Source organism: Corvus cornix, chromosome 5 (genome assembly GCF_000738735.6).
Source record: "Corvus cornix cornix isolate S_Up_H32 chromosome 5, ASM73873v5, whole genome shotgun sequence".
In the NCBI taxonomy this organism is placed as follows: domain Eukaryota; kingdom Metazoa; phylum Chordata; class Aves; order Passeriformes; family Corvidae; genus Corvus; species Corvus cornix.
The window spans coordinates 54,472,547-54,541,672 of record NC_046335.1 but is presented as its reverse complement, the minus strand read 5'-3'; the positions used below and the strand labels follow the sequence as shown (position 1 = coordinate 54,541,672).

The following is a 69,126-nucleotide window of genomic DNA, read 5'->3' as shown; positions in this document are numbered from 1 at the left end:
ATAAGTGGGAAGCTGCACACAGCAACAGAACAGGTAGCAGAAGTGTTTTTCTAAGCTTTTATATCTACCAGAACTTTCATCTTGCCTTCGTTGCTGGTTCACAGTGCACCAAGTAGTGCACTGAGAGTGATTTATATTCCAGTTTGCATGGAAATTGTGGGAACTCAGTGCCTGTGAGATCTGTGCCCTCCTGTGTGATTTCATGGAAACTGAGCATTAAGTGTGAAAGTTATTAAAACCCCAAATGGGCAGAGTTGGCTGGTTGCACAAACCTTATTTCCTTCAGAAGCATCACCTGAAAAATATCATGTTGTGTATATATAAGAAAGAGAGCCACGCAGGCTTGAAATACAGGGGGGAAATTACTTTTAAAATAGACATTAGTCTTGAAAAGTTAATTTAATTTACTTTTTGATACAGAAGTCCAGATCCTTCTCTTCTCTCCTTCCAGAAAAAACCCATAACAAAGATAACAAAACCCCCTGTTCTCCTCACAGAGAGAAGACTGATGAGGATCAAAGGCCTGTCCCAGGAGGTGACCTCCAAGGACATGCTGCGCACGCTGTCCCAGGCCAAGAAGGAATGCTGGGACAGGTTCCTGCAGGAGAAGTTTGAGGCTGAATGTTACGTTGAGGGCCACGATGCTGACGAGAGGTAACGAGCAAGTCAGTGGGAAGGGGTCACCACTTAGCTCTTAAAAACTAGAGAAAGGTTTTGTCAGGACATTACACAGAAATACCATCTCCCTGCAGCTTGGAGAGGCTGCCCCAGGATTCCTGCAACATTTTGGGAATGTCTGTTGGGGTTGTGCTAGAGGGAACACAGAGCATGTAGGGTTTGAGCTTCTAGTGCTCCCCTCAGACTGCATGGGAGCAGCTGGGACCTACTCAGTGATTTCCCTCCTCACACGTGGGGTAGGAAAGGAATGGAACAGAGGAGGGAATGTTCAGTCTGTCTCATATTGGGATTTGGGGTTGGTGCCAGTCCTGGGATGAGATTTCCCTTCCCTGCCTCTCTTACAGTGCTTCTGCTCTCTCCCCCATTGCCCTCACACAGATGATGTCAGAAGTAAGATGGGAGCCCTTTTCCTAAGCAATCTCCCATGCCCGATCACACGGAACGCTCTCCAAATTCCGCATTTCTCAGCTGACATTTTCCATGATTGCTTCTGGCTGACAAGAAGATTATTTCTCTCCGTTGAAGAAAATCTACTTAAGCCAGAACTATGAAAAGTAATCCCTGTTTATAGTGAGGTTTCAGATGGTGTCTTTGGTCCCCAGTTAACTTCACTGTGATTTATATTTAAAACCAAGCTTTTATGTGCTCTTTCTACTGTTTTTAAAGGATGAGTATGTTGTCCATGAAAGAATTTCAGTCCCTAGAACTTGACTATGAAGTTAGAGGTCACTCCTGAATGGTGGTGAAGTTTTGAGTCTCACCCACCAGTGTAATTAAACAAGCCTTAACTTCTAAGTGCACTGAATTAAGATGTTAGACTGTCAGGGTTATGTAGGTTCTTTAACCTTCCAGTGCTACTAATGCTCACACATTGTGAGATGTTCTTCCTGTTTTGGTTTTATTCCCTTCCCCCCCCCCCCCCCCCCATATTTCCTGGTCTTCATCACAGAAGGGCAGCTGGGGTTTGTTTGAACAAGAGGTTTTTTACTTCCAGCCCAGAAAGCTGGAAATTCATGCAATCATAGACTGGTTTGGGTTGGAAGGGACCTTAAGGCCCATCCAGTCCCACCCCCCTGCCCTGGGTAGGGACACCTTCCACTATCCCAGGTTGCTCCAAGCCCCATCCAGCCTGGCCTTGAACATTTCCAGGGATGGGACAGCCGCAGCTTCTCTGGGCAACCTGTGCTGGGGCCCCAGCACCCTCCATGGGAAGGATTTCTTCCCAATATCCCATCTAACCCTGCCCTCTCTCTGATTGAGTTGCAGTTCTTTGGCTACAGAGACAGAGGAGAACCTCAGGTGTGTAAAGGCTGAAAGGGGTCCTGTGCAGGTCCTTTTCACTGAGAGAAATCAGAGCATAAAACGTGTTCTAACCACAGTTTAAAAGGCCCACCTGCAGGGAATGGCTTTGTAGAATGACAGATTCTGCTTGTCCCTCTGGTCCAAGGATCCATCCCACGCCAGACCTCACCTGTGGGAACGGGAATACCTGCGGAGGGGCAGGAAATGCCTGTGGAGGCTTTTCCTCTTGCTTCTCTTGTGTGTCCCTGTGCAGCTCTGTCACTCTGTGGTCTCATGGTGTCCCTTTCTGTCCCCAGCACGCTGGAGCACCTGAAACGCTGGCTGCAGCCTGACAAAGTGGCCATCAGCTCCGAGGAGGTGCAGTGCCTCATCCCGCCGGAATTGCAGCCAGAGAAGCCAGAGGCTGAGGAGGAGCCTCCGGCTGCGGAGCAGTGAGAGGCCCCAGCTGTGCCCGGGGGCTGCCTCTTGTCCCAGCCCCCAGGAAGATGTCCCCAGCCACAGGAATAGCAGGGAGGGGGGCACAGAGCAAATTACCAGTAATTGAAAAAGTAATTTTTAAAAGAAAGAACCCCCACCACACCAAATTCCAGCTCTGGCGCTCCACAGACAGCGACTGGCACTGGTAGGGACGAGAGGGAACGCCTGTGACATGGCTGAACTGAAACTTCACGTTGGTCTTCTCCAGCCTGCAGCCACCTCATCATTCCAGCCTGGATGTGGATTGCTTGGAATCCATCAGGAGTCACATTAAACAACAACAACAAAAAAAGCAGTTGTTGAGAAGCACCAGAAAACATCACGGTCTAGAATAGAGCAGAGAAACCACTGAATCACTGTCTTCCTGTCTTTTACATTTTCATTACTCAATTGGGCATTTTTTCCTCTCCTGCCAAGTCCACTTTGGTGTTTTCTCCAGGTCTTCACTGTTTCAATCTGGCTTGGCCCCAAGCTGTGCCAGAAAGAAGATGGATACTTCTCACCTCTGTGAATTTGTGACCCTGAAGGAAGCTCCCACTGCAGTCACTAAATTGATGGTGTCATTGATGTTGTAGCTATTTCACATTCCTCTCTGTAATGCACCCCCTAATATCCCCCTTTATTGCCCAAACTCTCTATTATAGACTGGAGGGGGAATATTTTTCCCTCTTGTTGGTCATTTTGTACCTGTTCTTTATCCCTTCAGCCTCTCCAGAAGAAGATCAGATGAGATTCTGTATTGGGAAACCAAGCGTGGTAGCCAGGGAGGCTATAAACAACTTGTTTTCATCACAGAATTGCATAGAATTCTCTGACTTGAAATTTAATTGTTTTTTTCACCCTGCTTAACTCCGCAAAGGGTTATTTCCCTTTACTAATCCAAGAATCTGTGATTTCGTGCTGATTTTCCGTTGATCCCTGTGTTCTGCCTCGGCACCAACACTGGAGGTCGGTAGAGGGAAGCAGCACAGTCGGTCAGAGCTCCTTGGGAGAAATTGTGGTTCTTGGAGTTAGTCCACACCGGATTCATACCGTGTTCGTTTATGTGTCTGTTTGAAAACATTTTTTTAGGAGTAAATTCTTGCTGGAGCCTCCCAGTTTCCTGTCTCTGTACACAAACAGAGGTGCTGCTCTCTTGGTCACTGCCTCACAACTCAGAGGTTGTTCCCACCTCAGCTTTCCTGGTGGAACTCCCACCCCAGGCTCACCTCCCAAAACAGTCACGGTCAGAATTCTCCATTAAAACAATCCCTTGTTTTTGAAAGCTTGAGAAATGGGGTGAATCATCTGAGTGCCAGTGATGCACAACTTGCAAGCCTCGTGTCTTGCTGGTTTGGTCATTAAATGTCCCTTTTAATTTATCCTTAGTGTCCCTTTTAATTTATCCTTTACCTGTCCTGTATTATATTGTCTATGTCCTTGTGAAAATCTCTCTCACCAGATGTAACAAAGCTGTGACAAAGATGCAGAACTCTGAGCTGTTCCCAGAAATGGTTTGTGCAGAGAGAGAAAGCAGCAATTTCTCTGTCCCCAGCCTATTTCCCTATTTTATTTGTCAATAAAATTGTTCTTATGGGTAGCAAGCACTGTGAGGATGCTTTATATTATTTTATCTGTTCTTAAACATATCTGAGGAAGAAATGTACCCAAAAGAACTGTACTGAAATAATTCCACATCCAAATCACCAAGCATTTCCTTTGGAGAAGGTACCTGAGGGAACAGCTCTTACCATTTCACTTGTAAAAATAATAACCATTCCAAGATTCTCTGACCTGCTTTCTGGAAACATGTAGGGAAAAGGAAATCCAACTGATCATTGCAAAGATTGAGCAATAATTTCCTTAAATTAATCCATTACATAGAGTTAGCTTATTCTCCCCCCCATATATAATAAATGTAGTTATATGAATATAATTATATACAATTAAATCATAACTTAGAGTGCTGACTTGGGGTGGGTCTGTACTTAAATCACCATAAAAAAACCCTTTAAAACTTCTTTACAAAATCACTGAAACTGTGAACAGGAGTGTGATGTGTCCGAGCAGTTGTTGCACTTGGTGATACCACACATGGTTTGAGTAGGAAGGACTTTACCTCCGAGCATTGGGGTTTATTTTGGGAAAAACAGGCTGCTGAGCTCTTCTCCACCAAACAAACTCTTGCTGGTAAAAGCAGCAACCTCACTGCGGGGGGAGGGTTTGCTTCTGCAGCAACACCAGTTTTCCTATGTGTGGAAATAACTCCCACAGAGGGAGAATTGCTGAGGTTGGAAAAACCCTCTGGGATCATTGAATCCAAGCCCAGCACAGCTGAGCCCACCACTATCCTGTGTCCCCAAATGCCACAGCCACACGGCTTTTAAACCCTTCCAGGGCTGGGGACTCCACCCCTGCCCTGGGCAGCCTGTTTTTAACAATTTAACCCAAAGGAGACATCAGTGAAAGCTCAGGGACAGAGACAGGGTCCATCCTCAGTGGCACAGGCAGATCTGCAGTCACAGTGCCTGGAGGCATCAGGTCCAGACCGTGAGGCACAGAGCTGCCAGCAGATAGAGGGAATTACTTTCAGGCAGGATAAATGAGTAATCACAAAGGAAAGAGCAGCCCCCCTCCCCTTTGTACCTTTTAAAGACAATATTACACCTTTTTCTCTGCATGGAACAGCATTTCTGTACCCCTTGAAGCCAGTGGAGACCCCATGCGGTGACACAGCCCCAGCCTGGCAGGGGTTTGCTTTCAAAATGAGGCAGAATAAAGTTGTATCTAACATAATTCACCTGCTGCCTTGTCAGAGCAAGGGGAGGGCAGGGCTGACAGAGCACTTTGGGCAGCAAGGAAAGGCTCCCACCCACCCAAATGGGAAAAAAGGTGATTCTCCACAAGCTTGGACCAAAGGAATTGATCCCACAGAAGCATAAGCTGGCAGCACCCTGTGGCGATGCTGAGAATCACAGAATTCCAGGATAGTTTGGGTTGGAAGGGACCTCAGAGCTCATCCAGTTCCACCCCCTGCCATGGGCAGCAGCACCTTCCACCATCCCTGATTGCTCCAAGCCCGGTCCAGCCTGGCCTCGGACATTTCCAGGGATCCAGGGGCAGCCACAGCTTCTCTGGGCAACCTGTGCCAGTGCCTCAGCACCTTCACAGGGAAGAATTTCTTCCCAATATCCACTCTAAACCTTCCCTCCTTCAGCTTATGGCTATTAAATATTCCATCCTCTGGAACCGACAGGCTCTCAAGGATCAGGGTTATGAAAACCTAAGGTTATTTCTAATAACCACCCTGGTGACACAGAAAAGAATAAAAATCACAGCAAACTGATTCCTGTCCATCATCTGTACGGGATGGGAGGGACACCAGGATGCCACAGCAGGTGCCTCCAGCACCTCCAGCTCTCCCATCAGGGATCATCAGGGTGGGCTGCAGCTTTCAAACCCATCCTTGTACCCCTGAGCCAGGATCTGGGGAGGGGCAATACAAGCTTTGGGAATAAGAGTGATTTATCCTGAATGCTCTGGAAGCAGCAAAGATGATGTCAAAGAAGGTTTTTTCAGAATAAGCCTGTGCAGAGGGAAGAGATCCCAGTGCTGCAGCTGGGTCACCCTGGCCATGGTGCATCCGGGCTGTGATGGAACCAGTGGCTGCCTTGGGATGGACTTGTCATCCCACTGTCAGCTCCAAAGCCCAGCTCTCCTCTCCAACCAGCCTCTGGCTCTCCTTATCTGATTGTTCTGCTCTTTAAAATTAACAGCAGCTCTTGTCAGGAGCTGATATGGAGGCAAAGATGATTTTCTTCCTGCTGATTATTTGGCAGGGGTGAGAACTCTCCTCTGGATCAGCTCAGCCAGCTTTAATAACCAGCCCAGCTCTGTCAGATTGGGATGAATTAATCACCATCTTGCACCCAAACTCTCCATTTTGCAGAACTTCTGCGATTGCTCTGACAGTTTCCATTCCTCTTATCCCCCCCAAAGTTCCACTGGATGATCATTACCTATCACTTTCCCATATTTAAGTAAGGCTGACCCTGGTACCCTTTCTCATTTGGGGCAATTCCCAGTGGCTGGACCACCCCATCCTACACTTGCCCCCAAGCTGGGTCACTAGCGCCCAGGGGCTGGGTGCCCATCACCCTACGGCTGAGCCACCCTCACCCCACTCTTCCCTCACCCCACTCTGCCCTCACCTCACTTTCCATCCCTCTTCCCTCGCCCCCGGGCCGGGACCCCCGACCGGGCGGGCGCTGCCTACCCCGGGAGCTCCGCGCGGTCCCTGCGCCCGCCCGCCCCGTCCGTCCCCCCGCGCCTTCCTCTCCTTCCCTGCCGGGGGAATGTCCCTGGATCCGGCCCCGAGGGCGAGGCAGCCCCCGGTGCTCCCCGCCAGGCCGGGGGGCGGGATACGGCTCCACCTGCGGTGCGGGGCGGTGGGATGTGCGCGTCCCCCCGGGTACCTGGAACACCGCGCGCCGTGGGTGGGAACGCTCTGTTCCTCCGGGACTGAAAGGCTCAGGCAGCGGGGAAAAAAAAAGAAAGAAAAAAGGAAAAAAGGAAAAAAAAAAAAAAAAAGCGAGACAAAGCAAGACAAAACCATCCCAAGACCACAAAAACCCGGCTGAGAACGGCTGTGCCGGAGCCTCCCGGTGAACAACACCCTGCGAAGGGAACGCTCCTCCTCATCCGCACGGGAACGTCGGCGGGCAGAGGGCAGCTCCCAGCCCCGAGCACCCCGCACCCCTCCGCAGGTAAGAGCGCTCCGGGACCGGGATAGGGGGTCCTGCAGCCACACCCTGGACCGCCCAAATCCCAGCCAAAGCCGCGGGGTTCAGCACTTATCAGTGAGGGAGCAGTACCCTGGCGATGCACAGAAAAGCTGGTTTGACTCTCGTGGGTACACGAAGGAGAATTAAAGAATTTAATTGAGCTTCAGAATTTTCATTTTACAAGTTAATGAGCATTTTAGCTCCTCGGCTGCAAGTTTCCTGATGGATTTTGTGTTCCTGCCCCAGGCAGGGCACGGGGACCTGGAGCTGCGGTATCACAGCGTGCGCCCTGTGAGTGCAGCTGGGATGTAGAAAACCACAATATCCCTTGGTTAATTACAAGGGTTTCTTAATGAATGCTGATTTGACTCTCCACTGGGGGGAAACGACTGTCCAGATCCTGGTAAGGGGGATCAAACAGTAATTTCGAGAGTGTGGGGCTTGAAAGGAGGGTCCTGGAGGAGAACTCCTTATTTCCATATGCTTTCTGCTGGAATATATTTTATCTCATCCCCCTGTGCTGCTGTGAGTGGGTTTGTGGAGGTCCCCAGGGAGCCAGGCACTGCCTCCTCCCATCTCTCCCATCACAGCTGCCACAGGGAAAGACAGAAGAAGCCAAAGCTCCATGGGTGGTGAAGATACAACGAAGGGGATAAAAGAACCCAGTGGGATGGGATGGGCTGGGATGGGCTGGCGGGGAGAGACACAGGAGTGCAGGGGATGGAAAGGATGCTCCTGCCCAGCCAGATGGCATGCAGCTGGTGGGTCAGGGTGGAATTAACTGGAAAAAATAAAAAGCAAGAAATGCAGGAGTGTCTTTTTTTTTCTGCCTTACGTCAGCGCAGCTCCCAGGTCACTCTCCATGAGGCTTCTTGAGCTGATTTCTGGGTCCTGCTGCCCCAAGCTGGCAGCTCCCCACAGATCTGTGCTGGCTGCTTAACCATTTCACAGCCAGCTTGCCAACTTTGCTCCATACTGGAGCTCCTCTGTCTCTGTTACAGGGCACCTTCACTCTTAAACAAGTCAATTAAACCAGCCAGTGCCTCAGCACAGGGCTGTACAAAAGGCCTGGACTCTGGGGACATGTTCTTCTGCCCAGAAGTTCAACCAAAATGTGTTTCTGTCCCCTCCAGAACTCACAGGCTCATCTGTGTTTGAGCTGAGGAGAAGCTGCATCTGCCACAGGGGCTCCCATGGCTCAGCTGCCCAATGACTCCTGGCACAATGGCTCGGCCGCACTCTTCACCGGCCTGGACCTGCTCCTGGAGCTGAAGCCACTCTTCATCCCGCTCTATGCCACGCTGGTGGTGGTGGCGTGCATCGGGAACCTCTTCCTCATCCTCCTCATTGCCCTCACCAAGAAGCTGCACTGCACCACCAACTTCCTGATCGGGAATCTGGCGGTGGCTGACTTCATCATGTGCCTGGCCTGCGTCCCCCTCACTGTGTCCTACGCCTTCGAGGAACGGGGCTGGCTCTTTGGCACGTTCATGTGCCACTTTGTCACCCTGCTGCAGGCTGCCACTGTCTTCGTGTCGGTGCTGTCCCTCACGGCCATCGCCATCGACCGCTACGTGGTGGTGGCGTACCCGATCCGCAGGCGGATCAGCCGCAGGGCCTGCATTGGCCTCGTGGCCTGCATTTGGTTGCTCTCCATCGTGGCCTCCGTGCCCACCTCACTGCACACCCACTACTTGGACCTCAACGCCATCGGCCATGACATGATCATCTGCGAGGAGTTCTGGAAGCACGAGGAGCGGGAGCGGCTGCTGTACTCATGCCTGATGCTGCTGCTGTCCTACATGCTCCCGCTGCTGGCCGTGTCCGTCTCCTTCTGTGCCATCACCTACCACCTGCACAGGAGGAATGTGCCGGGCACTGCCCATTGCTGCCAGGACAAGTGGACCAGGACCAAGCACAAGACCTTCCGGGTGCTCACCGTTTCGGTGGTCTGCTTTGCCGTCTGCTGGCTGCCCCTGCAGGTGGTCAATTTCATCCGGGACATTGACGAGGAGTTCACCATCCTGGACAAGAGGTACGTCAACGTCATCCAGGTCTCGTGCCACCTGATCGCCATGAGCTCTGCCTGCTACAACCCCTTCATCTACGCCTCCCTCCACGACAAGTTCTGGTTCCACCTCAGCAGCTACTTCTACCGCAAGAAGCAGAGCTCCAGGACCATGTCCTGCAAGGCTTCCCGCTTCAACACCTGCTCCACCCTGGCAGATGCTCCCGCCCGGGCCTCGGACAAGATAGCTTTGCAATCCAGGTTACCTTAGCCGAAGGACCTTGAGGGATGGGGTTTGCATAGCCCTATATCCCAAACCATGGCTGGGACATGTCCCTATATCCCGAATCATGGCTGAGTGTAGTAGGTGTCCAGTGCTACATCTGGAGCACAAAGACTTCACCCCACGGTTTATGCAGGAGGTGGGTCAGTGTCTGAGCAAGGCAAACACCTCTTGTGTAAAAAACTCTTTGGAGAGTGCATGTCTTCATTTTTGTAGGATATAGATTGTTCCTAAGCAACAAGGAGCACTTTGTGCCATGGGAAGAGGTCGACTTGCACGGGGAGCCGTGAAATTGCTGCACATTTATCCTTTTAAATTGTGGCTTACTGGTGAAGGGACAATGAGATGTGCATTCTGCAGGTGCAGACTGGGGACACGTGGCTGCTGACAGCCGGTGGCTGGTTTGGAATGGGAGTGACTTTCATAACCTGCTGGGCCTGCTGGAGGAGCTGCCCCCGTAACCAGACAGGGCATCCCAGTTTCTCCAGCCAAATGTGCAGATGCAGCTGGGCACATCCATGAAGTCATCGCTGCTCTTCATGGTCAAGCAGGGCTTGAAAGATCTCAGGTGATGAGTTTGCTGGGAATGGTGTCTCAAATTCTGTTCCCACGGAAGATTAGGTTGATGTATGTCCATGTTCAGGGTCCTGCAGTAGAGGTGGGAACCCCAGTGCCAGGCTGGTCTATCCCAGAAGCTGCTGGATGGTTGGTTTGCTTGTCAGTGCTCCTCAGTGTCTGAGGTGCCTCTGTTGGCTCTCAGGCTGCTCTGTGCAAGCAGCACACGCAGAAGGCAGCATCTCCTTACACCCAATTCCCATCCAGGTTTTAACCTCTTGATTTCCCAGGAGAAACTCTTGTGAACCAGCACCCCCACGGGCACCATGGCTCAGGGCCATGGCAGCTCCTGGCTGCCCATGGCCATGCCTTTGGCTCACCATGTGCTGCCGTGCTCTGTGGGGCCAAGCTGTGACCTCCTGCTACTCCTTGTGCCTGGGGACAGGACCTCAAATCCCCCAGGCAACAGGTCCTCAGCCCTGCGTGGAACTTGCCCATGGCACTGGCCAGCATTCCCACTTCTGCCAGCAGCTTGGGAGCATCCAGTGCAGACACAGCTGGCTGGACCCCAAGAGGATCCCTAACCCGCTCCCCTTGCACCCATCCACAAGCTCGCTCACCTTCCTGCTGAGGCCCTCATGGTAGCCCTAGAAGGACTCGTGATCTCCTGTGGGGTGACCAGCAGAGACAGGGACCCATCCAACGCAGTGCCGGTGGCCTCTGTTGTGTTCCCACAGAGCAGCTCCCTCCTTGGCTTCCTGCGGCTTCCCTGGGCCTGGGCTGCTCATCCTGGAGGAGCCAAGCAAGGCAGAAAGTCCCTGTTTGTCCCTTCTGTAATAAAGGCTTCAAGAGCTTGGGCTGTGTGTGTGTATTGATGCGAATCCCACAAAACCCAGAAACCCTTGACTGCAGCTCAGTCACATCCCAGGAAGATGCCAGTTTGGATTTGGTTAGCTCTGTCCCAGTCCTGGGCAGCGGTAGATCCTTGGAGGTCAGGCTGGGATTAGGGCTGGACCAGGGTGCTCCAAGGCCCATCCAGCCTGCCCTTGGACATTTCCAGGGATGGGGCAGCCACAGCTTCTCTGGGCAACTTGTGCTGGAGCCTCACCATCCTCAGAGCCAGGAATTTCTTCCCAGTATCCCATTTAACCCTGCCCTCTTTCTAACTGAAGCCATTTCCTCTTATCCTGTTACTGCCAGTGTTGATTCCTTCTCTCTTCATTTCATCCCATCACAACCTCTATTACTTCACTCTTAATTAAAACCCCTAAATTTCCCTAAATTACTCTTCTTAGCCTTTTTGTGCCTGCAACTCCACCACCCACTCATCCCCATCACTGCATTTATCTGCAGGACCATTTAAAAATCCATATATCCATCCTGGAGAACTGATCCACAAAGAGGATGAGGAGAAATTTGAGAATTTGCAGTTATTGAGCACTGGGAGAGAAAATCCCCACCCTCAGGTCCCCCTGTTGAGATGTTTTGCTCATTCCCCAAATTACCTGCAGGAAAAGGGAAAACACTATTTTGGGAGGGTGAGCTAAAAGCTGAGTGACTTCTGAGAATAAACACAGAAATCCTGGAGCTGCAGTCTATGATTCACAGAAACTGGATATATAAAGGAGAACATGGTTTGTTTTCTTAATGAAAGTAAATTAATTAGATAAATGAGGGAGGAAAACATGTTTGACGGTTGATTCTGCAGAGCTTTCCTCAGGAAGCTGCTCGAAGCTTGTCTCCCGGGAACCACGGAGTATAAAGGGGATATTTTTGTTGAATCATCCTCAATTATTAAGAATTTTGCACGATATTCTCCCTGAGGCTGTTTCTTCCTCACAAACTCTGTTGTTGGTTGAAATATGGTTGATAATGGTTGGACTTGATCTTAAATATTTTTTCTAACCTAAACAATTCCATGATTCTGTGACCCTCTACTGGGATTTGGTGCCTGTAACTCTTCCATCTGACAAGACACAATCCAGAAAAGGAAAATATTGGTCAGCCTGTTTAGGTGTTTACAGCTCTAAGGAGCAGATAATATAATTTATTACAGTGATGTTCTTTCAAAAGCACTTAAGAGATGATTATTTGAAAGAGCTTACCTAAAAGCAAGGTATTATTCCCACTATTTGATCCCTACCCAGTTTCTCCCACGGCTGCAGATGATGGGGCCCTTTGTCCTGCACTGCAGAATGAATTGAGATGAGCATCAGCTCTAAATGCACACGAAGGATCAACACTGTTTCCATGTGCACTCCTAGAAATTTCCTCCTTTGTCTCCCAATCAGGCACAGCAAACAAAATTAGCCTGGTAATTTTCCACTGACTTTTAGCCCCCCTCTCACTGTGTTTGTTCTGTCTGGATGTCACCAGTGATGACAAAACAGCCAGAAGAGAGAAGCTCCTCCACTGAGCCAGGATCATTGGGCCAATTTTGTTCGTGGAGCTGGAAAATGCTTAGAAAATGTTGATTCATTTTACGTTATTATTATTATTATTATTATTATTATTATCATTATCATTATTTCCTGGTTTATTGTGAATAACATTCTGACTCAAGCCACTGCTTCTGATTTCCTTGACGGGGCTCGCAAAAGATCTTTTGCATTTCTCTGAGCAGATTCCATGGGCTGTACAAACTGTGGCCAGCTCCTTCTTCTCAGATCTTGGATCTGGCTCAAAAGGCAGGTTTGTGACACGTACATGAGTAAACCAGGCTTATTGTCACTTCTTTTGGCGAAGAGCGCAGTTGTTACAGCTCAGGCCCACAGTAATGACCTGGAATGGGTCCCAGTTTGGGATGGAAGGGACCTTAAAGCCCACCCAGTTCCACCCCCTGCCATGGGCAGGGACACCATCCAGCAGCCCAGGGTGCTCCAAACCCCATCCAACCTGCCCTTGGATGCCTGGGGGCTGGATCCCATTGGATCAGGCAGACTGAGCACCTTCCCATGGGCATCACTTCTCTGTGAACCGAACCGCTGGATCTTCCAGCATTGTTGAATTATTGAAAGCACCACAGCTGATTAATGGATGTACCCACTTCCGACTCATCCCGTATTCCCCCGGTGCCTCCTCCTCCTCTGTCGCTGCGAGACGCTTTGGAGCGCTCACACTTTAATTTCTGTGAGCGTAGCAAGCTCTCGCTGCAGCAAATTAACCAAGATTTCCTAAACCCCTGTTTAGTCCTCATTCATCTGTTTTATCTGTCATCCCACTCCCACAGCAGATGCCGAGAATCTCCTTAGTCACACACCATGCCCTCGCTCGGGGACAAATCTGACTTAGTTCAACACTGTTCCCCAAGGTGATGATGAGGGATGAGGTGCCCTGTACCAGTCCCCAAAAACCTACGGACACATCCCTGGCTTGGTGCCACTGCCTGGGACTCTCCAGTATGCCAAGGATGGAGCAGGGCTGGGAGACACCCCCAAACCCCCATACTCAAAGCATCATTTTTACTGGACATTAATATCCAACTTTGGGAGCAATGCAGGAGACCCAGACATTTCCTGCAGCAGGGATGGAGTCATCCCACAGCCCCTGGCAGCAGAGAACTTGGGGTGATGCTCCAGCCAGATCCCCCTACACAGGGGGTGGTTGCTTCCCCCCGGATGCTCCAGCCCATCTCCCAGCTGTGATGAGCGGAATGAGGCCAAGGCCATGTGCAGCACGCGGCGACGGGTGCTAATTCCATAAATGAGCCGAGCACTGATTGCCACACGGAAGTGCTGTGGAGTGCGGCTCTTGGTTGCTATAGGAACCCATCAGCCCCCCTGGGAAAAGCCAAATTACTGGATCGAGGCAGCTCCTCCGGCGGTGACAGTGGGGGGCTCGGCATGGTGACACCCTCCTGCTCCAGGAATGGAACCAGGGCAACCTCAGGAGGCGGAAGATGGAGGTGGGGATGCCCAAGGCTCCAGGGAGACCTTGGAGCCCCTTCCTGTGCCTAAACGGGCTCCAAGAGAGCTGCAAAGGGACTTTGGACATGGGCCTGGAGTGACAAGGGGGAATGGCTTCCTATTGCCAGGGGGCAGGATGGGAGACTAGGAAGAAATTCTTCCCTGTGAGGGTGCTGAGGCCCTGGCACAGGTTGCCCAGAGAAGAGGTGGTTGCCCCTGGATCCCTGGAAATGTCCGAGGCCAGGTTGGATAGAGCTTGGAGCAACCTGGGGTAGTGGAAGGTGTCCCTACTCGAGGCAGGGGCTGGAATGGGATGGGATGTCCTGGCAGGGGAACAAAGGGTCCCGGCAGATTTTACCTCGGCTCTGAAGGGAAAGTCTGCATTGCTGAGAATGTGCATGATGCTGATAAAGCTCCAAAGTTCTGGACCAGGATCCTTGCAGCTCTTACCCTAAAAATGCGGCAAAAAAAGATTTTGCAATAATCCCACTGGGTTGCAACAAGAGCCTGGTGAAGTGAATGGATGAATTTTCAAGATTTACCCTCAAACTCACCCAAAGGCACAGCCTGGTCCTTCTCATTCCATCAGGAACTGTCACCTCCTGGGCTACCCTGAGCCCAAAGCAATGCCTGGAAATATCCAGGCAGGTTTACTGATGCTCATCCCTCCTGCATTAACAAGAAATCTTAATTTCTCCCCTTGCCATGGGGTGTTTCCAGGCTGCCAGCTCCTTCCTTCCATGGAAGACGACACAGTTCCCGGGTCTCCATAATTATTTACATGTGGGCTGTGTTTATTGGCAATTAAATGGTTCGGTGGCTCCGAGACATTAGTCTCCTCTAAACATGTTGTCTGCCAGATTGCTTCCTGCCAGCAGTCCCTGTGGGATGGGGAATTCTGCCGAGCCCTCCGGGGCTGCGTGTGGATGGGAGGGAGCAGCTGGCAGAGCCCCCCCGGAAAAATAATGCTCTAACGGAGCAGGTTTGGAATTGGGAGCCTTGGGGAGGGGATGGGGTTGTGTTAAACACCGCACAAACAGCCGGACCTGAGCCCTGAAAGATCAGAGGGGTGGCAGGGACGGGGTGTGCAGGAGCATCCCAGCCCCGAGCAGGGAAGGGAGGGATGTGACAGGCCGGGATGGGGCCGTGGGACTGTGCAGTGTCCCCACCGAGGCAGCTGCCCCAGCCCACTCTGGAGGACACTTACCACTTACACGTCTTCAAAGATCCACTGAAATGCTGCAGGGCTCGCCCTCGCTATTGCAAGACTTGGTTAAAGGGATTTTTTATAAGGAATTGTCTGAAGCCGGCGAGCAGAGGGTGGATTCCGGGAGAGCTGCTCCAGGGAAGGCTCCGGCGCGGAGCTGAGCACCCGGGGCGACCGCGGTGCTCATAGAGACTTCGTGCCTCTGCAGCATCGTCCTGTCAGTGCCATGAATTTGCTGCCAGAGCCAGGCTTGGCTCCAGGGAGCTCTTTGTGAGCACTCAGCAGGACAAACCCTCCAGCCCTGCCCGGCTGCCAGGGCTCTGCCACAAACCAGATGTTTTTGTGGCCGCTCCAAGTGTCCCCAGCTCCTCATCCTCAGCTGCCACTTCCTTCAAAGCCCCCAGCCCCCAAAAGCCTCCTGGCCCCCACGATCCCACAGAACAGCTTGATTCTGGATGAGGCTTGAAGCAACCTGGTGTAGTGGAAGGTGTCCCTGCCCATGGCAGGAGGTGGGACTAGATGATTTTTAAGGTCTGTTCCCACCAAAATAATTCTGGGGCTCTCCCCAAAGGTCAGGCTCGCTGGGCTCTCCTCAGTTTAACATCCACTTGGACTTGATAATGTTCAGGAGGTGGGACTGAGGTGTGGGATGAGCAAGCAGCATGGGGATCCAGATATTTATATGCATTTATTATGTTTTTACATTTAAATCTCAAACCTTTGCTGCTTCCCCCTGCTTGGCCCTTTCCCAGGTTAGAAATGAGCCTGAACCTCCTCTTTTCCACTCTGCTGCTGGCAGGGGATCTGAGCCTACAACCAGCCACACACTTTACCCTTTACTCCTCATTCTGGCATCTTTAAATTCCTTCAAACAGTGGCAGCTTCAACAGGGGCTTTCTCAGGCCCCTGCGTGTTGCCACTGGTTCCCACATCCCTGTTTCCCTCCTCACCTGATGCTCCCCAATAACAATAAACAGGATTTTGCTGGTTGCTTTGAGCTTCCTCCTGAGCCCCTGGTGCTTTCAGGAGAGCAGAAGGATGTGTTTAGGCCCCAAAGTGCCCTGTTGTTCCCCATTCCAAGCTCCCACCAGCAAATACCACTCACCAGAGCCACTGAAAGGTGTAGTTTCCACACCGATCCTGGGCCTCACGAAAGAGCTCTGCAGCTCATGGATAAACCCTGATGGAGATTTATTTCAGTCCCTCTCATAGCTCAGCAAGGATTCTGTGGCTCTCATTAGCACTTTGGGGAGGTATACAGCAAATTCCTCAAGCTTCTTGGCTTGAAATCATGTTAAGATTTGAAAGCAACAGAAGATGCAGTTTATAATTATGGGTCTGCAAAGGAAAAGGCTTTTGGAGAGTTTAAGATCCAAAGATGTTTTTTTCCCAGAAGAAAAGAAAGCCACCTTGTCTGTCTTCATAGTCAAGTGGAAAACAGACCTGGAGGATTCCCTGACACAAAGAAGAGGCTGGATATAACTGAGACAGGAGACTCCTGCCTGTTACCTGAGATACCAGGTTTGGTTCCAATCCTGCTACCGACATCCTTTGGGATCCTAAATGTGGGGCAGCTCTGCTGAATTCGGTGGCGCCAGCGCTGTGGAAAGAGCAGGTGAAGTTCTACAAGTCTTTCCCATCCAATCATGACACTTCTGATTTCTCCTCTTTTAACCCAAAGGACAAATTGCCAAGGATAAGGAAAACCACGCGGAGGCACACGGGCCCTGGCAGAAGGTTCGTGACCGACAAGGTGTTCCCTCCTCCCTCCCGCTGGCGCCGGGCCTGGACATATTTTGCTCACGATGCAACTTCCATTATTTCCATGGCAACCATCCTTTGTCGAGGATGAAGACTGGAGATTTTTTAACAACTCCCCGTTTGCCAATTCAAGCCCCAGAAGGAAGTGGGAAAGTTCTCATTCACATGCAAAATAGCTGCGATAAAAGCCGAGGGGTGCAGGGTGGGGGCAGCGCTTGGGCACAGCGCTTTTCATCCCAGCCTTCCTCATTTCCTTGGTTTACAGTGGCAAAGAGCCTCATCCAGGGATGTGCCTGACACCCTCTCAAACCTACCCATGGCAGGGGGTTGGAACTTGACGATCTTTAAGGTCCCTTCCAATCCAAACCATTCCGGGATTCTGTGAATATCAAAATATCTCTACACACAATAGACCCATTGGAGACGCTTTCTTTTGGCTCTTTCAAAATCCTGCCTGCGAGGGAAGGAACATCCCAAGGATGTTCGTGCTCAAAGCAAGATCCACAGCCCATGGTGACTCAGGAGGGAGGCTGGGAGCCAGGAGGAGCAGAAGCCAGGCTGGTGTGATGCCGTCTGCAGGCATCAGAGCAGCTGTCCCTGGCACCGCTTGCTCCCGCCGCCTTTCCCAAAGCTTTATTCCCGCTAGATCCGGGGTCATGGCTACCAGCCAGCATGGCGACTGGCAGCCTTAATGCATTTATTTCAGCCCCAGTGCCTGGCCAGGAACTTGGTTATTTCTGTGAAATCCACAGGAGAAGACCCACAGGGAAGAGGAGAAACCTGACGTACACCCCAAGCTGAGCATGGGGACCAGAGGGAACATGTTCCAAACCCCTTCCCAGAGTCACATTGACAAAAGCCAACAGCCTGGAGTTTGGAAAGGCTGGAACGAGGTTTTGCAGGTGTAATGCTGGAATTAGTAAAGAAGATGACACGGGAAGTGAGATTTTTGGAACAGCAAAGGACCTGTCTTGCTCCCTGGTCCACAGGGGAATACCAAATCAGCTCCAAACTCCAAAAACTGAGCAGAAGTAGTGACTAATGACAAAATACAGTAACATGTGGTACTTTAGAGGGAATCAGGTTTCTGTGTCACAAGGTGGAATTGAACTATTGGGGTGTCTCCACATCCCTGGACAGTGTTCTACAGGGAGAACACAAGAGCAGTGGGGTCAGGGATGGGATTCATCAGCACAAAATTGGAGTAAGCAAGGGAGGGAATAGCAAGGACAAACCTCAATGCCAAAACCTTGGGTTATTCACTTGGGGAAGTTTGGGGCATTCAGTGCCGAACTGAGGATTAACAAAATAGAATTCAAAAGAGGAAACATTCCCTTTTGATTCTGTGGCATAACTGCACGTGTAGGGATGGAAAGGTGGGAAAAGGAGCTGCCAGACCAGAACAGATCCAAACCAGTTGATAACTTCATGTTTTCCTCCTTGTTTGTACCTGAGTTCCCTTCCTCCCTGCTCCTGCAGCCATCACCCCTTTCCCTGTGCTCCAGGGGACGGCTGGATCCTGCTCAGCACCTCTCACCTCCAGCACCTGCTGTCAGCTCTGGAATCTCCTCCTGATTTATTCCACCCTGGAGAAACACCTGACAAAGGAAAGAAACGACACAGCTGCAGAGGGAGCTGACTTTTTTTCACTCTACTTGTCCAAAGCTGCCATGGAGAATTGTACCATTGTCCACAGATAAAATGAAACCCAAATAATGGAAACCTGATGGATTTCTCATTTTTGCTGACCTGCAGACAAAACTTCTTCCCAAGCTACAAGCCTCTACCTGAATTAAAATCCTCCTGATGGGAAGGTACAAGGAGGTGGGAGCCTGTTTGCTTTATTTAAAGAGAAAAGGATGATCAGTGATGCCCAGAAAAGGAGTGAGAGAGTCAGAGAAAAGCAAAATCCTGTACACAGTAAATTAGATTAAGGGGACAAGAGACAGAAATTTAATATAGAGAACAGAAGCTGCAGCAGATAAACAAACAAGCAGCATAAACCTTTAAAACTACTGAGAAATAAACACTTAATTAAAAACCAAGTCACCAAACAAGCGGGAAATGTTCCCAGAAGCAAAGATAGGAAAGTCTCACCAACTTATTCCTAGTTAGGGAGACCTGGAGGTCAGGTTTAATTACAGCTCAGCTCACCACCCCCCACCCCCCCTCCCAGCAGCATCTGTTTTACAAAACAAAATCTGATTCCCAGCCGGATCTGGTGCCTTTGGCTGGAGGACAGGACAGATCTCCAGCTCTTCCAGCACCGGGCACCAAAACCCCTGGGGACAGACAGGAATGCTGCCGATTTCAGAGGGGGCATGAGGGGAGCAAAGCCGATTTCTGACCCATTTTTGGCCTGGGATCGGTGCCTGCAGATTCAGGACACAGCCAGGAGCTCAAATCCATGGATGTTCCAGTCACTGCCCTCATACCCAGCCATGACCGCCTTAGCAAACGTAAAAATCCCTCAGCCCAAACTCTCCTTGGCCGCTTACCCCAACAGTGGGCTTGGATGCAGCTCCATGCCCTTCTTTCAGAACATGTTAAAATCCTGAAGAAAACACCTTAAACAGGGGGAAGGAAAATTAAGAGAGGAATCCCAGGAAGCTGCCAGCTCCATAACCCATCCCTACCACTTTGTACCAACTGCACAGCAATTAGGAGCCCATTTTGCTGCTTTTCATCCCATTTCCCTGTGTCCTGTTATGCATTTGGCTCTGAAGTGTCCCTTCTCCATGTGTTGGTGCTGCTCTGGCAATTAAAACATTAATTAATCATGACATGAACAACCAATTCATCCCATCTTTGTGTTGCGGCTCAGCATGAGGGGCAGAGGCCTCTCCAAGGACACAAATAATCCCAAGGAAAAGCACTAACAGGCTAATTCATATAAAAACTTTATTAGAAATGAGGACACAGCCTCCTAGGAACAACATCCTGCGTTATCTCCCAAACTTTTAGGATTTCAGAGCCATAATTAAATACAAGAGCTACAAAAAGGGTGTGCACGGCTACTAAAGGAGGGAGAATCAACCCCCAAATTGCCATTGTTTCAAACATGGCTGGAGAAGGGGTTTTCCACAGTGGTTTCCATGCAGGGACCCACGAGGCTGTGAGCTGGCACGTGGCCCGTGGGATTTGTTTTCCATCCTAAAGACCAGGATGGGCTTTGATCTTATCCCAAGTCTGTATTGCTTCAATTCAGAGAAAAGAGCAGAATGTGATGGCTTGATATTGCATCTGATACATGATGTTGGATAAATAGTTGTACTTTCAAAATCACCCCCCAAAAAAAGGCATATTATCCTACCCCTAATTATATTTCAATGGTAAATATAATAACAATAATAATAATAATAATAATAAAAATAGTAATAAAAATAAAAACCAGAGGTACTACTGACACAGAAAAAAATGACCAGCCTCATTTAAGCACCATCTACAATGAGAAAACAAAGGATAAATGTGGCCTGGTTTTACAAAATACTTTTTTTTTTTTCTACTTATGCCCAAAACCCACCCAGGACCAGTTTAACAGCGCTAATTTTTAGTGCATCAACTGCCACATTATGATCTCAATTCAACCAAAGTCTAGTAAAAAATCCAAAAAAGGAAGAAAAATACTTAAAATATATAAATTTCTCAGATTCCCTACAGGAGTTTTCCATGTCGTGCCATAAAAAAAGGATTTAGAGCAAAATAGAGATACAAAAGCTACTGTGCTTGAGCCAGCAGCGTAAGTAAACGGGAAAGTCAGAGCAGTACAAAAAGGATCCTAAGTAACAAAGGCAGTAGAGAGTATTTTATATAAACAGTGCTTGCAAAGTATAAATTTAGGAAATAATGCATAGAGGAGCATGCTTCACACAGCAGCAAGGGCTGTGCGAGCAAATCCTTGTAGCCAAGGGAGAATTCCCACCGGCTCCCGACAGGAGCAGCTCACTGCCTGCAGAACTCGCTGGTGATGTTGGGCAGGGGGTAGGCGAAGAGGGAGAAGTCCAGGATGTACTTGGGGAGGAGCTCTTTGATCAGCCGGCGCTGGGTGTTGCACAGGTAGTAGTGCAGCGTCTCGGCCGTGACGGGCTTGTACCAGGCCTGGCGCTCCGGGAAGCGGACGAAGGAGGGCGACTGGATGTGCTCCAGGACGTGGTTGGCGTCGGCGTGCAGCCGCTCATAGGAGCCGATGAAGTCGTACCTGACGGCGCAGGGCTGGCACAGGTTGTAGATGGGCATCCAGTGCTCGTTCATGCGCTCCACGTCCTCGTCCAGCAGGTACCGCAGGAACTCGGAGAAGGTCACGTCGTCGCCCGCCGAGTTGCCCCCGTTCTTCCGGTACCGCCGGACGATCTCCACGCCGTACTTCTGCTGGTACTCCTTGATCTCGCCGAATTTATTCCGGTAGGCCGAGAGCAGCCTCTCCATCGGGTTCCGCACGAAGATGAACTTGTAGTAGTGCTTCAGGCGGTAGCTGATCTCCTCCGGCTTCATGTCACCCAGGAACACCAGGTCGCTCTTGTGGTCCATCTTCCCCTGCACGTCCACGCTCTCCAGCGCCCCGTCCAGCACCTTGAGGATGCGCTTCCAGTTGGAGCAGGCCACCTTGGGCACGTAGCAGTAGAGGAAGCGGTACTTGTCGCTGACCAGGAGGTGCCGGAGCACCGTGCGGCGCTGCCCGGGCGGCAGCTCCCAGACGCTGCGGGGCATCGAGCGCTGCCCGCACAGGGCGCGGATCGTGCGGTTCCGCGTGTCCCGCCAGCACCTCCAGCTCCAGCTCCGCCGGCGAGTCCCGCCCGTCCCGCCGGGACGGCCCCGCGGGCGGGTGCGGCGGCGGCGGCCGACCTGGGCGAGGATGCCGCGCTCGATCATGAGGAGGAGCCCGCTGGAGGCCAGAATGACGCCGAACATCAGCATGGAGGGCAGGAGCGCCGCGCCCGCCGCGCCCCGGGAGCGCGCCCGGCTGCGGCCCGGAGGGACCGCCCGGCGGGGCTCGGCGGGCCGGGGCCGCGGGGCTGCATGGCCGGGGGCTCCCGGGCCGGGCCGGCTCGGCCGGGGCTGCGGGGGGGGCCGGGCTCGGCGGGGCGGGCGGGCGCGGTGACGGCGCGGGGCGGAAGAGGCGGCGGGACCGCCCCGCACTGAGCCCGCCCCGCCCGGGGCCCTGCGGCGGGGACAGCGGAGCCACGGGGTAACCGAGTAGCGGGGGTGGAGGGGACCTCGGGGCCCATCCAGTGCCAGCCCTTGCCATGGGCAGCGACACCTTCCACCAGCCCAGGTTGCTCCAAGCCCCGTCCAACAGGGCTTTAAAACCCTTCCAGGGATGGGGCAGCCACAATTTCTCTGGGCATCCTGTGCCAGGGCCTCACCACCCTCGCAGGGAAGAATTTTTTTCCAATCTCCTATCTAACCCTGCCCTCTGGCAGTGGGAAGCCGTTCCCCCTTGTTCTGTCCCTCCATCCCTTGTCCGAAGTGCTTCTCCAGCTCTCTTGGAGCCCCTTTAGGCACTGGAAATAGCTCTAAGGTTACCCTGGAATTTTCTCGAGGCTGAAAACCCCCTGCTCTCCCAGCCTGTCTCCAGAGCAAAGCTGTTCCAGCCCTCTAGTCACAGAATCATTCAGGTTGGAAAAGACCCCCCAGACCATCGAGTCCAACCTGTGACTGATTCCTGTGTTCTCACCCAGCCCAGAGCACTGAGTGCCACATCCAGTCCTTCCTTGAACACCTGCAGGGAGGGGTACTCCACCACCTCCCTGGGCAGCCCCTTCCAATGCCTGACAACCCTTTACAGGAAAAAATTCCTCTTGATGTCCAACCTGACCCTCCCCTGGTGCAACTTGAGGTCATTTCCTCTCCTGTCCCTCGTTCCGTGGGAGCAGAGCCCGACACCGACTTGGCCGCACCTTCCTGTCAGGGAGTTGTGGAGAGCAAGACTGTCCCCCTCAGCTTCCTCTTCTCCAGGCTGAGCCCCCCAGCTCCCTCGGTCACTCCTCATAGGACTTACTCCCAGTGATCATCCCTCTGGAGTGAGTCCAGAGCCATCCATGATCCCCACCAGCACCCCAGCACATCGGGATGTCAGTCAGGCATAGGCCTGAGCAACACTTCACACTGCTCTCATCCCAAAATACATTTAAATATTATTTCAAACAGCCCACCAGGTTTGCTCCGAGATTCTGGGCGCTGCTGGCAGCACAGTTCACATCCCAGCGCTTCCATGGCCTTGTGCGGTGGTTACAGATGGTTTTTGCAATACCAGGCCAAACTACCCATAATTAGGCATTGTGCCCCACTTTATATAATTCTATAATTCTATAATTCCAGCACAGGTTTAGCACCTGGAGGAGGAGCAGACACCGGCTACATGCTGAGCCGAGGAGGCTGTGCCACCACCCGAGAGCCAGAGGTCGGGAGTTGCCAAAACTTCACAGGCATTTCCCCCAAACCAGCTCTGTGAATGACCCCAGCCGCTCACTTGCTGCTTCAGGCCATCCCTTCGATGCCTGCGGCACTCACCCAGCCATCAGGATGCCATTTCCTCACACAGCCCTTTCCGAAATCATTCCACACTGCCATTGTTCTTCGCATTTTCCTTCAATGAATTTTCTTAGCCTACCACGGGGCCTGGTCTCTTAACAGCCTTGCAGGGACTCTCTGTCAGGAGCTTTCTTAACATCAAGAGAAAACCAGCTTCCACTTACTTTCCTTTGATCAGGAGCCAAGAGCGTTTTGTCAGCCAAGGCAGACAAAGCACTTGGAGCACAGTGAGAGAGCCTGCAGCTAGATTATTGCACATTTCCCGGTTTTATTTGGATGTAAATACAGCATTAGCTCTCGGAAGAGACCGATATTCGACCCTGCCACCAGCAAAGCTGCACACACGAGGTGTTATCAGATTCCTGCTCTCATTTCAGAGGGCAGGTCCTGATCTGATCTCAACACCAGCCCAAACTGAAGCCGTGCCAACATATATAATCTGTGTCACTGAGACAAAAATCAATCCCTCCTCCTGGAGAAAAAGCCTGATTGCAGCAAATTCCAAAGCAGCCAAGGGGAATTTTTATTTCTTCGAAGGTGTGTTAGCCTGGCACTGCTCATCCCTTTGTGTTCCTATTCCCCACTAATATCTCTAGGTCAGAAGCAGTTACATAGGACAGCCCAGTGGTTCTGGAAATACAGAGAGGCAGGAAACTGCCCACGAGGTCACTGGGGCTATTTTCCAAAGGAAACTTGGATTTAAAGACTGCTCTGAGAGCACAGGTATGGGGTAGGATGCAGAGTCGCTACAGGAACAGCACAGCCAAGCAAATACAGGATTCAGGGGCTGGTTTGCAGGGCTAAACCCAGTGTCACCAAGGAAAGTTAATTGTGGTTACACTCAATATGCCTAATTAACACCCAGACTGAGCAGTAATTTGATTTCCAAAGCAGTTAAAAGCCGCCTCACGTTCAGAATGTGCAAAATTATGGGAATATATTTCCCAGACAGATCCATCTCTTCAGAAAAAGCACATTTAGCAAATAAAATGTCACTGAGGAAACCAAACTCCAGGCTGCTGCGGTTTGCCTACGAGTTTATACAACACACTGCAATGATGGAAGGGTTTGGTTCTCTCTTCTGTGGGAAAAGGGAAACCCACATAGCCCTTCCCAGGGAAATGCTCTGCCAGGCCTCAGCGTGATCTACTACCAGGGGCTGGTGCAGCAGCCTCATCCCTAAAATTCCCATTTACAGATAAAGAGATTTTTGTAACTCCCAGCCCTCTTCAAGGTGCCTCCAAACCCCAATATTCCCCTTAAGAACACCACATTCTCCACCCTGGGTAAGTGGAGCAGTAAATCTCTAGGCCTTTTCCTCACAGTTTACTCACATGAGCAGAAAAACATTAAAACATTATTATTAAAATATTACATTATAATATCAACTGCATTACACTGAGCCAGTCTCCCAGCAGCATTTATGCACACACAAGTTTAAGGAAGGCTGCAGAACTCACCTTGGCTGTCAGAAATCAGGAATATGTATCAGTGTGACAAGGAAAAGGCCAGTTCCCACAGGGGATGGAGTGAAAGACTGAGGGACGCTCCTGTCCTTCCAGCTCGGAGTGAGGCTGGACACTGATGTCATCACAAATGCCCTGCCAAGGCTCTGCTGGCCTTTCGAGTGAGATCAGATATTTATTTTGGTCTGAAAAACTGCAAAAAGGACAAACGGGTGAGGCCTCTGGAAAAGCTGAGCAAGAGAAAGAAGGTTTCTTGAAAAAACATCAGTTTGGGCCGATGCCAGCTTCCTAGACAAGAAACAGGACGGTGATTCCAATCAGAGGAGACCCCCTGAATTGGTTTGAGCAGCTCTGGATCAAAAAGTGAAACAAGCTAAGGAGGAGAGATCCGATGCTGTGGCTGCGTGTCCAGAGATTATCCCGTAATTTGGTATAATAAAGCCTCTTATCCAAGGGGATAAGCACAGAAGCCGCTCCACAATCAGCTCACTACTGAGGCGGAGTTTCTTATCTCTGGGGAAAAAAGCCTTTTTAAACAAAGTCAAACACTCTGGATGAATACGCTAAGTAATTCTGAGGAGATGGTCAAACACAAAAATCGCTGTTTTCAAGGAAAACTTTGTGCTGAAGGATCTGGTTATAAATTCATTGATATGCAGTTGGCTGGACTTGGAAAGATTTTGCTCTGAGCTCAGTGCCTTAACTCCGAGCTCTGCTCTGCTCTCTCTGCTCTGCTGGGCACGACTGTGGAATCACTCCTGAATGAAGCCATCCCGGGAGGTTCAGCTCCTTAATGCCAGGAGAACCACCAGGCACCGCTTGCTCAGCAGAGGCCGTGCCAGCTCTTCCCCCTTGGATCTGGGGTGCGGACGCAGGGAGCGAGCCGGAGCGCATCCCGGTCCCCGGGGATGGCACAGACAGCGGGCCGGGAGCGGAGGCTGCGGGGCAGGCAGCCAGCAGGGCTGGCAGACACTGTATGGATACACATCCCCCCGGGCTACACGCTCCCCGAGCAGCGCAGAGCTGTCACACACTCCACACGCTCCAGCTGGGCCGGAGGTCGGAGCGAGGTCAGGAATACCGCAGGCGCCAGCGCAACGGGGACAGCGCTCGGGGACTGCGGCTCAGGCAGAGCTCTCCCAGTTATTCAGGAGAATAACTCCCAGATCTTCCACCCCCAAAAATCAGGTTGACATGCAAAGCCCATTGCCAGGCTGAGCGCATCCAATTTTAAGTCAGTAACAACCACAACTCCCTTGTTGTACCCTTTATCCTCCCGCTGACCCATCTCTGATCCCTCTGATCCCTCCGAGCCCAGGGCTGCTGGATGCACACACAGACATTCTCGGAGTCGCAGCCAGCCGGGGTTTTACCACCAGCGCTCTGTACAAACACACATTAAATCCAACACAGTTCCCAAACCTGTGTCGCAGGAGAGTCTCCAAGTCTCTTAACTCATTCCAGGTCTATCCACTGCTCTTTACACGGAGTTTCCCGAGGCTCCCAGGCGGCTCCTGCGGGGCTGTAATGAAGTCGTGACTGTGTGTGTGAAGTTCCTGCTGGAATGTGTAGGCAATTAATGTTTTTGTGGTTTCACAGGCAGCAGGACGAGGACTGAATCTGCTCCAACACCTCCAAAACCTGCAGCATCTCACCCCTGACACCAAGGCAAAAAAACCCGGAAAGGGACTGATAAGGACCCATTTGACTGTGCCCTGTTTAGGTTCGTAACATTGTTCCATGTGCCAGGAGTGATAACGGCCCGTGAATGACACGCTTTGCCCCAGGAAAATTTGACGGGAATATTGGAGAGTGGTGGTGGATGGGTGCTGGGAAGTTTTGGGGATAAGTTGAACGAGAGGGGATCTGGCTGGAAAGAGGGACAAATTTATCCTGGAGGGGACAGTCAGACGTCGGAAGAATGGTGCCATCTGTGCGGAGTCCAGGCTGGCTGACTCGCAGAATCCTAGAAGCATTTAGTTTGGAAAAGGCCTCCAAGATCATCAGGTCCAATCTTCAGTTGTGGTACTGGGGAAAACTTCTCAATATTCCGATCTTTTTCTTGTTCTTCTCGATATGGTTTTCCATTCATAACCTGGATTTTATAGGAATGGGAAGTTTTGTGCCTTCAGGCCATCCTAGGCATCATGTTATTTAAATTGCTGTGTAATCCCTAAAAGCATTTTCCTGAGTATTCCAGAGGCACTTCCCAAGGAAAGTCTGAGAGTTTATCACTAAGCCCACTGTAAATTCCAGTAGGAAATCCTGGGTCAATGAATCATGGCAGCATCATTCCTATTTTATTATTACTGATACACACACTCCATTTGTTTTTCCATGTTAAATTCCCTGTGTGCGCACAGCAGGATCCCACTGGTTCTTTTAATGAATAAACATGTACAATTAATCTGAAATCTTCTCTAAATGCAGCATATTTGGAAAGTTATTTCCAGTGTTTTCAAGCCTGAAATATATCAGCATCAAGGTGGTTTGGAAAATGAGCATTGAAAGGAAGAAAAATGAGGGAGGAAACTCAGGATCTAGGGGAACGCAAAGAGTAAGTGAATCCCATCCCTCATGAAAAATTAATTATTAGAAAAATGAGTTATTATAAAACACGAGCCATTGTTAATTAGATCAAAGAACAGAAGCGACTCCAGCAAGAATTCTGGCCCAACATCTGTCCCAACAGGATTAATTTAAAATAAACATCAGGAAGAACGAAATAAATCAGTCCGTTTGTGCCTCCTCTTGCTCTAGACCATGGAAGACTGAGGCTTTCTGTTAAAGAGTGATGAAAAGGGTTCCCCCCCCATCCATAAAAAAAAAGTTGCATTATTTACAGATTCTAGAAGAAAACTAATTAAGAAAGTTAAATTACAAGAAAATTTGCTCAAATATTAGGAAAAATATGTGTTGGGAGCAAGGGGTCTGCCCTTGGAAATGGGGGGCTGCTGCCTGCCTGGATCCCAGTTTCCACACCCACACGCATCTCTGGGGCTGCTTTTGGGACATCATGTTCCTGAGACGGAGATCCCATGGGGAAATAAATTCTCCCAGGGAGTCCCAGCTTTCATCTCATGGGGAGGTGAGAACAAAACCCAGCTGTGCTCGTTAACATGCCATATAATTCCCTTTTTAAAAACTAATTATCTGATGTGCTACGAATCCAATCCCACTCGTGGATCTTTGGCTGTGATAGGGAGAAACATCCCCCAGCCTGGGACAGGGAGAAACAGCTGATTGCTAAATCACCCTCTGAGCTTCTGAGCAGTCCAGAGTCCACTTCTTGAGAAATCCATCTCCGTGGCCCAGGACAGCAGAGGATGCTGCTTCCTGCTAGGGGGATCATTTGTGCAGAAGGAAAAAGAGAGGAAAAAGGGATTAAGTGGACGTGAGGGAACATTTTGTGATCTGAGAGCACAAATCACTGCATGGGCTTCCTGCATCCTGGATGCTGCTCTGGATCTGCTTGGCTGGGACATGCAGGGAGTGAGGTGGGGAAGCCCCAAGAAGGCTCCTACAGCAGCACCAGGAGACCAGCTGGCACTTTCCCTGGATGTGGTGGCAAGGGGCACCTGCTCTGCTCCTTAAATCTGGGTTCAGGGACCACCCAAAAGATGGAGGAGAAACCGGAGCCAGGTTCGTGCGGCACAATCTCCACGTATTAAAAAGAAATAAAAATGAGATGTTCCAGGAACAAAGGAAACCCAAAGGAATTTGCTCTGTGCCCTGAGCCAGGCACTGAGGAGCAGGAGAGTTTACCTGCTGCAGAGGAAGAAGGGAGTTTTCTCACCAGCTCTTCCCAGAGAACTTAATTCTTCCAAAACCATGACATTCCCAGTGCGGGAAGCAGAAATGCTCTGGGAACAGTCATAAACTGCTTCCTCGTGGGAAATCTGGCTGCCTTGCTTTGCTTTTCTCATTTACGGAGTGCTAAATGCTGCCAGGTGCCATCGTCCGTATCCCAGCTTTCCTACAGACTTTGTACAGCCACCGCATCCCTGCTCAGGCAGCAGCACGGGAACAGCAGTGAGCATGGCTACAAAAAAAGCTGGATTATTGATGTAGTTATATGATTATTAATTACATTATTTATGAGTGCAGAGAAAACAGAGCAACAAAGCAAATTCCCAGCAACCTGGCTCACTGTAGAGGCTCCCAACCCTGCTTTGCACCATGTTCTTTCAAAAATCCCTCTCCATCAGAACAGCTTGCTTGTTGTTTTCTAATACAGTTATTCTGGTGCTCCTTCTGAGAGCGGAAGAATATTCCTGGAGAGGCAGGTTTTTTCCAGCCCTGTTAAATTGATTTGCTTTTAAGAACCACTGGGCGGTCGAACCGCTCCGGCTCCGGCTTGTTTGTGCAGAACACTCTGGAGAGGTTTATAGAGATATTAAAATTAAATATGAAGTCACGGAATAAATGGGGCCTCCATTCAGTGTGCCTTGTAAATCCAGTTTAAATGGTTCCCTTTATTAAATATCCTTTCCTCTTAAAAATGGATTAACTGCTCTCGCCAGAGGCTCTGACGGAGAAGCTGTCAGATCCCTATGGCAACGCTGCACTCCACGAGACCCCTCGCTCCATGCCAGCTCCTCAGCTTCATCCCAGTTCAGGTATCCCCTTTATACCACCTCCAGTTATTAATCACCATCTCCCACTAATAATTACAACCCCAAGGCTGGTACTGAGCACTGTGCTGCAACTTCACAGCGCCCCAGTGAGTCCCATCCCATACGGAATGCATGGATAGAGGCCAGATGCCTTTCCCAGCTCACCTGGCAGTGCTCACCTGATTCCTCCTCTGTTACCCTGATTTTTGGGCTCATTATTTTCCTTTTTTTCCTACTTTTGGCCTCAGTCTCTCACGCTGCCCTGCGCCGCTCCCAGTGGTCCTGCAGAGCTCTCAACATATTCCAGGCTGGTGTTTGGAATTTAAGGAAAATTCATGTCTAAAGGGGTAATTTAGCTGGATTTTAGGGTTTTGCAGGAGGCTGGAGCAGTACAGTCCTGGCTGGTCCCCATGTGGCCCCTCAGCACAGCTCCCTTCCTGAGGGCCAGATGGGAATTACCTTTTTGCCAAGGGCTTTACTGCAGAAAAGACCCTCCAGGAATGTCCAGCTTGATGTTTCCGGAAAGACAGCCCCATGCACCGCTGCTCCAGGACCCTGAGGTTTTGGGCACAGGGATGCAGCCATGGCAGAAGCAGCAGCTGGAGAAGAACATGAAAAGCTCAACCTCATTTTTATTCAGCTTCCAAGTGACACAGGCAGTGCAGAATCCATTCCAAGAGTGGCTCTGCAAGGCTGTGGCTGCTTTCCCATGGAAGGAGCCTATGCCAATGGAGCTGGGGGCTCCCTGTGCTGCCACTGCAGCACTTGGAGCAGCATGGAGCAGCAGAGCCAACCTTGGCACACAGGGATTAGCGAGCAGTTATCCATTATCTCCCCTCAAGCCCCCAGCCTGGTGAGCCAAGTGTTATTCCCGTATGGATGGGGTGAGAAGGGCACAGTAAAACAGGGAATTGCCCACGCTCAGGTCCCTGGAGCCACCAGGTTAAGGGGACGTGTATCCCTTCTCCCTGTGCGGCACCAACCCCGCGAGGGCTGGTCCTGCCACCAGCGATGGGACCCCCACCCCCACCCCCAGCCCCTGCACGGCTCCTCCATCAGCAGGGATGGAGCTGGGCGGGTGCTGGAGTGCTCTGTCACGTTCATGTGACAGTCCCAACTGCTCCCGTCTCTTGGCTCACAGGGAGTTTGGCACGAGTACAGCCAATTATAATTAGCGGCATTAAAGCAGCAGTTAAATGCAAGCAGGAGCTCGTGGCTTTCGCTCCAGGTGGGAAGACACTTCAGCCAGTCCTGGATGCTGCTCTGGATCTGCTTGGCTGGGACATGCAGGGAGTGAGGTGGGGAAGCCCCAAGAAGGCTCCTACAGCAGCACCAGGAGACCAGCTGGCACTTTCCCTGGAAAAAAGAGCTGCTCCAAAGCAGAACAAAGAGCCACACCGGCATCCCTGAATCTGCAGGACAGTGCTGTGCCTCTCAAAGGGTTAATTCCCAAAGGTCAGGATGCACTTTTCAACATCTCCCACCCTCTCAGTGTGCTCATCCTGGTGCCCAAATCTTATCCAAAGCCTCTGGAAGTGCCCACAGCCCCGACAGCTCCTTCCTAGAGCCCCAAGTGCCTCCTTCTCCCTGCAACTGCCACAAGACTCTCTCACCTTCAGACAGTGCACATGGAAATGAGGGAAATGGGACACAGCAGGTTGGCTCTGCCAGATACCTGGACCACTGCTGGTCATCAAGACCTGCCAGGGGATGCCCATCTGGCTGAAGCCAGGCAGGATTCCAGTGGCCACACACCTCACACTTCCCAGCTGGTGAGCCCACACCTTCTTGACGCATGGGGGACTCCAAGGACAACCTGTGGCCAGAAGGACTCTGCCGGGGTGGCAGCAGAACATTCCTGGCAGCATCAGTCATGATACAAGAGCAGTTTGCTGAATGTCAGATCCAGGAGAGCCGGATACAGCTCCACGCGCCTCCCTCGGGTAGCAGATTTCAACAGTAAATCCAATTTTGTTTGACATTAATCCCAACTTTTCAGCGCGCCACAGATTATCCTTTTGGTGATGCTCGCCATGCTGGAAGAGCAGGGATGCTTGGTTGTCTTTCCAAGGGACCTCTCCGAGGGAGCATCCACACCCAGAGGAGCACTGGAGCTGGCCGTGGGTCACGCACAGCGGGCAGGTTTCTGTTGCATTTCTGGCACCCACATCACCGATGGCTCCAAGTAACCAAGTCACATTAAATCCAACTGGAAAATGTCAAATTAGTTCTTCAGCAGAAATCCCAGGCCAGGGGGCCAGGAGTATCATGCTCAGTGACCCCACACCAGCTCACAAATGTACATGCTCCCTGCACGAGCTCCTTCCTCCCCTTGGGAGGAAAATTCCCAGTTGTATTCACTTCATCACTGTGGTTTCCTTTTTCAGGAATTCTCTTGGTTTGATCTGCTTCTCCAGGTCTGTGCCTCCGGCAGCTCCCTGCGAGGAGCTGTGCTGACAACGTTGGAAGCAGGAAGCAAAATGCAAAGATCCTCTAGGAAAATCCTTAACCCTAGGAAGAAATCCTATCAGGAATTTAAGAACAGGTGTGATGCTGGCAGGGCTGCAAGGGGACAGGGACTGAGCAGCCCCAGCTCATCCAATGGGACCATCTCAGAATCTCCTGCTCAAGGTGACCTGGAAGTGAAAGATGCTGCAAATTTTGGATGCAGCCAGGGTCCAAAGTGGGTTATGGATGCAGTTCCACCATGCCCACCTCATCTGCACTCACCCCACAAACCACATGTGCCCCTTGCTCCCTTCTCTGTAATTAGGAGCCAATTCCACGTTAGACATTACTCTTTCCTTCTGCCCATTTTGTTCCCAGAACTCATCCCCTCCCTCCCCAGGTGTGCAAGGGCCACAGCCCCAGGAAGCAGCAGAACATTTCAATAGGGAGTGGAAATCATGAAAGCCGAGGCGGAGCCCATGGGACAGCTCCAGAGGAGCCACGGCTCAGGACTGTGTGGGAATGGCTGTGTCACCACCCAGGGCCACAGGAGCCGTTTCCCCTGAGGATGAGTGTGCAGGAGCCCCTGCAGTGACCCTGCAGGTGCCTGTGCCTTCGGCCTCACTCCCCAGGCCCTGTCACCGGCTGGGAGCACCCCTGGACAGCTCTCACCTGCGCGTGGCTGCAGACATTCCCATCAGGTACTCCTGATCCCACTATCCTGCTCATCGCTGCTCCTCAAGCAGGTTATTTGACTCTTGTCTGCTCTTCTCCCACTTGGAATCCTCCTGGCCACTTAGGATGTCTGTGTAGATGGCTCAGCTATTGGACCTGTCCTCAGGGTGCGTGTGGCACTTGGTGCCACGAGGCCAGGACACTCCGATGGCAGAAGTTGCTGGAGACAGCGCTCCAAGCAAGATGCTTTTCCAAAGCAACACTCCCAAATGCTTCTTTCAGGGTTCCTAAACCCTAGCTGAGACAAGATCTGCCACCACCACCTGCCCTGCCTGAACAGCAGAGACTCAAATATGCCACTGACAGCAGCTGTCAAGAGCAGCTGGAAAAAAGTCAGTCAATCCTTGCTCTATTTCCATGGAAAACCCAACAGATCGCTCATCCCACAAACCTGAGCACCCACATCTGCTCCCAAGCACTCCTAACTCCTGCAACCACCAGGTCCAGGTGGGAACTTCAGGCAGGAATGGGAAGAACAGTCCAGCACTGGTTTGTTTTCTAAATCAATACGATTTTTCAAATTTATTTTTTAAGAATTACTTCTAATATATCTTTCTCACAGAAGGAGGGAATAGGGAATGTTCTCATTCCATCTGTAAACAATGAAATACAGATCTGGGAAACCAGGGAAGAGACACAAAAAAGTGCATTTTACAAAATTATCAACTAAAATATATTTTACATGTATTACGCTTCGATTTAAATTCTACCGACTGCATTTTTCAGTTTCAAAAAATATTTCCATATCTAATAGATTAAAAAAGCAGGAAATCTTTTCATTAGGGATAAGACATTTCAGTTCATTTACATGCTGTTTGCACAACAGCATCAGCAACCACGTGAACCTCAATGTTCATGGCCTGAAGCAGATTCAACATGAGAAGAGTCAGGTTTGTCCTCTCTGGAGCTGGATCGGAGCCCGTTACGGACCCAGGGCAAGGATAATTTCCCTGCTACCTGGAGAGGAGCCAGGACAAGGTGGGAGCAGGGGGAGATGGGGCAGAAGGAGGAATTTCGGTGAGTTACTGTGGTTCCAAGGCTGGATCTCACACCTGACCCCAGCTGCAGCAGTGCTCAGGCTCACCCGGCCGGTGGGTCTTGCAGCATTCTGTGTCCAAGGCACTGCCAGGGGGAATTGGCCCCAGCAGCTCTCCTGCTTCAGGTTCAGGGGCAAAGGAGTCACCATGGAGACACACATGTAGATTTAGGGCTTCCCATCACCTGCCACTCACTGTCAGGTGCAGCTGCTCTGTCCCACCATGGCCAGGCAGCTGCCATTCCCTCCGTGTCATGGGCAGGAGCAGCTCCACTTCTCCAGCATCCTCCCTCCCTGCTACAGGGGAAAACCACTTCATATCCTTCCCAAGAAGCATCAGAGACCATGTTCTCCACTGCCTCCTTGCACCCCTTCATCCGTGTGTTCCCAATGTGCCAACCACTTCCCACCCCAACACAGCCACACCACACGATTCCAAGAGACCCCCAGTGCCAAGCGAATTGTTCAGGAGAGATCTGGGCAATCCCTTTGACACCAACAGTATCTTGAGGTATAAGTGAGAGAAGATGCTTCACCTGACAATTCTTGCTTGCACACCTGGGATCTCCCTTCTTGGAGCTGGATGTTCTCGTGGGAATAAACAGGAATTTTCCAGCAGGAATCATCCACCAGCTGCAAGGAGATGCCCGCTCGCTGTGGCAGGTGCCAGATCTTGTCAACCCCTCAAGCCATTGCCTCCAGACACGTTCCCCTCTTTGGTATGTAGAGCAAATCTCTGGAGAACTCCTGCGTGCCTGAACTATTCCATGTAAGGTATTGGATGCCGTGGGTTTTCTCTCCAGGCTGGGCAGGTGTGTGGCCACCGGAACAAGGTGACAAGCCCTGCATCCCCAGGGAGTACAGGGAATGCTGCTTCCAATGATAGGACATTAAAGCAGAACGGACACTTCCACCATGGAACACAAGTTCAGAAGCCCCGAAAGACCGGGAAAACGCAGATCCCTCGTTTCAGTGAGCGGCTCCAGCCAGCAGGAATGTGGGTGGCACGGGGTCCGTTCTGCTGTACGTTAGTGCAATCTCGGGCTGGGCTGCCAGCTTGGTGCAGTGACTCCCCGGGATGTGACACTGTCCTTTGGTTTGCTTTGGGATTAACTCCAAGTTAGCGTTGAGATAAGCTAAGGTCTGTCTGGGATCTGTACAGGTAAGGCAAGAAGCAGGACCTGCGGGGCTCGCATGGTCCATGCGAACCTTTCCCGATGCTCAGGTCCTTTCAGGAGCCACAAAGCCACTTTGGTGAGCTTGCTTGGACACCGGGATGAGTTTGGAGAGGGAGAGGCTGCTGATAGCTTCAACAGCACTCCCAGGATCAGGACAGTCACATGGGGAAGGAATTTAAAAAAGCCAAAAACACGGAAGAAAAGGGTTTGCCACTTTCCCCTCTGGCTTCTTCCCACTGCAGACACACAGATAAGCAGGGACTGTAAACGACATTACAGGAAACAAACTGGGAAGAAAATCTAGGGCCCCTTGAGCCATCAGAGGAAGAGCAACACTCAAAGAGAAGAGGAAACATGGTTCTCCCCAGCAGAGCCCACTTCGTGAGCTCCAAGCTTCTGAGCGGCGCATGCCGGTGAATGCTGGGCCTTGGGATGGGGCATAGGGATCATGTGGGCTCAGTCAGGACACCTGGGACCTCGGCCCAGCTCTAACCCTACACTGGGGTGTAACACCTTCCACCTTGCCAGCTCCCTCTGCTCCACCATGGGGCAGGCTCCAAGCCCCAGTCTAGGTGGTGAATCACGGAGCAGTGAGCTGAGGGGAGGGAAAAGACGAGGGAGAACAGGGGTCACCTCTTCTCCTGATGGAGCAACCTATCGAAGCATGACACAAGGCCACTCTGCACCCAGGCAGCTCCCAAAGCTGTATTTTGAAGAAGCTCTCACTGTGGGAATCCTAAGAGTCTGTCCTGCGGGACCAAGGAGACTCTCCTGTGCTCTGCCAAGGAACTGGGCTCAGTTCAGGGCCTGAAAACCACGGACTGTCCCAGCCAGACTCAACCAACGCTGCACCGACACATCCCTCCTGCACCTTCCTGCCGTTCCCCAGCCATGGCTCTGCATTGCTTCCTAGCTTTTATCCCCCGCAAACCCTCCCAATAGATGCAGCTCTACGTACATATATAGATATAGATTTACTTATGCAAATCCCTATATCTATATACATATATTTATTTTTTACGTATATATTTTCATTTATGCTTTTAACGAAGTGCTGTGCTTTCAACTGCTGCCTCCCTCCACAGGCTCCGCTCCTCGCACGCTCCTGAGTCCCAGGACCTGCAGCAGCACGAGGTGGGTGAGAGTGCACAGGAGTCCCGGGCCATGGGCGCTCCAGTGCTGCCTGCTCCCGCCGCGCTCCGAAGGAAGGGCTGTGCTACTGCGGGTTCTTCAGGATGCGCCCGTGCCTGAAGTCGTAGACGTGACGACAGAGGAAAACCAGCTCGGGGTCCGTGTCCTCAGGCACCTTGCGGTGCAGAGGGGTGGAATACTCCTCTGAGGGAGGAACCATGATGGTTTTCCTGCCCGGGATCCCTTCGACTCGACGCTTTGCCAAGGCACAAAATCTGTAGGGCAATCACATTGGAACAGTTATCAGAGAATCCTGGAATGGTTTGGGTTGGAAGGGACATTAAGGTTCATCCAGTCCCACCCTCTGCCATGGGAATGGACACCTTCCACTAGGTTCCACCTTCCACTAGCCCAGGTTGCTCCAAGCCCCACCCAACCTGGCCTTGGACACTGCCAGAGATGCAACAGCCACAGCTTCTCTGGGCAACATGTACCAGGGCCTCACCACCCTCATAGGGAAGAATTTATTCCTAATATCCCATCTACCCCTGCCCTTTGGCAATGTGAAGCCATTTCCCCTTGCCCTGGCACTCCAGACCCTTGTAAACAGTCCTTCTCCATTTTTCCTGTAGACTCCCTTGTGGTACTGGAAGGGGCAATTAGGTCACTCCGAAGCCTTCACTTTTTCAGGATGAACAATCCCTATTCTCTCAGCCTTTCCTCATAGGAGAGGTGCTCCATCCCTCTGATCAACCTGACGGGCTCCTCTGGACTCGCTCCAACAGGTCCATGTCCTTCCTGTGCTGGGGACCATGAACTCATTCCCTCTCCTGCTGCCTGTGTCCCTGGAGCTGCTGGAGGACAAGGGGAAGGGAAGGAATGTGGACAAAGCTTTTTCAAAGAGAACTCCTGCAGGAAGCAACACAAGTTTATATTTCCATACTGGTGGATATTGTACAGCACCAAAGATGACAGCAATTAACCACCTTGGTTTTTACTGCTTTGGCCTTATTTTTATTAATTAGCCCCTAACAAATGCTTACGCACCAATTCTTAGGAAAACAAAGAATTCAGGACGCCTTTAGGGAACATCACTCAAAGGTGACCTGACCCACAAGAGCATGAAAAAATTCCTGCCAGTAGTTGCTCCAGAAGACTGGGGTGTTAGAAACAAAAGCAACTGCTTTGATCCAAAGCTTGGGGATGGTGGGCTTAATTTGGTTGGCTTTGGCTTCTTGTTGTTGGGGTTAGGTTGGATATTTTTTTGTTTGTTAGGGGCTTTTGTTTTAGTGTCCTCAAAAGAAAGATCAAAATTCAGCTTCTAAAGAGTTTGTATACCAGTTTGTTTTTAGAAATTCCAAGACCAGAGCCCTGGGCCAGGAGCAGGCTGAGGAGGAGGCCTCAGGCATCCCCTCCGTGGCAGGGCTGCACAGACCACAAGATGCACCCAGCAGAACCGAAGAGATTTAAAGCACTGGTTTGCATTACGGGTTTGTGTCCATTCAATCCCTGTCTTCCTTGAGCCCTGTGCATCCATCACAGGATGCCAGGCTGGAATATGGATACTGGGAAGTTCTTACTGACAAAGCTGCAATTCAATCAACAAGAGCTCAACTGTAACAGCCTGAGTCGCTGCTCCAAGGGGTGCTGCTGCCAAAATCCCAGGATCTGGTGTCCAGCACAAACACTGGCATGTGTATCAGCAGGTTTTTGGGTAGTCTGGCACCTGTCTCCCACAAGGGACGGATATATAGGATCTCTTCCCTAGCTCACTTAGTTTTTAGCTCCAATTCCATGTTTTCCTGCACACTTGTTCCTGTCTTCCTTGAAACCACAGGCAGTGGTACCAAGGTCATACAAGCATCAGTATTTGGGAGTTTCTTGAGAGGAGCGCAAGAGGCTGGGGAAGGGTTTGGAGCACCAAGAGCAGCTGAGGGAGCTGGGATGGCTCAGCCTGAAGAAAAGGAGGCTCAGGAGGACCTTCTAGCTCTCCACAACTCCCTGACAGGAGGGTGCAGTCAGAGGGGGTTGGGCTCTGCTCCCAGGCAACAAGGACAGGACGAGAGGAAACAGCCTCAAGTTGCACCAGAGAAGGTTTAGGTTGGATATTGGGAAAATTCATTCAGGGAAAGGCTGGTCAGGCCTTGGGACAGGCTTTCCAAGGCAGTGGTGGAGCTGCCATCCCTGGAGGGATTTAAAAGCTGTGTGGATCTGGCACTTGGGGACATGGGTCAGTGGTGGCCTTGAAAGTGCTGGGGGAACAGCTGGACTCGATGATCGTAAGGGTCTTTTCCAACCCAAACGATTCCATGATTTTATACAAACCAGACAGGTAAGGGATCTGGAGTGGGAGAAGCCCCCAGCCTGCAGCAGAGCAAGTGTCTGAGGCAGACAACAGCCCACAGGGCTGGGACAGCCGGGATGGCTGGAAATGGGCACAGTGAGAGAGGCTGGAGGCAGGGGGAGGTTTGGGAAGTGCAGCAGGTTCAGAGCTCCACCTACCTGCAGTACTCTGCGAAGGTCAGCACGTAGCACTTCTCCTCGATGCAGGCAACGCTGTTCTCGTCCTGGTGCCGCGACGCAAAGATCTCATTCTGTGCCAGGAGGGGAGGGGACAGGTCACTCAGCTGGTCTGGAGCCCCAGGAGGCAGGGCCGGCTCCACACCCTCACCCACCCAGAGAGGGAAGGGCCAGCTTCACACCTTCACCCATCACCTAAACGTGGAGTCACTGAAGCATGCCCATGGTGAATACTCTTCAGAGCCAGTGTCCCACATAACCCAGGCACCTGCCAAGTGCTCTGCACCACAGTTTTATCCAGCAACAGCGAGCAACACTGGCTCTCCCATCATTTCACCCTGCCCAGCACACTTTGTGAGACCGAGTGCCCCAATCTCACATGAATTTCCAATGTCACAAAAATCTTCAGCAGCAAGGCCATGGCTGGCTGCACCCCTCGGTCTCCCTTTTCCTCCTGGATTCTCTAATCCATCTTTATATCAAAACTTATGGAAACCCTTCTTGTCCAACCACTTCCTCAATTCAATTAAAAAGGCTGGTTTAGTGAGAGAAGTAGCAACAGTCTTTTTCAGAATCATGGAATAGAGTCCTGGAATGGTTTGGTTTGGTTAGGTAGGGACCTTAAGGATTATCTTGTTCCACCCCCTGCCATGGGCAGGGACACCTTTCACTAGACCAGGTTACTTCAAGCCCCATTCAACCTGGCCTTGAACACATCCAAGGAGGAGCAGCCACAGCCTCTATCGGCAAACTTCTCTACAATTTTTCCCAGAGTAATTTAGGGAATTTGGCTCTGCAGCAGGCAGGATTGGTTAGACACTGAATAACCTGGACAGAGCCACTGAGAAGAATTTCAGGTATGGTTAGATCAGCAGAGATGATCTCTGGGAACGCAGATGCCCTGCACAAGTCTGGAAGCATTTCCTGCAGGCTCCATTTCTGCTTTGCTGGAAGGGAAGACTCACAAAAGGGTGAACATTAGGGGACAGGGTTGATCAGGGACACTGGGAATGCTACACCTGCCTTCTGCACCGTGGCGTTTTGGTTTACTCCTTGACTCCAAACTACCTGAGTCACGCTGGCAAGCCCAACCCAGCCCTCAGCCCAAGCTCTCTCTTGTTTGAAGACCTGTGTAATTAAGCGGGTTTGCAAAAACCTGGCTTAATGCCTCCTGGCATTCTCCCTGGACTGAAATGCAACTGGATACACTCACCTTTCATTTATAAAGTGACACATTTTGGTTTAGAAACTCACCTGTGCCCTGCAAGCCAGGCAGGTACAATTCCCTGACTGCTCCCAAGTCCTGCTCTTAACCCCTCCCCTCCCTTTTTATTTAAAAAAGTAATAGAAATTAAGAAAGCACCAAATGTTTAAAATTGGGTTGAACACAGCAGTGAATTCTTCATTCCCAGTTAAAACCAGCTTGTTCTGTCACCCAACACAAGCCCATTCGAAGCAGAGCAAGGTGTGAAGTCACAGTGATTCACACGTTTCTTCTTTAAAAAGCAACTCCATTATCCTGGCACAGCATCCACAAGTCAGACTTTCATTCTCATCCTAAATCTATGCAGGGCTAGGATGATGCATCCACGTTTCTGTACAAAACTAACACGTTTTTGGAGTTGAAGAAGCAGATTAAGGGATTTATTAAAAGGCAGCACGTAACACAGACACTCCAGTTTCCTGCAAAATGGCAGCAGGAGCTTTTCAGGCTCTCCAGCCCTGTAGGAATTAGAATACGCTTTTGGAAAGGTGTCTGATCTTGATTCAGTATAAACTTATTCTTCCTTTATTCTTAAGGTAACAGTCAAAATTACTTTTTACTTAATATGTGGAATTTTCTCAGATTAAAGGGAGAAACATCAACACTCAGCAATTTCTGTTAGAGCCTCCATGTAAGAAACTCAGCAGCTTTTGTAAGAGCCCAGAGTTTCTCCACAGGACAATAAATCTGGGGGAAAAGCCCATCTATAGGACACCACCACTCAACACATCTGGCAACAGCTGCATCACAGCCAAGAGAGCTCTGCTGTACTCAGCTTGAGGCCACCCAGGAATGCAGAGAGATGCTCGGGGCACTCTCCTCTTCCTGCAGGAGCACAGACAGCCCGGGATGCCCTGGCCCGGATCCGGACTCACCTGGTGCATGCTGGGGTTGCGGCCTCCCTGAGTGTGCTCTGGTCTGTAATACCACAGGAGGCTCATCATCAGCTCCCCTGCAACAACGTGGATTAAAACAAGTCAAGCCTCAGTTTTCTCTGAGTGTTTTCCCACTCATTCCCAGCTTCCTCCTGCTGCTCCATCTCCTTCATTCCCAGAGCGCTCACGGAGAGGCAGCTGTGGCTGATGAATATTTCATGCTGAACTAGGTGTCCCTTTGTCACAGCAAGAAGCTGCATGGAGTCAGTCATGTTGCTTTTCCACTACACCTTCGCCTCCTTCTACACAGGTTACAACATCCCAAGGAAGTCAGGCACAAAAAACTCCCCAAAGATTCAAAAATCAAACATTTCCACCTGAAAAAAGAATCCATTCAGCACACAAGCTGGAAAATATGCTCGTTCTAAGGTGGGAACTTGCAGCATTGATTCCCAGGTTCAGGGCGGAATTGCTGCTGCACTGACACAACCACAATGGGCTTCACCACACCTTGATTTATGTCTTTTACACAGAATTTTGGGGGTTTTTTTCCCCCCCATTTTATGCACAACATCTACTTTAAAGCATTTGGCTCAGCCTCCTTGGCTCAGGGAGTGCCAGTCAGACACCAGACCTCACCATAAGTCCCCACAATTCCCATCCCCAGCTCTACTGGGGTCCATCAGAGCTGCTGCAGAAGAGCCCTGTTCCCACCACCTCCCAGCCCAGATGTTAGATTGGAGCAAACAGCAGCTCCCCCGATGTTTGAGCAATGAAATAATACAGGAGAGGGCTGCTAAGACGGGCTCTTGGCAAATATTATGTGCTTTCACATCCAGAAAGATTTCCATTATCAGCCCCAGACGAGTGATTAAGGAGCATTTCAGTTCCTGGAACAATCCAAATGGCAGCCATGGCGCTAATCTCCTCTCGATCACCCTGGCACCCTAACCAGCCTGCAGCTCTCCGGAGATGCATCCCTTCCCTGCTAATCTCCTCTCCATCACCCTGGCACCCTAACCAGCCTGCAGCTCTCCTGAGATCCATCCCTTCCCTGCTAATCTCCTCTCCATCACCCTGGCACCCTAACCAGCCTGCAGCTCTCCCGAGATCCATCCCTTCCCTGCTAATCTCCTCTCCATCACCCTGGCACCCTAACCAGCCTGCAGCTCTCCCGAGATCCATCCCTTCCCTGCTTCCAGCTTGCTCTGTTGAGCACACACACACTCTCCTGGCACAGTACCTGTCTTGGGGTCCTCCCAGAGTGCAGAGATCTTGGCGACGTAGGGCATGGATTTCTTGCGGGGCCCCGATTTGAGGAGCACGGTGTCCCGCACCCGGATGATCTCCCCATCCCTCTCCACAGCCTGGTAGCTCTTGCGCACAGCCGGCTCTGGCTCGTTCTGCACACACAGGAACCAAAAAAACCCCGGTGAACAGGCAAAGGGCGACTTCACGGTTCTCCTCTGCAGTGACCATAGTGAGGAGCAGCTTGCTGGGGACAGCACATCTCACAAAAGCCCTAACTGCTGAAATTAATACTCTTATTTCAAATTAAAACACACTTGCTCCTTCCATTCTGCATGCAAAACCACAGTCTTCAGGAAAATCACCTTTCCACCTGCCTACCTGGAGGCCTGCTTTTCCTTTCTATTCAAAGGCACCGAAAACTAGGTGTGTTTTGAATGCAATGTGTTTCTCTGATACAAACACTGTAAGAAAACCAATAAAACATGAAATATTTGACATGAGCAGGGCAGGGAGTGGCAGGGAGGCTGTGGCACAAAGCCTTCCTTAGCAGGACTGCCAGTGATTCCTTTGTACCCTCTGACAGTACGAAATGATCACTCTGGGGACTATGAACGTTTTTAGCTTGCTTTTGCTCCAAGTTTAATTTCAGAACGCCTGAGCAGGATGGTTTAACCCCCAGATCTCCCAGGCAGGACTGGAAGCATTGTAAGGAGATTAACGCCTCACTGCTCCTTTGGGATGGATGCACAAGGCCAGTTCCTGGCCTTGACAGGCTTCATTCTGGCACAGCCCTAGGCACCTGAACACAGTCCCAAAGGCTAAAGCTCCAAAGCCTGCCCTGGCTGCTGCTCTCAGCAGCCCGAGGTTGTGCCACCACACCAAGCAGTGGCACAGATCCTGCCTGGACCACGGCCCTCCTTCCTCCTGACATCTACTGCACACCAGTGCCTTGTCCCACCCTCCCAGACACCACGTGTGGCCCATTTCAAGCTCTTATGCTTTAATAAGATGAAGGATATTGCCTTCTCTCACAATTGAAGTGGACTTGATTGGAGCTAATTGAATTCCCTGGCAGGAAATCTCCCATCTTACAGGAACCAGTCTCTGCCCCTGAACACAACAAATGGGAAAGTACAGAAAGGAAATCCCTGGAGGAGCAAACTGGCTATGCCACCATGTAAGTTACAAGAAAGGGGATTTTGGGTGCTAGAAAAATTCCATTTGGGAGCCAGCATACTGTCTCAGTCCTCTGTGCTCTGGGAGATCCCTGTGGGGCTACAGACACCATCAATGACAGCCACCTTATGAGGGCTGCCTCTAGACCTGCCCCTTATAATTGAGGCTACAACAACCCTCACCTTCTCAGACAGGTTTGCCCTACCCAGGAGAAAGCAGCTGGAGGATGATCCCTGAAGGATGAACTCCCATGTGCCTCAGGTGCCACCCTTGTACATGCCAGAGCCGGGAGGATCTGTCACCTTTCAGCTGAGGTCAGCACAAGAGTAGCAGGTTCTCCTCCCCTCCCAAACCACGCCGTGCAAGGTAACACCAGGGCACACAGGGAACAGAGCCAGCAGCGCCTCTGCTCCCATCGGAATTTCACCGAGAGGTTCTAGACAGCACCTAGTGACCAGCTCCAGCTGGAAGCGAGCCCCAGAACTCCCAAGCCTTCATGCCTGGAGGTGCACGGGCAGCTGTCCCTGCCCAGCCCCAGCACTCAGACACCTACCACGACGTAGACAGCCTTCTCGCAGGCCGTGCCCACTGGGATCCAGCCATTGGTGGCTCTGCGCCGGCTGATCCGCTGCTGCTTGGGGTGGGAATGGCCCCCAGTCGCTTTGCTGTTGGAGGCGTGCAGGCAGCCCGGAGTATTCCGCAGCCCAGACTTGGAGCCGCTGGGAGGCTTGGAGCTCTGAGGACATTCTCGGGCCATGGTCTGAGGGTCAGAGTTGGGGGTCTGCAGGTGAGGAACGGGCTCTGCAGCTGGCGGCACGCTGGGCACAGGACATCCTGAGAGCGGGTGGACAGGCGACGCGGGGTGTCCTGCCACCGGGATTGTGAGGTTCAGCTGGTCCAGAGACTTGCAGCCTTCTAAGGGAAGGGAAGAAATGAGTCACGGATCTCATCTGGAACATAAAGCAACTACACAGCTTGGACTGTCCCACACCACGGCCACTTTTCCCCGAAATCCCCTTTATTGTATTATAGCAGTAAAGACTCTCCAGGTTGTAACTTCATTTTGCACTGTCACTGGATTGTAAAAGCAAAGCCATTTCCGAGCCTGCGTGTTCCAGTGCTCTGCCGATGACACTGCACCACAACAAACCCATCTGAATCCCAAGTAATGCCAGCCAGGAATACACACAAGGCTGGCCAGTATCCAAAGCAGTTTCAGCCTGTCAATATGTATAAAAAATAAAAAGCTTATCGAAACAATGGGAAGGATTAAATCACACTGCCAAAACCAGCCAGCTTCTTTCAAAAAGCCAAATTCTACTAATCAGGGAAAATTGAGAAGATTCTCCAAATTATGTCGAGAAAGATGAAACAAGGTGGAACACAACCACAAGATGCTGCACCCTCAGCAAAACTGTGTCTCTGCAGCAGACACAGGAACCTCAGCACGTTGGAATTTGGCTGACGCTGCCTCAGAGAGAAATACCTCGCTCTGCTCAGGAGTCACAAACAAGCCTCAACCCAGGTCAAGGGAAGAACCAGTTGCAATTACCCCCTATCAGCAGGAAAAGAGCTCCTGGACCAATACATGATGCATCCCTGTTCCCCAAACCTGAGAGTGTGCTTTTTGGGGTGACCAAAGGGCAGCTCCAGTCAGGCTCCAGGAGATGTCTCAGACCAGAGCTTACAAATCTGAAGGGAAAATTCCATCCGAAGTCACTCAGCTCCAGCCAAAAAACTGCTGGGACCCCTTGCAGAGATGGGAAGTTATTCACTCCTGCCTCTCACCTTACCCTCCCTAAGGGGCTGCAACCAAGCCACTGTGGAGCTGTGAGTGCGAGGGATGCCATAGACCATCATCATCATCAATCATTCAAATCAAAATCAACCCTGAGTAGCAAATGCCACAGGAACCCCTGGAGTGCCTGGACGTCAGGATGCAGGCACTGGCAGGCACAGGACACATGGAGCAAGGAATCACCTCTCAAGTATTTTGCTTACAAAAGCAGCTTTTAAGCTTGAGCTACAGCAGGATAAAGCTTCACAAAAGTCTCTACGGAACGTCAGGGCCCTGGTGCAGAGCTGCTCTTGCTGGCACACACTTGGTCACACACATTTCCAGCCTCTCCGATGGCACTGGCACTAAAGCAGCTCTCACAACCTGTCCCAGCTCCTTCCCAACCACTCTGCTTCCACACTGCCCACAACCATCGCCCAAGATCACAGCCCAGTCCCTGGATTTGTACCACACAGACACTGATACTCCCCTATGAACACTTGGAAGACACCAAATCAGACAGACGTAACACACAGCATTTGGCACGTCAAGCTGGATCCCTCTCTGATGGGAGCCTGCTGCTTGCAGCCAAAGTGCTCCTTTAGTTCACTCAAATGCCCCACCCTAGGGAAGGAAAATATTTCAGAGGTGCATAATTCTGAAAAAATCAATCCCTAAGCCTAAGGCCCTGCTAATATTCTCTGACACCTCCTTATATGCTTCAATCCACAAACCAAAATCTCAATGATTCCAGTGTTATAAGTTTTTAAATCCAAGTTGCTCCCAGGAAGGAAATCACAGCAAGGGAGATCTCAGTAGTGGGGTGACACACCAGCAAATACCCACTCCTGGAACTGCTGCTGTCCTTGCCAGCACCAGGAGGAACCACTGAATCCACAGGGAGGGCTGAGCTCTGGAAAATACTCCATCTGCACTGCCTGCATCCTTCCGGCTGCACAAATCAGAGGCACCAGCGTGCAAAAGCTGAGGAACAAAGCCGACTGGTATGACCTTGGGGCACTACACAGAAACTGTCAGGCAAGAACACACTGCTGAGCTGGGTGTCTTGTGAGCATTCCACTTTCAAGAGCTCTGAAGCCACTAGCAAGCCCTGTCTGGCTGCTGCCATAGGAAGCAGCACCATGACAGCAGGGATATTTCGGGAGAACAGAAATTACACCTCAACCAAACGCTCCTGAGTTTCAGCAGCTTCCTACAACGGAAGATGACAAAGCCTCGCTTGAACCAAAACTCCATCCACCTACCTGAAAATCTGTTTTCAGTGGGTAAGTCATGCCAGCTCTTGGCTGGAACACGTGGTTAGCGGAAAGATCCCACGTTGGCACTCCCAGCAGCTGGAGAGCAGCCTCCTCTACAGACTGACTGTTTGCCGCACTGTCCAGCCCGATGGCTTTACACACAGTGCTGGTGTCTGATAACCCCCACACAAAGCTCCACTTTTAAATATTTAAAAAGGTATTTTTCAATGGCAGAGGCAAAGCTCCAAGACAAAGCAGGAAGTCTGAAAAGCAGGCGGGGACAGACGAGAGCCAGGAAGGTAATGACGTTTCCACACCCCCTCACCCCTCCTCATTCCAGTGCTTCATTGTCACACATGGAGCGCAAAGATGGGACCAAGAATTCCCAAACTAACAGTGCGCCTGGCACTTAGACCACCACGGTGAAACTCCCTATGCAGCCCTGCCAGCTCTGATCCACGGAATCCAAAAAGCCTGCACTCCCCAGCTGGCACCACGAGAGCCTAACAGCAGAGGCAATGCCTGCTTCTCCACAGGCTCCCCGAGGATGCCTCAGCCCCCAGAGTGAGGTTTTGGGATGGGAGAAGTAACTCATCCTGGTGTGCTACCCACCCTCCGCTCGGAGCGGCACAGCGGGATGGCGTGCAGGAACTGAACCCTGCTCATTTTACACAGATCAAAGCTCAGCCTTAGCTCCAGCATGACAAGCCGTGAGTCACCTTCTCACTGCCCAAATCCTTTCACCGATTCTCTGCCTTCCACACCAACAAGACCTTTCAGTGGGAAAAACCCTCCGGGCTAAAAATGGGGGAAGGGGAGGTGGGAGGCAGATTCCTTCCGAGCCGCAGCTTGGCTGTGGAGCTGAGAACTGCTCGCAAAGGGAACCTGCCTCCCGGCAAGCAGGCACCGCGCCGAGTCACCCTCTTCTCCCAGGAACGCCGGCCAGGATTTGCGTGCACTTTGCACCTTACCTGCTGCAAAAGGCATTTTGTAGGGGTAGCTGTTCCGTCCCGTGTGCACGCTGCCGATCCTGCCCTCCGGCACGTGCACCACGCCGCAGACGCTGTAGCTGCTCACGGCCGCTCCCTCTCCGCAGCAGTACGGAGAGCTGCACCAGTGCAGGGGCTGGAAATGAGCACCTGATGGCAAGGAACCGGGAGATACCAGGAGACCCTCGCAGGTCGCAGCCTGCGACAGCTCGTCCTTGGGATAAATGGAGCAGGGGGAGTAGCCACTGTATCCACTTTGGCCATAATAAACATAAAACCCGTTCAACGGAGTCAGATCAGAAGATTCATAGAGACAGCCACAATCCGTGTGATTCCCGGGCACAGGCAAAGGAGGGAACTGCTGCACGGGAAAGGAAGGCTGATGAAATTCCTGTTTGGGGGTTGGGGATTTCTCTCCGGGTCTTCCATACTCTGGCTTCATGGAAGCTTGTCCTCCCATGAGCAAAGGCAGTCTGTGGTAGAAGCCCTCTGTGCTGGCGTAGGAGCCAGACAGCGACTCGTAGGGGACAGGCTCTGTCGTCCCGTAGAGCCTGGAAGAGTCCCGTTGCTCCCCCTTCCCAAAGGTGCCCAGGGTCTGGCCTTGCCAGCCATGCTGCCCATCCATTTTTAAGCTAGCCACTTCTTTCTTGGATTTGACACAGTTCTTCCGACTGGCTTTGGCCCATTTGAGGGTAGATTTCAAACAGTGGTTCTCGGACTTGCCCTCTCCATCCGATTTACTCCTCTGCTTCAGGGGTTGGTCTTTCTCGTGGGTCAGCTTCAGGAAGGCCACAGCGTTCAGGCTGGCCAGTCTCTTTGGGGTGGGATGGTAGGAGATGGCACCATCCTCTCTCTTTGCCCCATCATCAAAGACCTCATCCAGAGAATGCTCACAGCTATTGCATTTCTGACTGGGCTCATGCCGGTTCTTTCCTTTCCCTGTTTTCACAGCCGGTTTTTCCAGGGCAGACCAGTTGTCACTGGCTTTGCACTGCAAGCCCTTGAGGGTACAGTCCCCAGCAGCCTTCCCGGAGTCCCTGCGGAAGCGCCTGCCGGATAACAAGCCATCGTCCCGTTCAAACAGCAGGTTGTTCACCGCCTCTGCGTTCAGCGAGGCCAGCCGGCGCTTCCTGGGCTCCGAGGGAGCAGGATCAAGGTCCTGCTCCGACCCAGGATAAGTTACTGTGCACTTCTCCCCGGATGACTCACTCTTGCCTGCTCCCACAGGCTGAACCTTTTCCGAGAACAAAGCAGATCCCAAACCCTCCACCCAGCTGGGAAGGTGCTTTTTTTTACAGCTCGGGGTCTGTTTGGACAGAGAGCCGGCCACATCCTCCAGCCTGGTGAGGAGCACCTTGCAGGTCTTTTTGCTCACTGAGGGGAGCAGCCGCCTCCGCAGCGGGTACGTCTTTCGCACTTCACGCAAACTCTTGCTTTTGTTGTTCCCTACAAACCCACTGGGACAGTTCGGAGCCTCCGAGGCATCTCCGTCCTGCTGCTCTGCGTTGGCCCTGTCCATCCTCCTGCTGCCTGTTGGCGACGAGGCCTGGCCAGCAGAACCAGCTGGGTGTTTCAGAAGGAAAAGTTGTTTTTTCCGGGCATGCGTCATAGGATCAATGTCCAATCCTGGGAACGAACGGGAAAAAACATCTATTAATATCGCTGTGAGGGTCCCATCTCCTCACAAAGCACCAAGCGCCAATTAGGAAATATTTGGGGAAGCTTGTTTCTATACAGCAGAGTCTATTTGGGTGATGGCCAGATAAGCCAATTAAGAGACAGGATGGAATTAGATGTGGTTGAATATTAAGCCATGGAACACAACAGTAATTAAAAGCAAGGTGGTGATGGCAAATGCCACAGCAGCTGGGAAAAGTTAGGTCCAGACAGAGAGCTGTTCACCCAGCTCCCTCTTACACTGATGCTGTTAACACCTCACAAATTCCCATCAAATCTCCAAAATCTGAAGGCTGGTTCAGGGCACAGAGCAGAAATAAACCCCAGTCTGTGACTGCCTGCATGTTGATACAAGCAGGCTGTTCCAGTGTCATTTTCTGAGACAATTAGGCAAAAGAAAAACAAGAAGTCCACCTACTCAGGTGAAAAGAAAACTTGGGCTACTAAGCAGAGACATGCCAACATTAATAAATTAAATACATGCAAATCCCTGTGCAGGTTGAAACCTGGCTGTCCACTGCTCTTGTCATTCCCTGTAGTTGTGTTTTATAAAAGTTGTGGGCATTGAACACCAAATCACGATGGGCAGAGAGGCCCTAAAAATACATTCATGGCAGGCAAAAGAAGCCTGGGCTTCCCGAGTTATCCAGCACCCAATTTTTAATTAAGGAATTCTGCAGTCTGAAGGAGCACACTTTTGCATAAGAAGCTGTAGGTCCAAGGCTGAGACAGGATATGGCTGGGTGATAGCAACCTATAGACATTAAAAATGTCAGTGTAAATGAGTGATAGTGAAATAGATTTAATTAAGTCTGTCTCTGACCATCAGAAACAGCAGCAAAGGACAATTACTTGCATTTAATGCTATTTACAAAATAGTCAAATTCCATTTATTGGTAGAAAAGATCTTTGTATCAGCATCCACCTAGGAGGGGTTTGCTCTTCCCTGCAATCAGGATTTGAGCTGGAATTCCCCTCAATTGACACTGGTCTGCCACTTTTGAGGCTTTTAATTAAAGCTCCTACTGCTTTGGCAGTGATTAGAACAAAGCTCCCGAATTACAAGAACTGTTCATTTGATATGGTTTAATCAAGCTGATAATTAGATTATCTATTTGAAATAAGCCTGATGTGTTTTAATTGCCTTACTTATATATGCATTAACTAAGGGAAATTCAGGAATCGAAACCTGCTGGGGTTTGCACAGTGCTTTATTAGATGTCATGCTCTTGGCAATGTGTTTTGGGGTGACTGAATCCCTACATCCCATTAAATAGGATATATCCCATGGCTGGTGCCCCAACAGGAGAGCTCAGTGGGGAACAAGCATTTATATATGTCCACATTTTTCTTATCAGAAGATCAGGCTCTGGGAATGAGGAGGATCAAGTCAGACAGAATTTCCTCCAAAATTGAATTCTTCTTGCACAAGCGGCTAAACTGACCACATGCAACCTCTGGAGTATGGGAGAGGACTATAATTTTTAAAAATTGATCAGGCAGAGCAGGATTTGGCAGAGGAGGTATCCTGCAGAACATGCCCTGGGGAGGACAACTCTTCCCAGGCTATATGGACCAGTGGTTTCCTTGCAACTTTTATCCTATTTTCTACTGTCCCTACTGAGAGACTGAGCCTCTGGCAGAAGTGAAAATCCCAAAATAAACAGCCATGGTTTGCCTTAACCCCAGCACCAGGCATCTTCTTCTCCTCAGGTTTCCACAGGCAGGAGCCTGACCGGGCCTGGCACCACACATCCTGGAGGGTTCGTGCTCCAATGAGTTGGACTATCTGCTAAAAACTGGGTGCTATAGGTGTGACTGTTCATGCCATAGCTGCTCTAAAGTTAGGAAAAGGCTGGAAGAGACTGAGGGAAGGGGTTGTAAGAGAATTTGGATTGTTCAGCCTGGAGAAACTTTGAGGTGACTTAATTGCCCCTTCCAGTGGCTGAAGGGGCCTACAGGAAAGCTGGAGAGGGGTTTTGAACAAGGGGGAATGGCTCCACCCTGACAGAGGGCAGGGATAGATGGGATATTAGAAATAAATTCTTCCCAGGGTGCTGAGGCCCTGGCACAGGTTGTCCAGAGAAGCTGTGGCTGTCCCATCTCTGGCAGTGTCCAAGGCCAGGTTGGGTGGGGTTTGGAGCAACCTGGGATAGTGGAAGGTGTTTCTGCCCATGGCAGGGGGTGGGACTGTTTGAGCTTTAAAATCCCTTCCAACCCAAATCATTCCAGGATTCTATGATTCACTGCCAGCACCTATGGAACAAAACCCATCCTTAGTATGCTGAACTACTCAGAGGTTTTTCCACACCTCCGCAATCACCTGCACTGCATGGATTGTTTTGTGAGGGGGATGCTCCTGCTCCCAGCTCACCTGGGATCCAGCAATCCTTCCTCATCCCCCAGCACAACAGAGAGATAGAGCTTTTGAACAATGCTAAAACTCAGCCCTCTGACAGGCAAATGCATCATTCCTCAAAATCAGAGTCCTGCTGAGCTTCCTTCCAGAGAGTATTGTGCTCTTGCCAGCTGGGAGGGGAGAGTGGCAGAGCTCTTCATCCTCTTTCCACCTTTGTATTGCTTCACAAAGCAGAGAAAAGCCACCTGTGCCCAGAAGTCTCCAAGAAAGTGCGAGAAAATGTGAAGAACTGAAAGTGAAGATACTTAAACCAGAACCACCCGTTTACTGCCTGTGGCTGAGGAACTGGATTAATGGCGAGAAGACATTGAGGTCTTGGAAATAAAAGTTCCAAGCAGCTCAGTCTATCCAGCTGCATCCAGAGTCCACCAAGCATTTTAAAGCTAGTTGGAATTGCTGCCTCCTTATCATACAATCACAGAATGGCTTGGGTTGGAAGGGACCTTAAAGCTGATCCCATTCCACCCCCTGCCATGGGCAGGGACACCGTCCGCTAGCCCAAGTTGCTCCAAGCCCCGTCCAACCTGGCCTTGCACACTTCCAGGAATGAGGCACCCACAGCTTCTCCAGGCAACACCCCTGGGGCAACTCCTTCCTCAAACCAGACTAGCTCTGAAATACCGTCTCGCCAGCTGCTGAACCCAAACCAGATCAGAATAAAGAAAAATTAAAACCACTTCTAGTTTCGTGCCAGAATAAAACCATTACCCAAACAGCAAACTCAGGAGAGAGTTGATGCCTCATTAGCAGGAAAAGAAGCAAGTGTGATAACAGCTGCATGTTCTGTAATCACGCAGCTGCAGCATCTGTCTCTCCCTCTCCAGCACTTGATTGCAAGTGAAATTAGAAGAAACTAGTCTGGGACTACCCCTTCAAGCCCCATTTCCTCTCCAGAGCTTCACTACGGAGATGCACACGTTCCAAGAGACGATGCCAAAAGCACAGAAATTAAAGCTTTTAAAGCTCCTGATCCATTTGGCACTTCAATAACACACAAAGAGTTACGACAACACCAATCCTCCTCTCCATGCACGGCACCACTCCGATGACTCTCAGCCCCATCTACTTGAATCCCGTCTATCCATTTCCATTGCAACAGCTTATGCTGTGACAACAGCCCTACAACTGTGAGTATGTGGAGGATTGGCTCCTTTCTCCCTGTTGCTTTTGCAGACAAGTAATTCCCGGTGCTCTAAGGAACGTGTTGCATGGAAGAAGGCTTGCAGGAGCTCTGGGAAATCCAGATAAATTGCAGCAGCATCAGGTATCCCAGGCTGAGTTCCTTGAATGCCATGCATGTCCCATGAGTGGAAACATCGCCTCCCTCTCAAACATTCAGAAAATCTGTAGCTGTAGGAGGCTGCATTTGTCTTCCCAGGGTCCAGTCCTGATTTTTCTCCAGAGACCCATTGAAAGCTCCATCATCCACACGCTCTGGAGAGAACTGTTTATACAGACCTCATCAGGCTGCAGAAAGGACTGGTTTCTCTCACTCATCAGCACAGCTCTGACCATTGCACCAGAGCAGGGTTAGACGGGATTTTGGGAAGAAATTCTTCCCTGTGAGGGTGCTCAGGCACTGGCACAGGTTGCCCAGAGAAGCTGTGGCTGCCCCATCCCTGCAAGTGTCCAAGACCAGGCTGCATGGGGATTGGAGCAACCTGGAATAGTGGAAGGTGTCCCTGCCCATGGCAAGGGGATGGATCTTTAAGATCCCTTCCAAGTCAAACCATTCCAGCATTCTGTGATTCACTGCCAGCAGCTTCTGAAAGCCATGTGGACACACAGCTTCCAACAGGCTTGTAAAAAGGGATGTGGGGCAACTCTGGCACAGCCAGGAGGATCTCTGGGAGCTGTCCTGGACTGGGCTCTGCTCCACCACCCATAATTATCTCCCCCCCCCCCCGTTGCGAAAGCCTGTGTGTGCTCCAGCCACCCGGCTGGGAGTTTTGCAGCCCGTGTGTGGCCGTGATAAATCACAGACAACTGCAATGAGAGCCCGGGGCTTCACACCCCGAGTGCCGAATGCGTCCGAAAGCAGCGGCACAGGGAGCGAATCTGGCCGGGCGCAGGCCCGACCTGCACTACCCGGAGCCAGAGCTGGGAACACCCCCGAGGAGCTCCCTGGCTGATTCCTTGGGAAGGTCTGGCTCAGTCTTCCTTATCTGGTTTCAGATCTTGCCTAGTGGCAGTGCTCTGTCTGGGGAAGCCAAAATTACATTTCTCTGGCTGTTCTCACCCTCTCTGCAGCCTCAGCAAGCAGCATTCTCAGGGAAGAGGAAAGGGGAAAAAATAGGGGAAAAAGAAGAGGGGGGAGAAAAAGAAGGGGAAAAGAAATGGTGGGGGGGAAGACAAGGGAGGATAAAGAAAAGGAGGGGAAAAAGAAAAGGAGGGGAAAGGACAGTGAAAAAGTAGGGGAAAAAGGGAAAAAGTGGGGGGAAGGGAAGAAAGGAGGAGGAAATGGGGGGGGAAAAAGAGGGAAGGAAAAAAGGGGACAAGAGGGAAAACACCAGTGGAAGTGAACAATGTGCAAGCATGGAGGAGAGTCAGAGGATATTTCCTCAAAATCAACAACGAGGCAGGTTGTTTGGATAATTAACGTGACACCTGGAAAAGCACATTCCTTCGCGTTAAGCACCGGCTTTCCTTCCCCCTTTACCGATGGTAAGAAGCTGTAACACTGTGTCACGTTGCCAGTGACAGGCTGCTACCGAGCAGAATAGGCAGGAAACGATGAAGTGAAAAACAAATGTGGGGACTGATAAGTGACCTCAGCGACTCCAACATCAGGCACCAAACCCCGATCAAGTTTGGAGCCCCAAAGCTTTGGGGTCTGGTACATATTTGCATTAAAACAAACCCCAAGTTTCTGAAAGCAAAGCCTTCACTGCACACCCGTGATCAACACTGGCAAAACCACTTCCTACGGCCTTGAAGAACTGCAGATTTCCACCCCAAGAGTTGTTACAAGCCTTTTGCTTGTGACCCCAACATAAAGCAGCATTGTTCTGTGTGTCTGTAGGAAGCTCTGGTGCCTTTGCTGCTCTTCACAGCCTTCCAAACCCCACTGAAATAGGCACAAGTGGGGTCAGAGCTTGAGAGGCAATGGCACAATCACAGTTTCATACTCACTCCCTGCAGAAGAGATGCAAACCCTGTGCTTAACCACAGGCAAAGCCACCCTTGACTCCCCAAAACTCCAAACCCACTCCAAAGCCAGGAAAAACTGGAAGCAGAGACCAGGATTTGTTTCTGTCCCCTTAGTTTGCTCAGAGATGGATAACACGAATACCTTCCTTATCTCAGAGGGAACTATTTTCTTTGCCTTTCAACAGTTTAGGGAGGGATGCACCAGGATGAGAAGGCAACTTGGAATTAATGGTTTCTAGAGTGCGATGGAGCATATGGCAATTCCCAAACAGCATCCACCACTTGTGCTTCCCATAGGACCCTCCCAGCTGTAGCAGCAGCAGCAACCCATGGAGAACCATGGATAAGCAGCCTCAAGCATGCTGCTGCAAGGAAAGCCCAGGTAGGGCAAAGGAATTCCCTGGCATTTGCAGGTGAGTACAAGGATGTGGGGGTGGAAATGAGGCTGAGCTTGTCTCCAGGCTGACAATTTGATGGAAAGAGATGCTTTGACACTTGGCTTTTGCTGCCATCACTCCCCAGTGAACTAGTTTCTAAGGTTTCCTTTTGACGATGGCATTCAGAGTCCAGAGACTAGGCAAGAGAAACACAGGAAAGGACGGGAGGTGCACACTAGACCACCTGGAAAAAATGGGAAGGCTGAAGCTTACACAGACATTGCAATCCTGAAATATCCCAGGGAACAGCAGCAGCAAGAAGGAAAGGGACTTTTTAAAAGAGCAGGTAGTGTCAAGATAAGGCGGAATGGCTCCACCCTGACAGAGGGCAGGGTTAGATGGGATATCGGGAGGAAATTCTTCCGTCGGGGTGGTGAGGCCCCAGCACAGGTTGCCCAGAGAAGCTGTGGCTGCCCCATCCCTGGCAGTGTCCAAAGCCAGGCTGGACAGAGCTTGGAGCAACCCGGGCTAGTGGAAGGTGTCTCTGCCTGTAGCAGGGTGTGGAATGAGATGATCCTTAAGGTCTCTTCCAACCCAAATCATTCTGGGATTCTGTGACTCTATAAAATACCAGATCTATTAAATATCACCCATTTACACAGAATTGCCTGTTACAACTTTAAATAGGTTCTGTACAAAGCTGCCATGTGACAGCTACGCCAACAACACCCTAAAACATGCCTATAAGTAGTTTGAAAAACCAAGTCAAAAATATTCTGGGACAGCTTTCACAGTCATGTTTATAGAAGGAGCACAAGCTTTGCCAATCAAGGTTTAAAAAAAAAATAACCCACACAAGCCCTGCTCATCTGATTTTTCATATATGCAAAATGCAAACTCGATTCCTTCGTGGCAGAAGGCTGAGTCTGGTAAAATATCAATCATATGTCACTTTGCTCAGATAGCTCTGGCACCCTTCCTGTTCCACGGACAAAATGGAATAACAAATTATTCCCAAGGCTTTATTTTGAAGAACAAGGTGTAAGGTTTTTCTACAGTAAATATTAAAGCTCTTCTATATATTATAATCACACCCTTCCACGACTGCTTTAGGAGCTTCCTTCAAGCTGCTGAGCTTAAACAATTCAAGCTGCGCCGTGATTCCGTGTTCTACACGTGTGGCTGCAAACTGTGCTGCCTGTGGGAATTTCAAGGGCAGGTGCATCCCTGCCAGCTCCTCTCCATGTCACGGAGCTGTCACTGCCATCCTATCTCTGGATCCGGATTTCCCTTCTCCTCCCTCCGGTACATCTCTCCCACAAAGATCTCCATTCACTCTCTCCTGACTGGGAACTGTCAGCATGGCACCCTCAGGATCCAAAGACAACACGTTCCTACTCAACAAGCTCAAAATTGGCTTTAGGGGAGAAAAAAGCAATGCAGGAAATTCAGGGAAGGGCAAGGTATTCCTTCAACGTGACATTTAACTAAACGTTTTATTTAAACAATTTTTTTCCTTTAACTAATCTTCATCTTATTTTCCTCACTTCAGTGGCCCTCAAAACTGCCTGTGCCCCACCTCAGTGTCCAAATCCTTGGCACTGTGGCTCCAGGTATGGACTCTAGGAGTTATCATCTCTGAGAGGAGTGCAGAAGACAGCCTGAATTTGAAAATTTAACAGACATGCATGTTTATAACCTCGACTTAAATTTACAGAGGCCTTAAACCCAAGCAGGCAAAACAAAGCTCTGTTAAAGAACAAGTTCATGTAGTATTTTCGAGGACTGTGTTCTGACTCATCTCCAGTTGAAATACACTGACCAGAACTACCTCTTCAGACTAAAACTGCTACTTGAATTATTTTCAGTTCTAGAATAAGTACTTCAGACCATATCATCTTGCATTTGGAAATACCTTTTTAGTTTCTACATGGTTTAAAAAGTAGTAGCACGCCACTTCACCCTCAGCTGGGCTGAGAGTTGTCCATACAGCAGAACAGCTCTCAGGGATTTCCTCCATCAAAGGTTTTGATTCCTCTTTCTATTCAAAGTTTAACAGACATTTCAAAAGAAAACAGACTTTCTACTTCTTTATTCTCACTTTCTGATCATCACTTGAAACACCAGCGTTAACCCCACACATTCCCAGCTGAGGACAAAGGTGACAGAGGATGAGTTATGCTGAGCACTTTTCCATTTGAGAATTTCAGTCCCAACCCAAAACACAAGTCAAAGAAAGACTTTATAGAACTTTTGCATTCCCACTGCAATCCTCAGAACCAAACCCTCTCCTTCTCTGAAGTCTTGTAAACCACAGTGCTGCACTGAATGCTGAGAAGAGCTTAAATCTGGAGCCAACTTTGCTGGATTTGAACTAGAATCAGAGAATCTAATTCTTCCCCGTGAGGGTGGTGAGGCCCTGGCACAGGTTGGTGGAAGGTGTCCCTGCCCATGGCAGGGGGTGGAAATGGATGAGCTTTAAGGTCCCTTCCCACCCAAACCATTCTGGCATCCCATGAATCCCAGAATGGTTTGTGAACTTCTGGAATAAGAGTCCAGATGTGGCTTTAAAATACACAACTTTTTTTTTCCTTCACAAAATACAGGACCAATCATCATCACAAATACAGGTGTATATTCACACATCTTCTGGTGAGACGGTTTTAGCCAAGGCAGAACTGCCAAGCCTACCTAAACCTGCTTTAAACCTTTCCTCCTTCCCATTAGTGCCTGAGACAGTATTTACAAATCAGTAACCCACAAGGTAAGGGAAGAAATTCCACTTAAAATTTCACAACTCAACTGGTTTCATGTATTAGGTCAGTCTGAGGAAATGCAGCACTGCTGAATGGTGCTGCAACACCTGACACCTCCAAGGAGAACAAGTTCCTTAATTCCTAGGGTGTTAGCAGAGGAATCATTTAAATTTATATCAAATTGTATCATTTAAGCCCAGGAAGCAGAGGGACTCTGTGTTGACAAAGGTCCCGAGAACAGCCAGAGGAGCCTTTCTAGGAACCAGCAGCTGGCACAGATCAGAAATCTGGTGAGAGAAAACTCAAGCAGGAGCTGGATGCTGTAACATGTTAAAATCCCAGGAACCACAAGGCAAACACAGGCAATTCAGCCACTTTAGACAAGGAGAAGCCCAGCTCACTGGAACACTGCTTCCATGAGAGCCCATTTAACTCCCATTAAGAGCTGCCCCAGCTCTTTCATCCCTTACCCACATCATTAAAGGTGTATTTAAACACACACCTTTGCTTGTGTCCCAGGTTTGATCAGTCAAGGCAACAAATACCACCTTTAAATAGACTGGACAGGGTTTGCAGCCCGTGCTGGGAGTGACCTGGTTTATATGCACTCATTTAAGGTGCATTTATCGACCCACACGTGCGTGACGCCGCTTGGCCATTCGGAAAGACAGCAATTAAACACACCCAGCTCTCCAAGCCAGGGCTAGGATGAGACTTTTTCAATAAGGGGGGCCATATAAACTCCATCACACCAAAATATTACTTGGATTTCACTGCCCCTTGCACAGCCAGGAGGAAAAACAGACTAAAGAGTATCAGGAATGGTCAGGAACAATGACTAAGTTACACCCTTGGTCCCAAGAGTTCCAGGTTGAATTCTGAGGGGATGTTGAACATTTCTGTTCTCCCACCAGTGCAGGTCACCATGGAGCCAGTGGGAACTCCAGAGGATAAACCATCAGCTCTCTGGCAAAAGAGCCTAACTACAACTTCCTCTGGGGACCCACAAAGCTTTTAAGCAGTGCAGCCTAGTTTTATGGAAATGCCACAGGTGCCTTCGACTGATTTTCAGGAAGGTCCCTTGAAGTCAGGCTGTGGCTTCAAAACATCCAGGTGTGCTGAGTAGTGGGGAGAAGAGTGCTACAGAAGCTGTTCTACCAAAGGATGCTCCGGTACTGCAAAACCAACCCCTGACGTGCTTCCTCCAACCTTGAGGAGATAGGTAATAGGGAAGAAAACAGCAAAACTTTTGAGGAACTCCTAGCACTGACAAGTGGAGAAACAAAAAAATAATCAGAATTAATCCCTTCATTATCAGCAATAGGATTTGAGAACACTGATTGTACATTGAGGTGTTCAACACGTGGATCAGAGGGATGGGGAAGGGAAAACCACCCTCATCCATCCCAGTCACCAGCACAGGAGCACAAGGGTAAAAGATGCACATGGTTCAGAAGTGAATGGCTCCAAGGAGTGGGGTACAAGGAGACAACATGGGAAGCCAGACCACGGGAAATGCAACTGGAGAGGCGATCCCAGAGGGATTCCTGAGCTGCACGAGCTGCCAGCTGAAGCAGAGCCAAAGTGGCAGCGGGAGACGCTCGCAGCTACCGGTCGAATGTCGGGAGAAGTGGTAGGAAGTTTCCAGGAGCTGCTGGAAGATCCAAGCAAGCTGCAGCAAGCTCTGCTTTCCCAGGCTGTGCCCAGCATGGAAGGGTAAACAGCTGATAAGGAGGAATGTGCTGCAAAGCCCCCCCAAGCAGCCAGAACCCCCCTGCTATCCCACAGCTCGGCCCAAGGACGATACCCAGTGCCTGTGCCCAGCACACACCTCCCCTTGGCCAGTTTTGCTGCTGGCAGTCCAAATCTTGGGAGATTTGATCCAAAGAGGATCTGATGCTGGACAACAGCTGCAAAGAGCTCAGAGCTGAGGAGTTTCTGCCTCAGATTGCAGTTACAGTGCACAAGGAGAGATGTATCTACGCAGGATATCCCCAGACACTAGAATTTCAGCTCCAGCTATTTGTCACAGTAAAACATTTTAAGGCAGCAGCATTCTTCAAACGAAAATGACAGATAATATTCCATTTTAGAGCTCCAAAGCTAGCTCCTTGCTCATTTCAATAACTTAGATAAACATTTTATTTAACAGCTGTATTAAAAGGCAGAAATACACTTTGCTCCAGAAAGCCAGGCAGACTTACAGCCCTGGCTTCTGCAGGATTTTAACTCTCAGTTCAAGATGAATTCCTGGAAATGGGGGGGGGTGAGGGAGAAACTCTCATTTCTTCTGAACAGAAACCAAGCACAAAGTCTGTGTTTGAGTCTCCAGCTCTGCTGCGTCCCACCCTGCTTACAACTTTGCCACACATGTGGGAGCACCAGCAGAGCTGAGTGATGCTTTCCCAGAAGATGCCACAACTTCTGTCAGGTCTCTGCTGTGGTCGACATGGGGTCTGCAAAAGGAACAGACCCCAAACTACCTTTGGGGCCTCCTGCTCAGTGACACCTCACAGCTTTCCTTCCACGCCTCTGCTCGAGCTGGGATGGGCCTGGAAGTTCTCACACCTCTGGTGAAGGATGAGCCCTTGGGGAGCCTCAGTACCTGCAGCTGATCTGAGGGATCAGGAACAAATATCTAAATATTCAGCGGCTTTCCTGCTCCCCAGGCAAGGCCTGTCACTGTTACTGCCCTCCAAACACAAGTACACCAGCATGCAGCATTAAGGTGTTTTATCCTGGAATGGTTTGGGTTTGCAGGGACCTTAACAATCATCCCATTAACAAACCCCCATGGGCAGGGACACCTTCCACTAACCCAGGCTGCTCCAAGCCTTGTCCAACCTGGCTCTTTTAACATGACCAGGACACTGATCTTAATTTATCTAAACAGTTTCCATTTATATTTTTGTGGGGGTCTAAATACGCCTATGAAGACTCCTTTGGGTCCATTCACAGCTTGCTTTGTTCAGCTGAAGGCTGGATAGGTGTTTGCATGGCTGCATGAGCTTTCCGGCCTGAGAGCAGGAAAATTAGGACCTCACTACCCAAACCCATGACTTCAAGCACTGGAAGTGGCTGCCCAGGACAGCAGTGGAGTCACCATTCCTAGAGGTATTTAAGGAATGACTGGATGTGGCACTCAGTGCTCTGGTCTGGTTGACAAGGTGGTGATCACCCACAGGTAGAACTCTATGATCTTAGAGGTCTTTTCCAACCTAAATTATTCTGGGATCCAGCTCTGTGAGCTGGACTGAGGCCTCACGGAAGCACCTGAAGCCACTTTCCTTTTTTATTTTTAAATTCATTGTGTTTGTTTTACACACTACACAGGCTGCTCCAAGAGCAACCATCCGACCCTCAAGGCCTCCAGACACTGCTCTATGTAAGGTTATTACAGTAAACTGGGGTTTAATTATATTTAAATAGTGAAAAGTCAAAGCGCTGCTGCTGCGCTCACCTCCCTGCCCCTCCATGATCCATTTCTCCCCACTGCCTCCCATGGTTTCCTTGGAAACATATGCAAGCTTAAATTGGATTGACATTCACTTAGTGGACAGATGGAGTTTGGAACAGCCCAGCGCCTGAAATTCAAGGCCGAGCCTTGGGATATGTCACGTTATCAATACAAAAAACAACCCCCGAGCTTTGTGGGAAGGGTAAGGATCCCCTAATTATTCAGTAACGAGCTCTGAGGTGGCATCTCAGGAAGGTCAGCGCTCACCCATTGTTCCTGATGAAAGCAGCGGGCCGAGCACGCGACCCGTTTTGTTGGGAGGGAAGGATTTAATTTTTGTTAAGCGCTGAGAAAACAGGGGAGTTCTTAAGCTCATTAGTGGTTTCAGGCAGGAGAACTGCTGCAGATCACACGTGGGCTGAGCGATGCTCCATCCACACTGTAATTAAGTCACTTGCACCCAAAACTTCATCCCTAGGCTGAAGTTATTCCTGGTGAATGATGTTGACCCACGGACACCGAGAGGGACAGGACTTGTACCACTTCTTTACAGCCCCAGAGGTGTCAGGACTGCACTTTCAGCAAAGCTGGCAATTTGTTCTCAAGTGGGAATTATTTCCTGGGTCCTCTTCCACTATATGGGAAGAAACAGAACCGGGAAGAAATGAAAATGGCTAAAACAGTGCTTCCCAACCACACTGCCTGTCCTAACAGAAAGGTTTCACCTCTTTCCAACCAAAACACAAGGTGGACAGTAGAAATCCCCAGTAACTGCATCCCTAGAGATCCCTGATGAAATCCAGCATCTAGGAAGGACAAGATGACAGAGTTCTTGGGAAGGAAAAGGGGGGCAGCCAGCAATCATTGCATAGTCCCCCTTACCAGGTGCTCTGCCCATCACATGCTTGACTACTGCCAGGGCCACCTCCAGGTAATCACCACCTCCAGGAATTAGGGACATGCCACAGCGTCAGGGTTACCAAGGAATTTTTAAGGAATAAATCCCCAAAATGCCTGGTTTGCTTCTGTTGCTTGTGCCATTTGCTGAAACCTAAGGAATTCCCAGGCTGGGATTTACCTGCGCAAGTCAGGATTTCCATACCTATCCTGACACCTGGCATTTAGCCAGAATTTTAAATAAAATCTCTTTTTTCCTCTCTCTACATGTAATTATAGCTGCCAAATCCTTTTTCTTTACTATCCTGCTCACCTTGGAGAGAGCTGCTCTGTCTCCTTACTCTGAGCCATCTCCAACCTTGAATCCTTCCACTGACTTTGGCTGAGCTGAACAAAGGAACAAACCCAAACATGCCTCCTGCATCTGTTTCTTAGGAGTTTTTTATTAATTAAAAATAAACCTCCTACTGCCTACTAGTTCCCTCCACAAGCCTGCACTTTCCTGCTTTCTCCTCCTTCCAAACCATCCATATTTATCAATATGTGAGTATTGCAGCTTAATCCTCATTGCCTGCATTCCCCCCGGGGCCTCCCCATCCTCCCTCAGCAGAGACCTCAATACTCCTCTCCACCCTGTCTCAAATCCTGCTCTTTTTCACAGAATTCTCAGCCCTGAGCCAGCGAGAACACGCTCAACCTGCCAAGTGCCCTAACAGAACGAGCGCTCCCGAAGGGATTTCAGGGATGCGGCCCTCGATCCATTTCCAGGTGAGATGCTCGCCAGTTTACCGGACTTGCCTGGCGAGGATGCGAGGGCTGGGAGTGCGAGGGTGCTCCCAGTTCCAGCAGCATCCGCCTGGCCACGCTCCCCGCGGCGCCTGCTCCCTCCTGCCTCCAAAACTCAGCTCAGCCATCCTTTCCTCGCATCCCGGAACTCCCCATTTCTCTCCTCCACTGTCTATTTAAGCCTATTCCAGGTATTCCGCAGGCACTCGGAGACACAATGAAGACAAGCACCGGATAATGCCGTGCTGCGGGAAGGCTGGCTGAAGCTCCCGATTCTCCGTGCTTCCCACAGGCCACAGGCAAGGAACAATAGAAGGCCAGGCACGGTGTGAGCAGGAAGCAATGCCTGGGATCTCGATGCTTCCCTAGCACTGGAATTTTATTTCAAGGATGATAATTCAGACACTGAAAAATCAGCTGCCAGCAAAGCAGTTTTATTCAAATCAATGCGAAGAAAACGCCTGCTTTTTATTTCTAAGAGCCTCGTAAATAATTTGAAACACTGAGATACAGGCAGCCTCTAAAAGCCAAGATCTTTCATTTAAAAAAAAATAAAAATCAAGGCTGCCGAGCTGCAGAGTTTCAAAGCTGAGCGTGAGAAAGCCCTTCAAGAACTGCTGGAAGAACAATGGGTGCCAGTGAGAGCTCCTGTGATGTGCCTTACAAAGGGGGAAAACCTAAAAATCATCATTTTCTTTAGTCATACCTTTGTTTAGGAGAACTGGGACACGAGGAATGCAGCACCCGGCAGCTCAGAGCCCAAGCATCATCTTATTCCTGAGCACCACACGTTTAACACAAATCCCACCCGCTCCACGTGCCTTTTCCCGGAGCGCTTCCACCCACAACAGGGCAGTGCCCAGGGAATACAGCAGGAGAATATCCCACCTGGGCTGCATCCCCCTTCTCTCGGCAGCGGAAGAAGGGAGCCCCAAGGCACATGGATCCCAAAGGCTCCCTGCTCCCAGCACCACCGTGCCGGCTGTGCCATCCCATGGGATGAGCTGACACCCTGCCGATGCCACCAGACTCCTGTCACGGCGCCTGGCTACACGTGTGACAGCAAGCGCCCCTCAAAATCCTGTGCTGCCAGTCTCCAAAAGCACTGGGAATTTTAAACGGCAAAGGAAGAAGAATGACAAAACAAGGGATTCCAAGCAGCCCTCAGACAAGGTCCAACCAGACATCTCTACTGAAAATGCACCTCAGATCTAAGTCAGAGCTTCTATAAGAGGTGATAAAAGCGGCATTCCCGGCCGTGCCACGTGGGAAAAGCGCAACGGCACGGCCCCGAGCAAGCCGTGCTCCCGGGGAGTGACACACATTCCCTCCCCATTTAATAGTGTTTATTTAGCTGCACGATACCGGCGCAGCTCAGACCCCAGGGGGAACTGCCCAGTGCCACCAGGCTCGCAGGGTGTTACATTGCTCATTCCCACATTTTTTAATTTAAGGAAAGACACATTCATGCGTTTGCCCATCACCAAGCAGCAAGAACCCAGCACTGCCAAATGTGAGCATCACAAATCAGGCCAAAATCAACAGCATCCCTTGAATTATTTTTGACCCATGTGGAGTTAATAACCACCCAACCTCTATGGAAGATGTCCTGAAATTTAATGTGTATCAATAATCAGCAGATTGAAGGGAAAACAACTGCTCCTCTAGAGCAGCCATACTCATTTTCAACTACTTCTCTCCAGAAGCAGAGCATCACTGCCATCCCCATTGAGGGGCTTCCACTATGATTTAGCTCAAATTATTCTTTGGAAATTATACAACTGTAATTTTGAGAGACCAGAGATTTCACAAAGAGGTTCAGGTTCAGTTCCCTCAGCTGACTTCACTTCTTACATCCTACCAGCTCTCCATACTCTGATTTTATATGGGTTTCGCCCACACGGCCAGAGAAAAAAATAACATGGAACAGATCAATTAAACTCCAATGGCACAAATATTGACAGGGCAAGAGAACAGGGGCCAAATGAGTTGATTTTAAATCAAATTTATATTTATTTTCCTTAATGGTACCCTTGGTTTCTCTTTTTAGTAACTTCAGTCCTTCATTTCACTTCATTGATTGATAAAATTTTGATAAAAGTGAGCATGATAAAGTTTTCTAGTGTCTTGTTCTTCTAATGGGCTTTTTTTATTCACATGAAACATTACTGTGACTCTACTTTATTCTACTTTATTTATAAAAAAGGTCCATGCTAAAGTAGCAAATCTGGGCAATAACTGGACAATCTCATTTCTTTCTGTCTTTAAGAAATAAACCCAGTAGTTTTAAATTTAAGTGTGTTTTCCCCATTTCAAGGATATTAGGTGCCAGTACAAGTGTGAAAGCACAGAGAGTTAAATTGTGATGGTCTTCTTACAGGTAACTCATTCACTCAGAGCAACAATCTGGCAGTGAATTTGAGTATTTTCTGCCATTAAATCCATGTCTTTGGTCCCAATAAAAGAGGAGCTGCCATGCTGGACAGCTGTGATCATTGCTGAAGGACCCAAAACCTCCAGTTCTCATGCTGAAGCACAAGGAACAATTCCTTCTGAGCATCCTCCACAAAACATCCTGTTCTTCCCTTTAAACAATGTCTGCAACCAAAACTGCAACATCTTCCAGCCTTCACACTTGGAGAATAGCTCAAGACAGCCCAAATCTGCAGCTGGGAATACAACCAGCTCACCTATGAGCTGCTGGAAACAGGCACATAAATACATTGTGAGTTCAAGCAGGAGAGCAAACCAGACAGTCAGAGCCCTTGGATGGGGAAATCCGCTGGGATCGCAGCACATCCCTCTCTGTCACAGCCCAGCCACCCCAGCCCCTACCAGCTCACAGCTTGTGTTTGAAGCTATTTTCAGCTTTATGACTTCTTTGGGCTGCTTATTTTTAGCGAGTTTTTTTTTGTATTTCCCAGTCATCTGAAATGTTCCTTCATTTATTATTATCAACACAACAGTTGTGACTTAGTTCGGCTGGCTGGGTGCGATGTGGGGGTTGTTCCGCTGCTGCTGCTTCCAGAAGGTGTATCCCTGTGGTTAACTGAGATCCCAGAATCAATGAGAGCTTGGAAAAGACCTCCAAGATCATTGAGTCCAACCTGTGACCAACCACCACCTTGTCACCCAGCCCAGAGCACTGAGTGCCACATCCAGTCCTTCCTTGAACACCTGCAGGGAGGGGCACTCCACCACCTCCCCGGGCAGCCCCTTCCGATGCCTGACAACATGAAGAAATCCCTCCTGATGTCCAAATGGGGACAACTAACTGGGAGATGGGGCAAAAAAAGCTCCACACAGCTCCTTTTGGATGTGATATTTGCACATCTGAGCATACCTTCCTGTTTTTGCAGAGCCAGATCTCATCATTCATTCATTTGCTTGTGATCTGAACATGATGCCAAGCAGCGAGCGTGCCTTTGCCTACCATTCCTAATTATTTTTCAATTGTTTACTTTGGACAGATTTGCTGCTAAGGGCTTATTTTCAGTGCTGCAGCAGCATTAGAAAAGCTTTAGCTGAAGGGTGGATTTCCCCCCAAATCATGGCCAGGCGCTCCCTAAATCGGATCTCCACAGACTGGACCAGCACACGTGTCTCACAGAGCCTCCGAGTCACACAAGAGCGATTAACACCACCACAGCAAACTAATCTAACTTGCATCACCTAAAACACAACAAGTTCCACCTCAACAGGAGGAAGAACTTTCCATTGAGGGTAGCAGGAACAGGCTGCTCAGGCTGTCTCCCTCTCCAGAGACATTCCAAACCCACCTGGATGCATTTCTGTGTCACCTGCTCTAGGTGGGGATGGTCTTCAGAGGCCCTTCCAACCCTAACTGTCCTGTGATATTGGTTAAAAAAACCAAATAAACTCTAAGACTTCCAGAGTGGTGACAGAAAGGTGATGCAGATGAACTGGCAAGAAGGACATAACACCGACATTTAACTGAATGATTCAGTCGGATGAGAACACGTCAGTGGCCTCCAAAATAACACTTCTGCCTCAAGACACAAGGGTGTGACTGGTTTTCCCCCAAACCCCACATTTCTAAGTTGCATTTTATTGTTCTGTGCAACTGTCACCATCAACCCCAGCAAACAAAGCATCCAGAAAGGATCCACTCACACAAAGTTCACGGAATTATTTTCCCCCGCAAGTTTGGCATTTTCCAGCTGATTTTACACCTATCAGTAGTGCTACACTTTCCTGCTCTGCTTGAGAAGAGCAGCTGGAAAGCAGTTGGAAATGCTGCACTGAGTTCATGAGGAAAACAAACTGAAATCAATGTTTAAATCCAAAATGTCCTGGTAAATCACACTAACACAAGATTTCCTATCACCAGCAAACATTTAGACAGTTCCAGCTGAAGCTCGGGAATGATTCAGGTAGCCAGGACATGACAAACATGAAGGATGGCTCGGGATGAATATGTGAGCAGGATATTTCTGCTAAAGCAATCAGCAGCGTGCTGGTATTTAAATCACATTAAGATTTCAAAAGCATCAGTCTATCACGCAGCTCGTGTCACTCTTTCTCACAACCACAAGGACCAGAAGCTTTAAAATACAACCCCGAGTCCCCCAGAACACCACAGAGCCCCTCAGCGTGGAGCAAGCACTCGCTAATTGTGGCAAACTGATGGACAGATCAATTAACCAGGCGAGCAAAAGCCCGGCAAAGCCTCTCGCTTTGAGGTTCGCCTGCTTCTGACAATGATGACTTCAGATGGAGAGCGAGCACGAGGGGCAGCTGGATTCTTTAAAACAAAACACAACCAGAACCTCTTTCAGATAAGCATTTCGTGGAAAGAGAGAGGGGAGGGGGAGAGGCAAACAGAATAGATCCCAAATGCTCGTCTTTTTTAAGTTTTCACGGCTGCTCTTGTGAAAGAGAGGAGGTTCCCGTGTCTCCCTGTGCCGGGGCAGGGAAAGGGACATCGGGGTGTGGGTATCCCCGTGTTGGGGCTGGCTGTCGAGCAGGAGCCCGGGGAGCACTTGCTAGTCTTCCCGAGATCTGCCCAGTCACATGTGCTGGCTCCTGCGCCTCGTAGAAGCAGCTGGAAAAGAGGGAGCCAGCGGAGCTGCCTCCATTAGGAGCCACCGCTACACAAAAGGAGAAGAGGAAACAAGCCGTCGGCCACCGGAGCACCCGGCAGGAAAGAAGAGATGTCCATAGCCACGGGGGAGCGCACGGCAAGTGGGGAAAATCACGATGGAAATGAAAACTGCGGTGCTGTCCCCCAAAGAGGCTCGATGGCACCTGCCTGACAGGGACACAGGGCTCAAAGCCCGCCCGGCATCGCATCCTGCAAACCATCGGGAACTCGACGGACTCACCCGCTCTACCCTCAGAGGAGGGGCTCATCGCCCCGTTCGGGCGTGGGGAGCCCCAAAACACCAACCCCCAGCCAGCCAGCCCGTCCTGTGCCAACTCCCGGCCGGGCAGCGCCGGTTCAGCTCCGAGATCCGGAGCGGCCGAGGACAGCGGCGGCTTTCCCTGGGAATCGCCCCCGATCCGGCGATGCCGAGGCGAGCAGCCCCTGGGGCAAGGAGCCCCCCGGGGCCACGAGCCCCGCAACTCCCCCGGGCCCCCCGGCCCGGCCCCGCCGCCTTTGTGCTGCCCGAGCGGCCGGGGCGGAGGAGCCCGAGGGGGTTCGGCGGGGCCGATCCGGCCTCGCACCGGTGGGACCGCGCGGGGTAACGACGGCCCGGCCCGGCCCACCCGCCGCCGAGCCCGCCGTGCCCTCCCGGCGCTCCTCCGCCGCCGCGGGAAGTTCCCGGTGGCCCCGAGTACCCCCGCCCCCCCAAATCCCGGGGCGGCGGCACCTGCTCCCGGCCCGGCGGAATTCCCGAGGGCGGAGGGACGAGCCGGCGCCGTGGGGACCGCGTGTGGACTCACCGGGAGGCTGCCGCAGGCCCCGGGGGGGGGAGAAATCCAGCGGCGGGAGCGCCGCGAGTCCCGAGCTCCGCGCTGCTGCTGCGTCAGCGCCACCGCCTCCTCGGCTGCGGGATGGGGACGAGGCGCCACCACCGCCGCCGCCCGCCCCTGGCCGCGGGGCGTCGCGGAGCGGGCGGGCGGAGGCCGGAGCGGGCGGCGGAGGGGCCGGGAGGGGCGGAGGAGGGGGCGGAGGAGGGACCGGAGGAGGGACCGGGGGCGCCGCCGCCGCCGCTGCCGCGAACTCCCCCGCAAGCCGCGAGCGCCTCCGGCCTCCTTCCTGCTTCCTCGTCCGTAGCCAATCGCCGCGCGCCGCCCGCCGCTCGCCCCGCCGCGCCGGCCAATCACGGCCGCCTCTCCCCGCGGCCGCCGGCCAATCGCCGCCGCGCCCGCCCCCGCCCCGAGCCCCCCCCGGTGGCCCCCCCACTCCCCTCACGGAGCCCCCCACGCTGCCGCCCGTCGGCCCGTGGCGC

General features: G+C 50.8%; 4 protein-coding genes across 8 annotated transcripts in view; 2 read left to right on the top strand and 2 right to left on the bottom strand.

The window, feature by feature from the left end:
- CCDC32 (coiled-coil domain containing 32) overlaps positions 1–4,046 on the top strand; it is a 4,784-nt gene extending 738 nt beyond the window's left edge. For all 3 annotated transcript variants that reach the window (XM_039553145.1, XM_039553146.1, XM_010405346.4), the window contains exons 3-4: positions 498–654; positions 2,277–4,046. In XM_039553145.1, the coding sequence (XP_039409079.1) occupies positions 498–654; positions 2,277–2,415 (296 nt within the window). In that variant the 3' untranslated portion in view covers positions 2,416–4,046. The remainder of the gene's footprint in view (positions 1–497; positions 655–2,276) is intronic.
- A 3,013-nt stretch (positions 4,047–7,059) lies between these two features.
- Positions 7,060–10,909, top strand: LOC104692984 (prolactin-releasing peptide receptor-like). The gene is made up of 2 exons (XM_010405345.4): positions 7,060–7,202; positions 8,354–10,909. Exon 2 carries the CDS (start codon positions 8,414–8,416, stop codon positions 9,497–9,499), a length of 1,086 nt encoding a protein of 361 aa, XP_010403647.1. The 5' UTR covers positions 7,060–7,202; positions 8,354–8,413; the 3' UTR covers positions 9,500–10,909.
- An 8,914-nt stretch (positions 10,910–19,823) lies between these two features.
- On the bottom strand, positions 19,824–21,913 carry CHST14 (carbohydrate sulfotransferase 14). The gene is given in 3 exon segments (XM_010405371.2): positions 19,824–21,694; positions 21,696–21,778; positions 21,781–21,913. Coding segments are annotated over 3 exon segments (969 nt in total). The 5' UTR covers positions 21,854–21,913; the 3' UTR covers positions 19,824–20,881.
- An 11,312-nt stretch (positions 21,914–33,225) lies between these two features.
- BAHD1 (bromo adjacent homology domain containing 1) lies at positions 33,226–68,780 on the bottom strand. Of its 3 annotated transcripts, none has more exons than XM_039552674.1 (7): positions 68,618–68,780; positions 47,174–48,817; positions 43,720–44,078; positions 41,983–42,142; positions 40,740–40,816; positions 38,583–38,674; positions 36,166–36,355 (listed from the first exon to the last, which is right to left on the bottom strand). In XM_039552674.1, exons 2-7 carry the CDS (start codon positions 48,798–48,800, stop codon positions 36,166–36,168), a joined length of 2,505 nt encoding a protein of 834 aa, XP_039408608.1. In that variant the 5' UTR covers positions 48,801–48,817; positions 68,618–68,780. The 3 variants fall into 3 exon arrangements, with proteins under 3 accessions (XP_010403645.1, XP_039408608.1, XP_039408607.1); XM_039552673.1 differs by having other exon boundaries at positions 43,720–44,081; positions 68,618–68,779; XM_010405343.4 differs by lacking the exon at positions 68,618–68,780 and having other exon boundaries at positions 33,226–36,355; positions 43,720–44,081; positions 47,174–48,800.
- Between the last annotated feature and the right edge of the window lie 346 nt (positions 68,781–69,126).

What these genes read in the sequence shown, in the direction of transcription:
- BAHD1 (XM_039552673.1), bottom strand. Translation starts at nt 48,800, where the DNA reads ATGACGCATGCCCGGAAAAAACAACTTTTCCTTCTGAAACACCCAGCT. An exon ending in GCAACCCCAGCATGCACCAG is followed by an intron (nt 38,675 to 40,739) that starts GTGAGTCCGGAT and finishes CTCCTGGCACAG; the next exon opens with AATGAGATCTTTGCGTCGCG. An exon ending in ACCTTCGCAGAGTACTGCAG is followed by an intron (nt 36,356 to 38,582) that starts GTAGGTGGAGCT and finishes ATTGCCCTACAG; the next exon opens with ATTTTGTGCCTTGGCAAAGC.
- LOC104692984 (XM_010405345.4), top strand. Translation starts at nt 8,414, where the DNA reads ATGGCTCAGCTGCCCAATGACTCCTGGCACAATGGCTCGGCCGCACTC.